Raw genomic sequence first — 60,948 nt, 5'->3', positions numbered from 1 at the left:
TTACCAGCTCCTTAATGACATTCAAAGGCTTGATTAATTTCTCTTAAAAGCTCCAAAAACGGCTGGAAGTGGAAGAGTTGCTGCTGAATTTTAAAGGGCATAAAATGCTCTTTAAAAACTCCTTTTAATGATCTTTAAGCTCCTTTTTTTAACAGCCCCTTTAATTGTAACTCAAAAGAACTTGAACAGCCACTTATTAAATGTGTAACAGCCTTGAATTGTAACCACTATAAGCTAAAAAGTCACCTGCAATAAACACATTAAAATGAGTTTATTAAACACATTAAAACACTTATTAATCATAACACATATTAAACTTACTTAAATAAATGAACTAAAACATATATGCAATAATTATTCCAGGAACTAGTTTAATTAAAGAAGCATAATTTAAAGAACTTAATTTATGCATCAATAAATAATCCTAGGAACTAGATCAATTAAGAAGCATCTTATTTAATAAAGTTCAATAACAAACTCATGTATTAAAACTTTAAGATAAGTTAAATTAATTGATCAGCAACTTATTTATTAAACTAAAACAAGTTAATTAAAAGAAACAAATTCAGCTTGCAATAAATTGCAAGTAACGCCTTTTGAACGGTTTGAAGCACGACTATCAAATCAGGCCACTCCCTCTTCCCAAGCTCGTTCCACATAGCTTGCTATTGCATTTCGAAATCTCTTAGCTCGTGATCGAGTTATTGGTCCTCGTGGCAGCTCAATGGATTCGGTAGTAATTTCCCGGGCTAAGGTTGCATCACCTCTTCTCACCCAAAGTTCACATAGGATAGTAAAACCCTTAGGAGAAAGGGGAAAATTGTTGTGGGGAATAATACTGACTTGAGGAAAAATTTGTTTCATTATTTCCATACTAGTTTGGCTGGTGGACACTCTAGAATTCATGCCACCAGACACAGGTTGTCAAGTATGCTCTATTGGAAAGGGTTATCGAAGGATGTTAAAACATGGGTAAAGGAATATTCCATTTGTCAGAGGTGTATGGCAGACTTAGTAGCATCACCTGGTCTCCTTTAACCCCTCCCCATTCCAGACCGAGCTTGGGTTGTTATTATCATGGATTTTATCAAAGGGTTACCTCATTCAAAAGGGAAGAACGCCATACTGGTTGTGGTAGATAGGTTGACTAAGTATGGTCACTTCCTAACTCTCTCTCACCCTTACACTACAGTCAATATGGCTCATGAATTTTTTATGTCAAGTTTACAAGCTCCATAGTGCTCCTGAATCCATTGTCTCGGATCGAGATAAGATTTTTATTAGCACATTCTGATAAGAACTGTTCAAGCACATGGGCACCAAGCTACATCTATCCACTATTTACCATCCTCAAATTGATGGCCAAATAGAGGTATTGAATAGATGTTTGGAGGGCTACTTACGATGTATGACTGGTGAAAAGCCCAGCGATTGGGTGAGTTGGATTCCCTTGGCAGAGTAGTGGTATAATACTACCTATCATACAACCATACAAACCACACCATATGAAGCCCTTTATGGCCAATGACCTCCACTGCATCAACCCTATTTTGTAGGTTCTTCGCATCTTGCTATTGTTGACAGTAGTTTACAAGCAAAGGAAATAGCTAAACACTTGCTTAAGTTTCATTTGAAGAGGGCTCAAGGACGCATGAAGCAGCTTGCTGATAAGAAAAGATCTGAGCGAGAATTTCAGGTTGGTGAATTTGTGTATCTCAAGCTGCAACCTTATCGTTAATGTTCACTCAAAAAAGTGGCCAACCAGAAATTATCACCAAGATATTATGGTCTCTACCCAATCAAGCTTACAAACTGACCGTTCCTTATGAATCACGAATCCATCCAACGTTTCATGTATCTCAACTCAATAAGCATATCGGCCACACTCTTGTCTCACCCTTACTTCCGCTGGTGGGCACTAATGGTGATCTTCCAAAAGTTCCAATCAAAATAGGGGATCAGTGCATGGTTAAAAGAGGAAATCAAGCTGTCACCGAGGTCTTGGTGGAGTGGGCCAACACCTTTCCTGAAGACTCTACCTAGGAAAGCTTCAGTGACCCCAGAGATATCCAGCTTTTGATCCTTGAGGACAAGGACCGTTTTTTAGGAAAGGAGAAATTGATATGGAACGAATCTGCTCCTGGAGGGAAATGACTCAACCTTTTCAATTTTCTATTATTTCAGTTGAATAAGTGTAAAGGGTCTGTGGTTTTAATTACCAAAACACTGCGTTTTAATTTCTTTAGTTAAACGGTGCGCTAAAGGATATTTTACAGCACTATTTTGGTCAGTGTCTTTTAATTGAAACGGTATGTTTTGATGGAAGTTGTTTTGACAGTTGCCAATTTGTTTTGATCCATTATTCTCCTATTTTAGCACCAATCAGGCTAAAGGGAAAACAGTTATGGAATGATAGTCACGACTTTTCTCTCTGCTCTCATCTTCTTCCTCTAAACTTTCTTCTTTTCTTCTTCTTTTTCTGTAATTTTTCTTCTCAAAATTTCTGTTCTTAACAAAAAAATGCAAAAGATTATAAGAATTATTAATATTACAATATTTTTAAAATATAATAAAAAGTTTATAAAAGTAAACAATTCTTTAAATTTTATTTAAAATATTAAAAATTATAAAAAAAATTGAAAATATAAAAAAGGTTAATTTTTTATTTTATTTTACAGGTTTGGAGTTTTTGGTTTTAGTAATAAGGATATAGAGAAATTGAAGCGTAATGATGATTAGACTTGTGTGGGGTGTTGAGTAAAGGATTTGAGTGATGGTGAGTTTAGTGCTTGATAGCTTAAGGTAAGTGATGGGTAGAGGTGTTCATGTGCAATACAATTTACTATTCAAAAAAAATATATATATAGATAAAAATATATTTTAATATTTTGTATATTTTTATAATTAAATTTGAACAAAAATATTTTTATCATTTTTAAAATGGTGAAACAAGATATTTGGGCAGGCCAGGTTTAACTTGGCTTGGGCCTAGAAATATTTTTGAAATCAGGCTTAAGCTTAACTTAGCCCATGAACATCTTTAGTGAGGGATAATGTTTTAATTGAGGAAAGTTGATTTTATAGAAGTTGATAACGATGGGTTGAGGTATGATGTAAGACAATTTGAGAGAGAGAAAAAAAGTAATATATATTTTTTATTTTTATAATTTTTGAATAATTTCAGTAAGTTTTATATCATTTTCTATCTTTTTATAATTTTCTAAGAAACTTATAACTTTTAAAATATTTCTATATTTTTTTTATAATTTTTAATAGTTATTATATTATTTTATAAATTTTTAATAATTCTTTTTATTATTTATATTAAAAAAGTTGAGAATTTTTAATAAATTTTTATTTAAATAAACAATTAAGCTCTCCTAAAATACTTAAAAATCAATTAAGCCCTAACAAATTAATAAACATCAATTAAGCAGTCTATGTCATCATTTTTCCACATTGACATACCATGTCATTGTTTTTCCCTGACAGCCACCACACAGCTTGCCACGTCAACCACTTCAACACTTATAGTCTGTCAAGGGCTTCAATAGAAAAATGAATTCAAAGAGCTCAATTAACTATCAATCTTGATTTAAAGGATTCAATTGGATACACTTTTCGAAAAGAGTTTAATTATTTTTTTATTATTTTTAGAGTGCTTATTTAGCATTTTAGCAATAGAAAAAGGAATTTGAACTTTTTTAGGTTTTATTAGTTTACTTTGGTTATTATTAAAATATATTATGTTGACAAGTTAAATTCGTTATTATTAAAATCAAATTGAATTTTTCTTTTTATTTAATTTTTATTGCCTAAAAGTATTTTTTATTTAAGTTAGGTGCGTTTGATAAATTAAAATTTTAAGTACTGAAAAATTGAGTACTGAATTTTTACTAGTATATTTTTTTAAGTGTTAAACTTATAATAGAAATTGCTTGGTAAATTAGTATATTTTTATATGTGTTGAATATAATTATGTTGTTTGATAAAAATAAATGTTGATTTTTAAAATATTCTTTTCGTCAATTCATATAATATCATAGAACAATAAATTCTTTATACAATAAGCACTTTAATTATTTTATATAAAAGACTATTAAATATATATATATATATATATTTCATTCTTTTTACAATACAAATTTGAATTGTGTTATTGTATAAAAGTAAAATGAATTGTTAAATTTAAAATTAAAATAATTATAACTTGAAAATTTTAAAATTACATAAATTCGTTAGAACCCGCCTGGCTCAGTCTAAGCTTGAATCTGAAAAAATTTGAGACCGAGAAATCTGAGTCTGAAGTAAACCCAATCTAAGCCTACCTATTTGTCACCTATATAGAGTTGGCAAAATATGCCCGAACAAGAAAGCCCGCCCATTTCAATATGAATTCGAGAAAGCCCAAGCTTGTAATAGATCCAAGTCCAGAACAGCTCGAGCCCATGACTATTTTGGCCTGAACCCAAGATAAATTCGATCCAAAACTTGAATTTATAACTGAACAACCATAATACACATTAATATTTAATATATTTTTATGATATTACTTTAAAAATAAAATATAAATAAATGATCAGTTTTTGAAAATAAATTCATAAGCATTTTAAATTTATATGAAACTTTTATTAATATGAAAAGTAATTAATAATAATTTTTATATTAAATTATAAAGTGAAATAAATTTTTAAAAATATAAATTAAAGAAGATAATGTTATAATTATATATGTCTAATAAATCTATAAATTTAATAATTATTAAAATCTATAAAATTAAACTTTAATGATAATATATTAATTTAACAATACTATAACTTGCGTTATACTTATTACAAATGATTAAAATTGATTTACTATACAATAATAATAACATTAATAATAAATTTAATTTTAAACCAATATCTTTTAATAAAAGAATATCTTAGAAAATTTAAAAGTTGTTTAACAATTAAAAATAAAATATATTAATAAAAATATATTACAAAATACATAAAGCTGATTCTTAATAAAATTACATAAAATCAAGTCATTTGAAATTTGAAATTAGAAGTTTTGTAAATAATTTTTTAAAGAAATGTGAATAAAAAAATATAAAAACAACTAATTAAAATGTAGAATCTCAACATACTTCATAACTCAATCAATTTAAATTCAACATCTCAACATTTCTTCTCAATTTCAATGATTCATCTTCTTCTTCATCTGATGTAAAATAACAAAAATATAGTTAATGACTGAAAGCTCTTACCACCAGAATATGTGGATATGTCGTATCCAATTATGAGTGCAGATTAATATTTCAATATTATGAGGCGTGTACGTAAGATAATTCCTCCATTTATTGATATAAAATAAATCCCTTGTCATTGTTCGAGTTTGCTTCCACCACTTCAAAACATTGAGTTGCATCTCAAACTTTTCTCTTCCCGCAACTAAAGATATATTCAATTCTTTTCTATTTTGAACCAACCCGTAATTTGTAAAATTCTATAATAATAAAATATAATCCACATATCAACTTACAAAAACAAATACATAATTAAAATTTGAATATATATATAATTTTATTGATGCATATATATACTATTATATAATACGAATCATATGATATAATATTATATAACGTGTTTAAAAATTCATTTGATATATGAGTTTGACATTTTTGGTATTTTTATTTTTATTTTGTTCATTGTGGTACATGTATTTGAAAAAGGTTATCCAATTTGGTACCCAAAGATAAACTTTTTAGTGTTTGATTCGGACTTTATGGTAGATTTGATGAAAAATAATTGCTAATATTATTATGTTTAAAATTTTCATGATTTTGGTAATATAATAAATTTAGTGTTAATTATGAATTTGTTTAATTTTTCATTTAATTTGTCAAATGTAGTAGGAAAAATTTGATTTAATTTGGGTTTTAGGATTGATTTAATAACAGTTAAGTGCTAATATTATTAGTTAATTATGAGCTTTCATCAATTCAACTCTAAGACTCGAATTAAACACTAAAAAGTTAACATTGTTACCTTTAGGCACCAAAATGTATAACTTTTGTCAAATACAGGTATCACATTGGACCAAAAAATAACACAAGTGCCACATTAGAAAGAAGTATCAAACTTAGGTACCAAATTATGCATTAAGTCTATATAATGTAGTTGGAGAGTTAACTTTCAAATGTATGAAAACTAAAGAAACTTAGAGCATATTTCAATCAACATAATGATAAACAATAATATCTTATAATAATTAATACTTTATGTACTATTGTTATAGTATGCGATATACTATTACGTAACAAAATAATACATTTTATAATTATTAATATATATAACTATTATTGTATTATAGATTATAATAAAAGATATAACATCGATAGTTATGGGTAATTTTGTATATTAAAATACATGTTTATAGCTAGCAATACATAAAATATTATTATAAATTTAATATCTTAATAAATTGTTTTTTATTAAATTAGATTTTGAATTGGCCTTTAAATTTTACAAATTGTATTTGGGTACTGGGGGGTTTTTTTTTAGACTTGATATTTAGGCTATAATTAGTTTATTTTGAGTTTGGATAATAATGAATATTTTATTTGGGCTTGAGCTTACCATAATATATTTGGGTTTGAGAATAAATATTTTAGAATATGAGAATTAGATTTATAAATTTAAAAGAAAGATAAAAAGTTATTTAATTTTCAATATAATATAATAATGAACAATAAAAGGTATTTTCATCAATTCATATAATATTATAGGATAATAAATTTTACATACAATAAACTGTTATGAATATCTTATTAAGTGGATGTCCATCATGATTAAGATAAAGTTTTAATGTACTTTAAATTCTAATAGTTATTAAAATTAGATCTCTACTTCTTTTATACTTCTTATGCGTATAAATAGAGACTCTGATGAAGCATTGTAATCACTCCTTTTGATCAGTAAATTACGTTCTCAATTGTTTTCATATTTTCTTTGTTCTTTATTCTCCCCATCTCTCTTTATTTTATAACATAAATATTTTAATTCTTTTATATAAAATAACTCTATTTTTTATATATATATATAAAAAAGTTAAGTTTTTTATAAGGCAAATTTGAATTGCACCAGCATCATATAAAAATAAAATAAATTATTATATTCGAAATAAAAATATTTATAACTTACAAGTTTCAAAATCAATTGAAATCGTTAGAGCTCATCCAACAAAATCCGAGTTCAATAAAAGCTCACCCGAGCTCACCTATTTGCCACCTCTACACCTCTTTTCCAAGCATTTGATTTGCCTTCCTAAGGCCTTGTTCCGTGGAAAAATATTTTTTTTGTCATATAAATAAGGCTGAACAATCAATTTTTATCTTAAAAATATAGCGTATGGTGAAATATTTTCAATATATATATAATGTTTTAATAGTTGCATATGAAAAGTTATAAGTAAGCAAAAATTATGTCATTTGATTATTAATCAAAAGTTGTCACTATTTATAGTGATGAGTTATATCTCTTAAATTGATATCATTGTTATGTTCTGCTCACTGAATTGTTTCCATTAATGCAAAACATAAATAATCATTGTTCATTTGTCAATAATTCTTTTACACACTATAATATAGGTGGAGAGGATAGAACCTTGAAGAAAACATAAATGTATTTCATGTACAATCAGTGGAATGTTTAGACTTCAAATAGAATTAAAATGATGATATAAAATTATAGAATATAATAATAATAATAGAAAAAGGAATATATAAGATTGGACACAGTTTGGTGGCAAACATGCCGAGATCTTGGCAAATTCAATATTGCCTTGCTTGGTTGGCGTCTTCTTAGTGCTTCTACCTCTCTCGTTGCCGGAGGTCGTAAAGCTAAGTACTGATTTTCTTAATTCGCAGCTTGGGACTAACCCATCTCCTACTTGCCAATTCATTTGGAGTGCTACAGGGTTATTGATCAATGGTTTACAATAATGGAAAGTCAGTTTCAATTTGGCAGGATAAGTGGTTACCTGCACCATTCAAACTTTTGGGACGATTTAATTAATGCGGACACTAGCATCATGGAAAATTGACTTGATTCATACATTGTTTTCCCCGAATGATGATCGTTGGATTCTGTATATTCCTCTTTCTTCGACTGCTGCAGATGATATTTGGTGTGGCAACCCAAACATTCTGGGATGTATACCGTTCGCTCTAGCTACAAAGCAACTCCTCTCCAGCACTACTGCTTCTTCGTTGTCCTTACTGCTTACAGACACCGAAACTCAATTTTACAGGAAATTGTGGGACTTACATCTACCTGAAAAACTCTAGGTTACAATTTGGAGGGTCGTTATGAAGAGAATAGAAGTGTTTTTAGATTAAAAACAACTATTCCTCATATCTTCATTGCCAATGAGAAAACAGCTAATATATAGCTTTTACAACAGAAAAATATATAACTTTCAAATCCTTCAACTCAAAAAAAATATCCATATTCATAATCCTAAAACTCCAAAACTTGGATTGATTCGCTTCAAGGTGCGTGATGAAACTAAAAATATATATATTTGATCTATAAGAAAACAATTCAACTAGAAAATTGTTGGATGAAATACAAAAATTATCACATGTTTCAAACTCTCCAAGTTTGGTTTTAGTTGGTGGCACTACAAAAGCTCCCTGAGCCTAGTTTTACTGCTGTAGATGCAGATATGGATATGCCCTGCTTCTCATAGGTTCCCATAGAAGGAAATGAAGTATACTCATATCGGTTCATAATAAATCTGAATTGGACAATATGTAGTGAGATAGACTTCACGTATGGTATAATAAAAACTCAAATCTCCCCAGAAACAATGAAATCAAATCAAACCTCGTTCAAGGACTTTTTTCTTTTACAATTACATTAATAGGACAAGACCAATACTTATTTTGTAGATTAGAGAGACGAGGGATACGTGGCGCAATGGTAGCGCGTCTGACTCCAGATCAGAAGGTTGCGTGTTCGATTCACGTCGGGTTCAATTCCCAATGTTTCCCTTATTTTTTTTATTTGAAAATTTTCACTTTCAGTCCTTTTACGTTGGATTATTTTCAGATCAATCACTTACAAGTACAAGTTTGAATGATTTTTGTCACTTTTGCTTTGGAATTTTTCAAACGGTTTGGACTAGTTTTGTGATCATTATCATTCAATAAGGTTAGTTTGGGTCAAGTCAAGCCAATCTAGATTGAGTCATTTCGGTCCTTTTAATTTGGATCAATTTTGAATTCAAATAATTTTGAGTTCAAATCATTTGGGTTTTTAAAGTAAAACAGATCATTTTCAAGTCATTTTATGTTACTTATTTGCAGGGTACTTCTAACATGTGTTTAGAGTTCGAAAGAATTAAAAAGGATTTAGTCGGATATGTTGATTCTAATTATGCAAGAGACTTAGATCGAATAAGGTCTCTCACAGGTTACCTATTTGATTTTGGGAATTGTGTCATTAGTTGGAAAGCAACAGTTCAAGCTATAGTAGCTTTGCCGACTACTAAAGCGAAATACATGGCAATTACTAAAGCAGTAAAAAAAAAACAATTCGGTTAAGGGTTTGTTTAGTGAACTGGTAAGTGAAAAAGGGTATCATATATTGTGATAGTCAAATTGTCATACATCTCACGAAAAATCAAATTCATCACGAAAGAACGAAGCACATAGACATTCGTTATCACTTTGTTCGAGAGGTGATCATTCAAGAGGATGTTCAAATTCTTAAAATTGACACAAAACACAATCCGGCCAACATGTTGACAAAGAGCCTTCCAGTTTCAAAGTTCGAGCATTTCTTGGACTTGGTAAGTATTTGATGAAGAATCAGTTAGGCTCGTAACAAGGCTTGGCAAGAGAGTTAAGTCAAATATGAGTCAAGGTGGAGATTTATGGAGTTATGCCTCGTATTTTGGACTAAACAGTGTGTGACGTCGCAACGAGAAAGTGTTCTTCGTATCGACGAGCAGCCGACATCACGACAAGAAGAAAGCCCTCCTCTCGATGACACGATCCTCCTTCGTCTCAACGATGCAATGCCACATCACGACATTGTGGGAATGGTAAAATCTAATATTATAAGATCAAATAATTATTTCAAATATCATTATTTTTATACGTGAAATATTTCAAATAATTATAACAAATATTATTACATTTTCACATACATTGTGAGTATGGTAAATTATGATATTGTAAAAATAATAATTTTAAGTACCATTATTTTTATATGTAAAATATTTCAAATAATTATGTAAAATACGCATACTTGAGACCTACAATACGTAAGTATTTAACTAACCGACCAAGTTAAAATGTCAAAAGAAAGCACATTTGGTATAAATTCTTTTTTTGCAAAAAAAAAAAGAAAAAGAAAAAGAAAACCTATATGACTAAATTCTTTTAAATAATAACTTTTAAAACTTTTTTCTTTATAATTTGATAAAAACTGTCCGAACGAATGTCGGGACAAGCAAGATTAAAGTCCGGCGCAAAAAAGCATAAATGCAAATGAACAAAATACAAAGACGAGAACTTAGGAGTACGCTGGCACAGCCCCTTCAAATTGAAATAGGCAAACTCTAAAACGCCATGCCCCAAAAGCTTCTCCTTTTCACCTTGCCGAATGCGTGAAAGGCCAAAATCTAAAACAAATCCAACAACACGCACTTAAACTACCGATTTGGGATCTGTAAAGACACCCAAAATCGGGGGCATCACATCGCATTCGCCATGCAACTCTCTACACTTTCTCTTTTCCCTTTCTGTAACTTCCTCACTCTCTATACACTTTTCCATCTACCTAATCCTATTTCTTCTTTATGCAAAAGTGATTATTTTGTTCATTTATTATACTTTTTAGAATGTTTAAAAATGGTTACTTGAGGGCTTACATATTAGCTTCTCTCCTTTTTTCTGGCAGCTGTTCCTAAATTTCTGCATATTAAGGCGAGCCGTGAGGGTGAATCTCGGTGTTATTTTACTCTAAATCAGGGATTCAATCGATCAAACAAATTGTCCAGATACATCGTTATAAGATCTCAACTAGCTGGAACTGGGATCCTTGATGCTACCAATTCTTTATCAGGTTTTCATTGAAGAGCTATTTTATTTAGTCATTGACCCTTTTTCTTTAAGCTCTTGCTGCTTTCCCATTTTATTAATTTTCCCAACTTTTAACGTGCAGAAATTAAGCCGAGCCCGAAATTTAGAGGAGTATGCTTCTATGGTATGACAGTTATGGCAGGCGTTTTACCGTTTGGGATCCTGATAGTGGCTCATCCCTTGGCGCTCATCTTTGATCCCTACAAGACAAAATTTTACAATCTTATTCCAAAACTATGGGCAACCGCAAGTATTGCTCCCTTCTTCGATATCGAGTTGGAAGGATTGGAGAATCTGCCCCCGCAGAATGCTCCTGCGGTGTATGTTTCGAACCACCAGAGTATCATAGACTTCTATCCACTGTTAACTCTGGGAAGAAGCTTCAAGTTCATCGGCAAGAATACGGTATTTCTTTATCCTGGAATCGGATGGGCTATGTATATTCTGGGTATGATTCCGGTAAAGCGCATGGACATCAGAAGCCATTTGGTATATTAATTTACCTTGTTTTCTCTATTATTGTATTGTTGTTGTATATGGACTTGAAATGGTATGGGCATGGAGGAGGCTGTTAGGAGATGTATGGATCTGGTAAGGAATGGTGCCTCCGTGTTTTTCTTTCCAGAAGGAACCCGGAGTAAGGACGGCAAGTTAGGTGATTTTAAGGTACATAAACTTAATACTCTATGCATGTAGGTCCATTTGTTTGGATCATCATCATCATCATGCTCATTGGTTTTATCATGTTGCGCAGAAAGGTGCATTCACTGTTGCAGCAAAAACCGGAGTGCCTGTAATACCTATGACCTTAATCGGCACCGGCGAAATCATGCCTGCAGGAATGGAGCATGTCGTCAACTCAGGCTCCGTCAAACTCATCATTCATAAACCCATCAAAGGAAACGATCCCGAAATTTTACGCCAACTAGCTAGAAACACCATTTTAGATACCTTAAGCATCGAGGCTCAGAAAAAAAAACGGCTCTCATAAGCTCGTAACCGTCTATCAATTAAAAAACTATCCATCATCTGTCATTTGGACTAAACCAATTCCCTTTTTCTATGAAATCAAGCTGGCGAGGATGGAGATGAGAAGTTGATAAATTTGAAATTTAATAGTGTAAATTAGAGAATGAATAATGAGAAGGGATTATATGAAACTGTGATTTCATGTCATTTTTATTCATTTTTAATAGTAAAATGACAAATCAACTTTTTCCTTATTATTTTTAGCATTTTTAGTTGGATTTGAATTTTTTAAGAAGGAAAATGCTGAAAATTAGGAGGAAAATGCTGATTTGTTATTTTCTTAAGAATGACGTGGAATCACAGTTTTATAAAATCCTTTCTCATAAATGGAATAGAGGCGTTATTTAATAGTGTAAATTAGAGAATGAATAATGAGAAGGGATTATATGAAACTGTGATTTCATGTCATTTTTATTCATTTTCAATAGTAAAATGACAAATCAACTTTTTCCTCATTATTTTTAGCATTTTTAGTTGGATTTGAATTTTTTAAGAAGGAAAATGCTGAAAATTAGGAGGAAAATTCTGATTTGTTATTTTCTTAAGAATGACGTGGAATCACAATTTTATACAATCCTTTCTCATAAATAATATTTTAGTTGGTAGCGAATCATAAAATATAGTTTCACATATGCTTTCATGTTATCAAAAATGTATGTTCATCATATATGCCTAACATACTTGTAAGATTGTAGAAGGATCATATGGAGGATTTTGGCGTCACAAATGATCAAGTTGGCCTTTGGTTTCAAACGTCTCATTAATTAAAAAATTGAGTATTGAGAGCAACACGTTGGTTAGGTTTTATAAATTTGAAAACTAAAGGATTGTCCAACAACTTAAGCAATACAAGTTATCGTTTGTTACCAACTGTCATGTTAGGCTCACGGCTAAGTTTATTAACAAACTCCCATCTTCATTATTTATATGTTAATGTTTAAATGAAATATATTTTTTTAAGAAAATAATGCAAAATTTGGTATTACCTATTTATCTATAGTTCAGCCCTAACAAGTTAGTAAATATTCTAATTAAATATTGAGTTTTACAAGTTTTATAATCGAATTTTTAATGGGTAAACTACACCGATAGTCATCCAACTATTAATAAATTTCTTTTTTGGTCACTCAACTATGAAATGTTACAAAATAGTCACCCAACTATTTGAAGTTTTCTTTATGTTATCACTTGTTGTTAACTTACTAATGGAAAGATAACTTGGCAACTTTTAAAATTGACATAATAACAACTTTAACTCTTAATATTTACACATTGTATAATTTTTTTATTTTTTATTTTTTGCAGTTTTACTTTTATTTGTGAAGTAGAGTGTTAATTTTAAAAGAATGAGAAAAAAAATGAAAATTATTATCTTAGATTTTAGGTGTTTCCATTTTGGGGATATTTACGATCAAATTTAGTTTATGGATTTGTTTCTTTTAACTTTTTAGGTGAAATTGTTAAAAAGAAAAGTAAAATTGAAAAAAGAAATACACAATGTGTAAACATTGAGGGTTAAAGTTGCAATTATGTAAATTTTAAAAGTTGCCTCATCATCTTTTCATCCGTCATTTAACGACTGGTGATTAAAAAAGAAAATATCGAATAGTTGGATGACCTAAAAAAAACTTACCAATAGTTGGATAACTACAAGTGTAATTTATCATTTTAAATTAAATGAACAAATAGGCATTTAATAAATTTTGTAAGTAATATAAAACTCTAATCTAAAGGCTTCTACTAAAAAAACACTTTCAAAACCTTCAACTCAAAAAAATATCCGTATTGAACTTATCTAGAAATGTGTACTTATGTTGTCTTTACTAGTATAATCCTAACTTAAACTCTTAAATTTGGATTGATTCGTTTCAAAGTGAATTATAAAACTAAAAACAAAGTGCGCTGTAAAATTTAAAAAATATATATTTGATTCATAAGAAAACAACTAAATTGGTAGCTTAGATTACTGCTGTAGATGCAGGTATGGATATGCCCTGCTTCTCATGGGTTCCCATAGAAGGAAATGAAGTATACTCATATCGATTCATAATAAATCTGAATTGGACGAAATTTATATATATGTAGTGAGATAGACTTCACGTATGGTATAATAAAAACTCAATCTCCCCAGAAACTATGAAATCAAATCAAACCTCGTTCAAGGACACATTAATAAGATAGTACCAACATTTATTTTGTAAAAGACAAGGGATCCGTAGCGCAATGGTAGCGCGTCTGACTCCAGATCAGAAGGTTGCGTGTTCGATTCACGTCGGGTTCAATTCCCATGTTTCCTTTATTTTTTTTATTTGAAAATTTTCACTTTCAGTCCTTTTACGTTGGATTATTTTCGGATTAATCACTTACAAGTTTGAATGATTTTAATCACTTTTGCTTTGGAATTTTTCAAACGTTGTGTTCATTACCATTCAATAATCTAGATGGAGTCATTTCGGCCATTTTGATTTGAATCAGATTTTGAGTTTAAATCATTCGAGTTCTTAAAATAAGACCATTAGAGGTTTATATCATTTTCAAGTTATTTTATGTTACTTATTTCAGTCATTTCGATTCAGTTATTTTGAGTTTCAATTATTTCATGTCACTTGGAGTTGAATTAATTTATATTCAGATTAATACGAATTCAAGTTGAACGTATTTAAATGATTAAATTTTTATAATCAAATCAAATTAAATCGAATTTAGATTCAATCTAAGTTTCGTATGCTTGAATATAACGAAATTACAATCTGGATATTATGAATCCGACGTGAATATGTTTGGGTCATTATTATTAACTCTATGTTCTATATGCTGTGAATCCTCTACCCACTCAATTGCTTCATAAAAAACAGTAACAGTAATTTTAAAAAAAAAGTAAAAGTAATGGATCCAATTAAACAAGTAGAAGAAAAACACTAGAGTCAAAGAATTTAATCTCTCCATGGATTTAAAAATATAACTTCAATTATAACATTATTAAAATTCTTGTGTCAAATCTGTCCTTTTTTTTTATATATATAAAAGAGTATAGGAAAACCAGTAACACCAATGAACCTGCAATGCTAAAATAATTAAAGAATTTGTATGATCAATGATTCAAAAATTGAACTCAAATGGCAATCTCCATGGCCAATGATTTCCTGCATTTCTGATTCTGTTTGGGATAATACTTTTGATGAAACAAATTTGCAATTTCCCCTCAAAATAGATCATTCAATCTTCACTGATGAGTATATGAGCCTAGTGAACCGGAAGCATGCATAGAAACCGATTGTCCCCGTCAGCACGAAGAACGAGTAAGACACGATCAACATGTACCCGAAGTACAAGACTCCGGATACAGGCTTGGTGATGTCGAGTTTCGTGAAGAAGTAGAAGGCAGCGTAGAGGAATAAGTAGAGAGCAGAAGAACCTGAAGTCAAGTAGGATCTCCACCACCATCGGTAGTCCTCGCTGCATAGCTGGAAGTAGCAGAGCACAATCGTGATCTCGGCGCAAGTGACAATGAGGATGACAAAGACGATGAAGAGGAAGCCAAATATGTAATAAAACTGATGCAACCATATCGAAGTGAGGATGAAAAAGAGCTCGATGAAAACAGCCCCGAATGGAAGTATGCCCCCAATTAAGATGGAGAATGTTGGGTTCATGTACCAAGCCTGTTCCGGGATTTGCCTTGGGATTTTACTAGTTTTCACTGGATCCTGAATTGTTGGCTTCTGAATACCGATATGACTACCTATGAAAACGAGGGGGACTGAGATACCAAACCATAGCAATACCAGAGCAATCATGGTTCCGAATGGCACCGCCCCAGAGGATTTCTGTCCCCATATCAGAGCATTCAAGACGAAGAAAATGGAAAAGATGGTAGCAGGGAACATTAAAGCCGTTTTGAGTGTAATTTTCTTCCATTCTGTTCCCTTGAACAGCTTATAAAGACGAACTGAGGAGTATCCGGCAAACAGGCCAATGAAGACCCAGAGTAGAAGCATGGCTGTCATTAATCCACCTCTATCTGAGGGTGATAGGAAGCCTAGGAGAGCAAAGATCATGGTAACAAGAATCATAACAAAAAACTGAACCCCGGTTCCGACATACACACAGAGCAAGTCAGAGTTTGCTGGAGCCCTGAAAACATCCCCATGAACCAACTTCCACCCTGTCTCCTCTTGGGCTTCTTCTTGCGTTTCGAGTTGGTTATACTTGGAGATATCCCGATAAAGAGTTCGCAGCATGATCATAGCCACCATTCCCGAGAGGAAAAGGACAGTCATCAATGAATTAACGATTGAGAACCAATGGATCTGATCATCAGCCATCAGAAGATAGGTATCCCATCGGTACGCCCACTTTACATCACTTTCCTGCAAGATGACAACAAGAACCAAGTCAATTAGAATAAAATATCATCAGGTTGAGTAACCAAGCTGTAAAAAGCAGCACGCATTCTGTTTTAACAGAGTGGCATACAAGGCCTTACCTGGAACTCGACATCATATGTAAATATGATTTCCCTTGTTTCTTCAACCTCCTTAGGAGATTCGGAACTAGTCACTGCACGTTTTGCTTGGGGATCACAGGTTGGGGATCACAGGTCTTCTCATTCCACTCACCCTTGTATTCATGTTTAACACTGCATTCATCAAAATGATTTGCCAAGAAGCATAAAAAATAAACACACCATTGGTAGGAGAAAGTAAAGGTAACAAATAAAGAAAATTTTAACCTGAATGGTTTGACCTCAAATCCGACAATCCTAGCCGAATCCGCATGTGGATCCTTGTGATATTTGACTGTAAATGTCAAGTGATTGTTGATAAATTGTTTTTCTTCCTTGCTCTGCAAGTAAGAACAGCAAAACAAGCATTGCTTGCACGGAAATAATATTCTAACCAGTAAATTCTAAAAAGATGCCGAAATGCCGATCAATCAAGCACTTACACCAGCATAACGTCCTTTGAGACCGACATGAAATCCATGCTGATACACTACACCATTTTCCTGGTCGAACCTTCTTACGGGAACAACCAATGGAAGGTTATCCAAAATCCTATCAATAACACATAGTAAAAATCAGTCACTAACCAAAGAATAAACGGAAAACTATAATTAAGATTTTCATAATGAGATCCTCACATGTTAACTCGATATTCATCATCGATCTTCTCCTTGAACGCCTTTGCAGTTTTCTTATCTAGAACTTTACGACATACAATATTGCACATTCGTGGTTTTCTCATTTTGAACTGCAAACAAACAATCCTATAAATCTCTAAGGAAACAAAAATACATAAAAGAGACATACACAAGTGTGATCTAAGGAGTTCAAACTCACCTCATAAGGGGAGTTTTCGATTCGATCGCCTCGAAGGACTTCCCCAAGATTCTCAGCATTGTCAACTATATGCTCGGGCTGACAATAAGGTAAGGAATAGTAGGAAAATGGGAGTTGTGTTTTAGTTGAAGTCAGCTTATTCACTTTTACATACAATTGATCCCCCTGCATAAAAGGAGATTAGGATAAAAATACATTAAACCCTCACTTGGGTTAATTCAAAAATCCCCAATGTTGATTATTGAGCATCAAAGATCCATAATCTTTAATCAATCGTAAATATTCCTCAAATTTTAAGCATGAAAATAATGAACTCCTTTTCCGAATACAAAATTTAGGTGAGTACTGAAACATATCTCAGATAAGCAATGTAAGAGATTAATACTTATTCCAGCATCATTTATACTATGAACAGATCCAGACTGAAGATTGTTAAAGCTTGAGATATGGAATCCGCTTATCTTAAGCATTTCAGGCTTGGCACAACTGAAAGGTTGCTTGATGGTGAGATAAGGCTAAGTGTTCAAGTTGCAAAAAGTAGGAATATAGTTGCTTTTTTATCCAAGTAATAAACAATCGGAAAAAATCTCCAAAGTATTGCTTGAAAGATCATGTTTCAGGGGGCTTAAAGAGCCTTTTCATTTCATAAAAGATCGTTGGACATTCGAAGCTCTGGTCAATGTACATGAAATTTCAGGTCTTCAAAATTTTAGTCAAAAGGACAATAATTCTATTCCAATGGCATATTAGATACGTGGAGGAAAACCTAACATTTGGCAAATAATCTGCAATCACAATTCGTCCAACCCAAGGATAGCTATAATGTCCTGAAGTTCTTTGTAACGCTGTAAGGTTTGCTTAACCTTTGCGCAGTTTCATAATGTTCCTCACCAACGATTCGAGGTTGGAGCATAGTGGACGTTGAGTCTAAAGGATCCTACCGCTGGATAAATACCTTTGGCAGCTAATCCTCTTGATAGTACGGTAGTAGCATCTAAATGCGGAATGTTATGGCAGGGGCAATAATATATAAGGCAAACAAACTTAATGATTCAAAATGAATTTCTGAAGGATCATGTCTTCTCCTCCTTTGCTAGAATTTCAAAAACTGATATTTTAGACTATTAGAGTTTCTTGGATGGTTTTGCTCAAGGGTTCAATTGGTAAAAACCTATTGGGCATTGGCAACCAAGGTCCAAGGGGATCAATCTGAACTGGGTCAACAAACAGCAACAAGAGCCTAGCTATCCACAACACCACCATTAACCAGCCAGGCTTTAATCTGGGCTAAAATTTGTTCTTGTTTTAACTATAGTATTCCTTCAAGATTGGGATCAGGTGGTAAAAGGGAGAGTGCCCGAGTGTCGTAACCAGGCTTTGGGGCGGACACTCATCCCACAACGATTGTGAGAATTAACCACTCAGCATATCCCGTTACTGCCTGAAGGATCATACCTTTGACCGGATTCGCGCATCTACTTTATAGGAGATATTAGCTTATACCTTGTCTCACTAGGCGGTGTGGGATTATCAGTGCACCGTAAATCTTAAAATTAGCTTAGGCTTTTGAGTTTTAGCCAAGTAAATTAACAGCTAATTATAATTTAATCTTCTCTTATTCTATTAGGGTAATTATGTGGTCACAAATTGATTCGAAACTTTTCCTATTCTCTGTATGGACTTTTTTTTTTATGTTTATTCTGGGACAATAAAGTACAGGCAAATACAACTTTTTTTTTTGTTAAATATGTTTGATAATCTTATTCATAACCATTGAAACCAAAATGGCGATTCTAGAGATAATAAAACGCAGATCTAAACAAAATCCAATAACAGAATGGAAAACACAAGTCAAAATGCATGATGATGATGTTACATCAACTATGCATGCATGTATGCATGCATACGAAGAAACTGACCTTTTGTAAATCTTCAGGGGGCAACACCAGGGAGGTAGAAGCAATGGGCAGGGAAGAAGAAGAAGAAGAAGCAGAGAAGAAAAACGGAGAACACCCATCCCACCTGAAACCTATGACCCTCCATGGGTTATGCTCGGATCTAGACCCGATTACCCGGATTCTCACTTTCCCCCCTCCATCTAAAATGGTACTAAGTTTATATATATATATATATAAAATAAAAAATAAAAACCAGCCTGCTTTGCTTTGTTATGTTTTGCTTTGCGTTTGGTGTTTATTAAGTTTAAATTTTCTTGTTTGTGAAGCAAGAAACAAGAAGAGGGAGAAAGGGTTCAGTTGGGAACAAGAAGAAGAAGCAGGCGGATTATATATACATGGTTAAATTAAATTCTAGCAAACCTCCCCAACCTATCTTACTTATTTCAACCCAGTCTCTAAATTCTAAATTTTCTAATTGAGTCCCTTGAAGCATTAGTATTGTATCACTAAATGCAATGTTTTAATAACCGGATTAATCTATCGATTCCACCACCAGTCTAATAATAATTAAATTTTAAATATATATAAATAAAATAGGAAGGTTTCTGGTTTTTTAACAGTTTCGAACGGTTGGTCCAGAGATTGGTTTAATCCCTATTATCTAAACAGTATACTAACTGATTTTTATCCAACAGGTCAGTTCATCCCAATTAAAATAATACATTTGACCTAGAATAAAACACAAGAATCAAAATTGTAAATGCACCTATACCCATCACATGGAGAATTTGGATGTTAACTCCGTCATTAAAGTTTAACTCTTTTTGTTTTTAACGTTTTTTCTATTTTCTTTTATGTTAATGTGCTACTTATATTTTATAAAATTATACATTTTAGTACTCAAAAGTAAATATATTAATTTTTTTAATTTTAATTACAAATTTTAGAGTTAATTGTTTACATCTTTATGGTTTTATTAATAGAATAGATTTGGTCTTAATTGTGGATTTATTTAAGATAGTTTGATGGCTATGAATCTTTCATCATTTTAACATTAATTATAATTTTTATCAAATTAACCCTAAAACCCAAATTAAACACTAAAAAACTAACCCATTAGTTTAGATGCCAAAAATATAATTTTTAACAAATAAAAACAAAACATATTTAAATTGTTGAAATAGTAAATACTTATAATTTAATTCCATATTCTAATTATAATCCACGTGGCTCGCATTTAAGCATTCGAATTAATGATTAAATTGATGTAAAATAAATAAATAAAAATATATTTATATTTTTAAGACTCATCCAATATTTTTAAAATCCCAATGTCGTACAATTATCACTGTTTTCTAGTAACATTTTTTTAAAAAAATTCATTGAAAGTTTTTAAAAAATAAAAATCAAAATTTTTTTTGGTTTAATCCGTGTTTAGAAAGTAACTTAGCAACTGTATTTGAGTGTAACTATACAATGATCGCATATTTGGTTAACTATTGTAATTTGTGAATTTTACTGAATTGACTATAATTAAAGCACCTAATTACATTTTTCATTTCTTAATAGAAGGTGAGAATCGAAATAATTACGCATCCAATTATACTTAAATCTAATTATTCTATGTCTTTTCAAATACTCATACATGATTTAATTTATAAAAGATTTATTTTTATACGATTTTAAGTTATGAAAATTATATTATAAGTATGAATACATATGAATGTTTGAGATGGTTATGACAAAAATTCCTATAGTTATATTATAAGTCCTAAAAATATATATTATAAAAATGATTTATATGTATTTATAAAGTTATAACCAATAATTATATTGTTTAAATCTTAAAAATCTAAAATTATGGCTAAAAAAAATCAACATACATTATTTATATGTTAATTATCTATATTATAAAAAATAATATACTTATTTTTAAAAAAGTGTTATAATTTTTTTACCATAACTTATTTATAAAAATATATTTTTAGAGTTATAATAAAATATTATATTATTTATAAGGAGCGTTGTAAAAATCATTCAACACTTTACAAAATTTTTTTTATAAAGGTTACATATATTATTTTTAAATTAATTCACGAATCAAGGATTATTATGTCGGATAAGTCTTTCTCCAAATTAGTTTTATGTAAGTTTTTATAATCAAAGGTGTGAATTGTACATGGAAAAAAGAGATATTGATAATCTTGACAATACAAATTCGATTCAAATAATGAACTCAGGCAATGAGCAATAGATAATGATAAAGAGTTTGTGTTGAGTGTAAATTGAATATGATGCTTATTTTCTTATTATTTTTATTAGCAATCATATTACCGATGATTTGATTTTAATTTTTGTTAGTTGTTTTAAAAAAATTATCATATTGATAATTTTTTATAATAATTAATATTCTTTTAAAAAATATAAATTACATAATTATTATTTTGTACTATCAAAGATGACATGGGAAATACAATATAATTACAAAAAGATGTAATTACTACCCTAATAATTACATTTTCATCCAATTACTCTATGTTATTTAAATAAATCCTTAGTATGTAGTAAAAATCACGAGGAGAGACAAGTTTTTGACAAAAAAAAAGGAGTGGCATAATACATAATTTCATATTCAATTTTGATATTTTTTAATATAATACTAGTATTTGATAAAAAAATATTTTAATAGCTAAAATTAATAAAGTTAATTTTTTAATATTTAACTTTCATTGAATCAAATTTAAAACCCAAATTAGATATTAAAAATTTGATATGATTATCTTCTACGACTAAAATTGTGTAGCCAAGCTTACCCCATTAAATCATCCTATTTAAACTCTTTTAGTTATTAATTGAATGAAAAAGGTTTCATTTTTTGCCCTCCAAACAAATAATAATGCAATTTTCATACCTCCAAAAATTTATAATTTTATCTTGATCTCCCTAAACAAACATTTATCTTGTGTATAATTTTATCAAATATAAGTATCATATTAATTAAAAACAAATATGAGGGTACCAAAAGAATATTAAACCAAAAAGAAGATGAGTTTACATGTTTTTGGAATTGGTTTCAAGCTCATTGTCACTCTCTATCTAAGTGAACATTAAAAGGAATAATAATTGCAGATTGAATAACCCATTTATTATCATTTCTATCATATTTTCCCAGAAAAAAGGGAAAATGATTTAGACCTCTCAAACATGTATGATTTTGATGCCCCTTTTCTGCTCTATAATGTGTAGTAAAACAAACAATGGGGAGCAATGTGGATGGTGAGAGAGTGATCTCCTAACAGAGGAAGACGTAAGCTCATCATCAAACCTTCAAGACATGAAAGGGATGGGATATTTTGTTTATGCACAATAATCATTCAACGAAGTTGCAAGTAATATCATCATTTCTCCAACCAACTTAAAATATTGTTCTGTTTACAAGCTAGTTAGATCAAAATTTGATGACATGTGTATAGATTGAAATGGATTTAATTGTTAATTTAAGTGGATAAAAAATATGTATCAAAGTGAATTTACTTATCAAATTCATTTGCTAAAATTAACTTAATCATCCTTATTTCAGTCTTCGGTAGCTTTTTGGGTCCAATCCAATAGCACCTAAAACAAGTAGAGTTGAAGCAAGCTTGCTCCAATCCTAGGGAAGCTGACCAATGTGTTGAACACACAGCTATGTGTCACAAGTCTGTTTTGGTGTTACTTATTTGGACAATCTTTTCTTTTACAACTTAATTCCTAACAGACACAAATCACCGCAGTAGATAATTCTTACACGTCAAACTCATGACGTGATTTGTGAGATAAACACCTATAGGTCTAAGCCTAAAAATACTCATGATGTGACTTGTGAGATAAACAATTACAGTCCTTTTTAGGCCTTAATCCTTGCTACAAGGTGATGCTTGTGGTAAAAGCACTTTTGTCTTTCTCATCTTTTATGTACCAAAAGAAAAAAAAACCTTGTTCACATAGAGGAGAAAGTTTTCAATTCATACTACTTTTCTAATGTGTGAATAGAAGAACAAGTGTCATCCACCAAGATATTTTCTGTCTATTTTATGATCTAAATCATTTTTTTTCAAAATTTGTAGTTATCCTTTCCAAAAATTAAGCTCAAACTTACGTTTATCCAAGTTCTTCACTTAACCAAATATCACAAACATCAAGGTAGAACACAATCACCATGAAAAAGACTTGGTTCCATAATTTTACTTTAAACAATCTCAAAGGATATATACGCACACGTATATATGTATATATCTAGCTTCCCTTTCCTTCCCCCCTTAATTACCAAATGTTTTATTCATGAAATGGTTCTCCCAGTACCCAACAAACAAAGGTTTTCAATCCTTCTCTTTGTTCCATCCTCATAGTTATGGACCAAGTTCTTCATTTAAGAGGAGTTTTTCAGCACCCATTCCACCAAAGTTGAGACGCCAAAGCCAGTTGCTACGCGCTTCTTTTCATTCCAGACAGGGCCAGCCAAGTCAATGTGCATCCATTGTACTTTTTCATCAACGAACTGTGAAACCATAGTTCAATAATCAAGTTTTAGCAACCAGTGTAACTAGGGGATTCAAATATTCAAGTGTGTAAAGTGCAGATAAAAATGTCAAAATGATCACTTACCTGTTTCAAGAACAGAGCAGCTGTGATGGCACCACCTGGGCGACCACCGGTATTTACCATATCAGCAACTCCTGATTTCATAGACTCCCAATAGCTTTCCTCTAGCGGCATCCTCCAAAATTTCTCACCACTGATCTCTGAAGCTTCGAATACCTCCTTTGCAAGTTCATCACTAGGTGTGAAGACGCCTGAAAAAAGAAATAGAATCCCGATGAATCAAACATGGAGGGAACTTTTGCCTACAATTGAGCAACAACAAATGAAAATGCAATGGCCTTCTGAACTATGAATCTAGAAAAAACTTTCCACGGAAAGAAGGAAATTCTTTGTAGTTATCCCTACCATATGCATGATTAAGTGTGCAAAACATTCAGATACCCTATTGCTTCTCCAAGCTTAATTGTCATCGAGAAAGTGATCATCATAATTATTAAAAAATAACAAAATCTTTAAGTTTCCAAAACTAACAAAAAAGGACGCATAACACTATTTTCCAGCAATTATAGAATTCAAATGTCATGCACATACCTGCAATCGACGGTCCAAGAGCAACAATACAAGCCCCGGTTAGTGTTGCCAGGTCGACTATCTGCAATATAAGCAAATGTAGTCTTAGAATACAATTCTAATCGTCCATATAAGATCAGGTTTAAAACTGTCATCACAAAAACCGGATGTGCATCATTTGGCTTTACCTTCTCAACACCTTGGTTGCAAGCATATACCAAAGCATCTGCGAGTGTAAGCCTGCCTTCTGCATCGGTGTTATTAACCTGAAAATCAGCAAAGTGAGCAACAAGCCACTTATTGCAGTTATAAATGTCACAGCACCAAATAGTTTATGAATATTTGACTTTCCTTTCTTTTAATCAAATCAAACAAAGTATTACCTCAATTGTCTTTCCATTTGACGCTGTGAGGATATCTCCGGGTCTCATACCCGTTCCACTTATCATGTTTTCACAAGATGCAACAATAAAATGAACCTGCATGTAAGGATAATTTTACTAAGTGACAACATAGGTACCGTGAAGAAATCGGAAAAGCATACGAACATGAATGAATAAATAAAACACAAGAAAATAGTACTCATCCTTCCCCCACCCTTTTAAAATATAACTTTCAAAAGGATACAGCGAGAGTAGTGGAGCGGAATAATAGCAAAATGAGACCAAGCAAATGACATACCTCAACTCCAGGAGGTTTGATTTGCCCGAGAGCTTTGGCTGAACCAAGAACTGCTGCAGAACCTCCCATGTCTATCTTCATAACATCAATTGAGCAACCAGGTCCAGTCTTGATATTGTAGCCACCACTAAGAACATTTAAGACAAGTATTAAAAACCTATATGGTATACATACCCACCAGGGTAAAAAAGAACAAAGGTAGTATTCCAACCACTCATTTTAGAAAGATCCCAATAGCATTAGGAAGAAATTTTGTTCAAATTATTCGTGTAATAGACTGCACATAGAAATAAGTGAAAAAAGGGAAAATGAGATCCCATGTTTAGTGGTAACACTAGAGATGTGCGCATAAATATACTTAGTGAAGAACCCGTTATTATGGCATCTCGTCTTTATCCTTGTTTTATTTCCTACCGTGACTAAAACATGAAATATCTTCTTACTAGTATATGCCAGTAAGTACATATGAAATTACCTGTCAAAAGTCAATCCTTTTCCAACTAATGCTAACTTGGCTTTAATAGGTCCACTCAGGGGTTTGTAGCACAAATGGATGAAATAAGGGGGATTATCAGATGCTGCAGCAACTCCCAGGTAAGATCCCATCTTCAGCTCCTTGCATTGCTCTGCGGTCAAGATGTTTGCAGATATAACATCGCTGTACGAGGAAGCAATTTTCGAAGCCTCTTCTGCTAGTGCAGCTGCAACAAGAAAAAGACACATTAGATCAAAATTTAATATTTCTCTCATCTTTCTCATACAAAAGCAGCCCTATCACCAAGTTAGAAATTCAGCTTTCTATACTTGATGAAAAGCAAGAATAGCACTCATACATACCGGGGGTAAGTACATTGGCTGGTGAGTTCACAAGCTCTCTTCCAAATACTATGGCAGAAGAAACATCTTCAGCATACTTGAGCTTCTTCTCCAAATCTGGTCCAGTTCCAAGACCAAGGATATCCAAAGATTTAAGCTGTGGTTTCTTTGACTCTGACTTGTATCTATTATCTTCGTGTATTCCCAACACCGCTCCTATGAGAATGCAAACCATTCAACATTGATCAATCTCAATCTTTGCAAATAATAACATCAGTCATGATATTAAGAAATCATAAGAGCATTACCAGATGCTATTGCTGAAGCGATACCAAGCTTGGACTCATTTGAGAGGCCTTCTGATGAGGCAAGGACCACAGCCACACTATTGGCTTGAGCAGTCTTTGCTGCTGCAGCAACAGCCTCGCCGAGTCCACGGAAAGCAGATGGTGATGAAGCTGATTGTCCAAGACCAATCAAACCAACCCGTTTCGAGCCCAGGCCGGGAAGTCTAAGAACTGTTGATTGGCCAGATTTCCCCGTGAAATCCTCCTCGGAGGAGACCTCAGCTAAAAGACCACCTAACAGCCTGTCTAATTTCTTCAAAATTGAGTTTTGAAACTTGGAGTTTTCATCCTTGGTCATGTCTTTCTCAGTGACACCAACAGCAAGCATGTCCCCTTTCCATTCTCCCACATCGATCTCTTTTGCAGCAAATGCGATCTTTCCAGCATTTTTCACAAAAGAGACAACAACCATTTTAGTATCATTGTCTTGGAATTTCATTACAATGAAACACACACAAAGGAACAACCTTTACATATTGAAACCAAGAATGAAGCCAAGGATCTAATTAAGATTATCTTACCATATAAATATTAAATACTGACAAAGTTTAGTTATAGCCCTCAAAGATCAATTCTTTAGAAAACAAAATTATCTCTTTTGCAGCAAAACCTATCTTTCCAGCATTTTTAACAAAAGAGAGAACATCCATTTTAGTATAATTTTTTTGGTATTTCACTAAAATGAAACACACACAAAGAAACAACCTTTACATATTGAAACCAAAAGTGAGGCCAAGGATCTAAGTAAGATGACCTTATCATATGAATATTAAGTAGTGGCAATTGAGCCTATAGCCCTCAAAGGTCAATTCTTAGAAAACATATCCTAAAAACCTACCAAAAAGTTCACCTTTTTTTTTTCTTGAGAAAGATAGATATCCCATTAGCAAAAGGGTAAAAACAATTCAACCCAAAACTCTCAATCCAAAACCCAATTTTTTTCTTAATCCCAAGAGAGCAAAAAAAGAGGGGTGACCTTGGGGTTTTCGATGTTGGCGGGCTGAGTAAGACCAAGATTGGCGGAAGCGAGAGTATGTGCCATAAACTTGGCTCTTCGAGAACACAAAGGAGCAACTGCAAAAGAAAATCTAAGCCTTGATGAAGACCGTAACTTGTTGAAAATCAAAGACGAAGTAGAAGAAGAGTGAGCAACAGATGAAGCTAAAAGAAAAGAAGGCAAAGACGCTACAATGGTGGCCACCATTTTTTTCAAGGTGGGGTAGTCTATGTTATTTATAATGAACCCCCCAATCTCATGAGCTTCAAAAGCATTGCACTTTTTAAACTGATTGGTGCATTGACACCATTTTCTCGGCCATCCCATCTGATCTATTCTCACCTTTTGGGACCTTATGCTATAGTTCTGGGCTCTTGATGTTAAATTCTTAAACTTGTTTTCAGTTGGGCTTCATCAAAAGCAAGTCCAAATAGCTTAGGGCCTATGCCAACATCAAGCTCCTTTGCAGGTGCTCACTAATATAGCAGATTTTCCCGGAAAAAAAAAAGAGCCAGAAACTCTACAAAACCTCCCAACAGCACTAGCATATGGAATTACTGCACTGGTTGAAAGGTTAGTATTAATAAAGTTAGAAACTTTCTTGCACCATTTGCTTAGATCAATGGTATTGTTGTTGCAATCTGTGTATTAGCTCATGATTTCACTTGATACGGATGTTTGAAGTAAATACCCTTTTACAAAATGAAACTAATGCACCTTTGCAAAACCTTTGAGAGATTTTTAGCATACCCTTTTGCAAATGGTTGTTGATATAGCCCATGCCATCATCCCCTGATGAAATAGTTGGAAGGAGGCAGAAGAGAAATAGCTTTTTAGAAAAGAAATGAACTCACTTTGTATTAAACTTTATCTTCTTTATATTGTCTCTTTCCATGCTTCACCACTATTTGTATAGTAGTTGGAAGAATATTGGATTCAACATATTCATGTATCCTAGTTAAATACATGCATGACTACTAGATGCATCTTCTCCAAATACATTTGTTGACACAATTTTTTTAATGAAACGGGGTCGACTTGGATTTAAAAAAAATGAAAAAAATGGGAGTCGCCACCGATCTTTTTTGATGAGGTGTGATCGGATCACCTTGAAAAGTGGTTGTTTTTAATAAACAATTTAATTTTATTAAAACATCCAGTTTAGTCCACAAAATTCAGAAAAATGGGTTCGAGAGTCGGTTACGTACGAGGAAGGATTAGCACCCTCGTAACGCCCAAAATTGGTACCTAGTTGATTAGTTAATGTCATAATGTCAAAAATTGATAATTTTGAAGAATTTTAAAAATACGATCCTTGTATTAAAATGTTGAAATTTTTTTTTAGGAAAATGGCATATTTCACGTTTAATCGAGAAAGAGAATTATATCCAGTAAGTTAGAACACAATGTCTTGAATTCCCGAAATGAATACCGAAAATTTAATTATTTAAAAAGATGTTTAATTATCTCGGGTTTAGAAAATGGATCATGCCCAGTAAGTTAGGACATGATCTTTTCTTAGTTCCTGAGATCGTTTAAAACTTAAGTTCGAAAATATTCGCATATTTAGATTTATTGGGAAAATCAAAACCCAATAAGTTAGGGCACCACTTTCTCGAATCTAAACACGAAATGTCATTTATTTAAAACAAGTTTTGACATATTGAGTAAAACGAAACACGAAATTGTAATAAGAGAATGTGAAAACAAATTACATTGTTGATATGCATGGCAAAACCATAATGAATACAAAAGTATATGAAAAAAATAATACGAGCAATAGCAATCAAAATAAAATAAATAAAAGAACAAACCAACAACTCACAAAATAACAAATGTATAAGCAAATAAAAATAAAGCATTCTCTTAAAATAATCATGAGAACTTAAATAAATAAGTAAATAACAAAATGATTAAAATTATAAAAATATAAAAGTATATATATATAATAAAACAATGTAAATATGTACATATATGTAAGCATATAAATAAAAATAAAAATAAAAATATGAATACGTATATGGATTTACATATATATATGGATTATAAAACATAAAAATATGAGTAATTATATAATAATAACTATAATAAGACACCTACACTTTAGACTTAAATAAGTAAACACAAACAATAATATATTAACAATAACAAACGATAATAACAATCATAATAATGTATAATTTATCAATATTATTAATAAAATAGTTAAAAATAATAAAACAAAGGGCTAAATCAAATTTTGAGACGAAATTTGGAGTTTAAAATGCAAATAAACAAAAAAGGGGTCCTGAGGGACCAAAATATAATGCGCCCAAAGAATGGAGGGCCGATTGAGCAAATATTCCCAACCTTTAGCGCGTCATTTCGTTCAGGACCAAATTGGAATAAGCGCAAGACCCGCGGGGCCAAATTAAAAACAATAAAAGACTTTATTATAAAATATTAAAAAGCGGAAGGGCTAAAGGTGCAATTAGCCCTTTCGTCGAAAACATGCGGATCCTCCTGAAGCGGGTTGGGTCGGCCAATGGGTCAGATCAAAACGGCACCGTTTTGGTGCCTGAGAAGGCTGCCCAAAACGACGTCGTTTTGAAAGCCTATTTAAGTCAAGTTTTTTCAAAACACTTCATTTCAGCCCTCTTTCCAAAAAAAATTATTTCTCTTAAAATCTCTCCCTTTCCCTTTTCTCAGCCCATAATCCGGCCAGAGGATGGACCGACCACCGTCGCACCGGCCGCCGATCACCGGCGACGGCGCCGCCGTCCACAGTGGCCGAAAAGTTGAAAAGGTACGTTCTTTTCTCCATTTTTTCCTTTTTTATAACTCTTTTTCAATATATATAAAAAGAAAACTAAAGAAATATATGTATGTATATAAACAGTTTCAAAAGGAAGGAAAATAAAGAAAGAAAAATAAATAAATAGAAAAAAGGGAAATAGATCTTATACCGAAAACAAAGAGTCCTTCAATCTGTTTTTTTTTTCTACTTTTTATTTCTTGAAATAGTTCCCCCATTTACAATGGTTTTTCAATCGGTTTTGTACCGAAAATAATACCCCCTTTCGTTTCTTACAAATCGACTTTATAGCCAAAAGAAAATCAAAATTTTGGTCTTGTCTCTTTCTGCTTCTGCTTGTGTTGCATGTTTGCAGGGTGATGGACGAGCGGCGCGACGTTAGAGGCAGGTGCGGATGGGACGTAGCGAACGGCAGTGGCAGAGGGGTGGGTACTGCAGAGGTGTATGGCGCACATGGGGGAAACTAGGGTTCTAAAACCCTAGTTTTTCATTGGGTTTGGGCTGTATTTGGGCCTATTGTTTGTATTTGGGCTGGTCCAATTAATTTTGTAATGTAATTGGGCCGTTTGGGCTAAACTTTGTTTTGCTGGTAGGGCCCGGGTGAAATTGGGCTTCTACAGCTGCCCCTCTTTGCTCGTTTTCATGTAACGAGAACAGAGCAAAGACTAAGAAAGACCAATTTCCCCCGGTCTCGTTAATTCTTGATTTGCTCTGGTGCTTCTCTTCTTCAGGTAGCCTTCTTCCAATCCACTGTGTCTTGTTGCTTCAATCCACTCCACTGCACTTCAGAAAGATACAGCTCATAACTTCAATCCTCTCTGCTGTAACTTCAGGGAGATAAGATTGGATATGATCTGCTCTACTGCAACTTCAGAGAGATAAGATCTGTGGTCTTAATCCGCTCCATTGCAACTTCAGGGAGATAGGATTGGTTTCTTCGTCTGCTCCACTCAACTTCAAGGAGATAAGACTGGATGTGATCTGCTCTACTGCAACTTCAGAGAGATAAGATCTATGGTTTTAATCTGCTCCACTGCAACTTCAGGGAGATAGGATTGGTTTCTTTTGTCTGCTCCACTGCAACTTCAGAGAGATAAGACTTGTAATTTCCAACCTATTCCACTGCTGGTCAGGGACATAGGACTTGTGGCTTAAATCTGTTTTCCTACTCCTAGGGAAGATAAGATTCGCCGTCTTCGATCTGCTCCGCTAGCGCTTAGGAAGGTAAGATCTGCTATCTTTAACCAGCTCCACTGCAACCGATGGAGGCAAGGCTTTGTTTTCGATCTGCTTCGCTGTTAACGCAGGAAGGCAATATCTGTTATCTTTAACCAGCTCCACTGCAACCAATGGAGGCAAGGTTTTGTTTTCGATCTGCTTCGCTGTTAACGCAGGAAGGCAAGATCTGCTATCTTTAACCAGCTCCACTGCAATCGATGGAGGCAAGGCTTTGTTTTCGATCTGCTTTGCCATTAACGCAGGAAGGCAAGATCTGCTATCTTTAACCAGCTCCACTACAACCGATGGAGGCAAGTCTTTGTTTTCGATCTGCTTCGCTGTTAACGCAGGAAGGCAAGATCTGCTATCTTTAACCAGCTCCACTGCAACTGATGGAGGCAAGGCTTTGTTTTCGATCTGCTTTGCTGTTAACGTAGGAATGCAAGATCTGTTATCTTTAACCAGCTCCACTGCAACCGATGGAGGCAAGGCTTTGTTTTCGATCTGCTTCACTGTTAACGCAAGAAGGCAAGATTTGCTATCTTTAATCAGCTCCACTGCAACCGATGGAGGCAAGGCTTTGTTTTCGATCTGCTTCGCTGTTAACGCAGGAAGGCAAGATATGTTATCTTTAACTAGCTCCACTGCAACCGATGGAGACAAGGCTTTGTTTTCGATCTGCTTCGCTGTTAACGCAGGAAGGCAAGATCTGCTATCTTTAACCAGCTCCACTGCAACCGATGGAGGCAAGGTTTTGTTTTCGATCTGCTTCGTTATTAACGCAGGAAGGCAAGATCTACTATCTTTAACCAGCTCCACTGCAACCGATGGAGGCAAGGTTTTGTTTTCGATCTGCTTCGTTGTTAACGCAGGAAGGCAATATCTGTTATCTTTAACCAGCTCCACTGCAACCGATGGAGGCAAGACTTTGTTTTCGATCTGCTTTACTGTTAACGTAGGAATGCAAGATCTGCTATCTTTAACCAGCTCCACTACAATCGATGGAGGCAAGGCTTTGTTTTCGATCTTCACTGATCTGTTCTCTGAGGAACATGACCTGTATAATAAACCTAATTATGCCTAATGATTAGGAGACATGACCAAAATGAATCAAATGCTTCTAACTAGACATGCGTGAATGGTGTTTGCATGAATGCAGAATTTTATCTTTCCGAGAATGATCCCGCTTAGGTTATCATTACTCGAAGTTTATTAAGGCTTTGTGACTGACGTGCTACGACGTCTTCTCGCTTGACTGGCTTTTCTGAAGAAACATTTAGCCAAGTTGCCCCCACTGTAGACCTCAAAGTTTAATCCATTGGGGCGTAAAATTTGTACCATCATTCTCCTACTGCAATCTAAGGGTAGAAATATGTGGCTTTTCCTGAATCGTTCTGATTTCCTTACACCATTCTCAGGGTGTCATACCAAAGACTTATGAGCAGATGAAAGCTCTCTTCTCCGAGGTAACCTCTTCCTCTTGCCTGGTGATCATTGCTTGCTTGTTTACTTAAGCTTTATCACCATCATGGCATCTTGTCATTTAATGCATTTGACAACAAAATCCAAAGAGAAAGTCCAAATTTAGACTCTTCATTCTCAAATTTCCAACCTTTAAATTCGGTGTGTTCTAAACAATAGTCATGTTTTAGGCTCCTTTATTATTTAGAAACTTTTCAGAGTAATATGCAAAACTTCCTTTGTGAAAGTTTTATTAGTCCATTAATCATTAGTCCAATGCAACATGTTTGCAAAAAAAAGGGTCATAACAATGGATAAGAATAAAGTTAGTTCTGAGCATAGCTCGAAAGAACAAATTATCGAAAATACTAAAGAAGGAAGACAAAGAAATTAATTGGGAATGTATATCTTGGAAAAGAAAAAAAAAGTATTCCAAGAACAACAAATAATATGAGAATTGGGCGCCCCAGATATCGCAGCTTGAACTTCTCTGTACAAACTTTTTGAAGACCATTTTGAGTTGGACATGTGTTTTAGGAGATCTACAGTGCTCTGTCGATTCCCCAAGATGTCGCATATCCTTTCCTGTTGATTTAGGTATAGCAAGATCACCACATGCCCCAATCTGATCAAAATTTGAATTGCTCTAATCACCTCATGCCCCATTCTGATCAATATTTGAACCGTCCTTTTCTGGTTTTCAACTCAAATCCCCTTTAGCCCAAGGTGCCCTTTGCGGGTTTTCACCTTAGCCTCTCCATTTTCATTTTTCATTTTTCATTTTCATTTTCATTTTTCATCTCTCTTTTTTTTGAACTTCATTGTCTTGCAATACAGTGACAAACCGTGGTGCCTGATTTTGAACTGATTACAACCCTTAGCTATCGTGTTGTCATTCCAGTTCAATGCATTTTCCAATACCATCCTCTCTAGAATTCTATATCGGCATATGATGAAATTGACGCGTGTAGTATCCTCTATTCATTTGATGAAGTAATTAATGATTTAAATAGTAAAGCAATGCCCATTAGAAGGCTTCGATAATGGTGATGTCCATGCCCCATTTTGCTCGAAATTTGAGTCGCCTTTTTCGGGTTTTCAACTCAAAACCACATTTGGTCACAAAGCGCCCTTTTTGGGTTTTCGCCTTGGCCTCTTCTTTTCTTTTCTTTGCTTTTCATATTTTTATTTTGACTTTGATTGATTTCTCTTTTTCTTTTTGTTTTTTTATTTTGATTTGTTCTCTCTTTTCCTTTTCCTTTTTTCGAATCGGATCTGAACTCTTGGGATTAGACAAGTCCTTGTTATCCCTTTCAAAGGATCTTCTCTGATATCAAATTTTCTTTATAGAGCCTTTTGGGGCGAAACTACAACTGGAGACTTTTGATCTTCCTCTTCCATCGGGATAAAATCCAACAACATCTTGAAGGGATAGAAACTCGACTTCAAACGGGCAAAGCTATGCTGAATCGACGAGAACGGCATTGCCCTAGCAAAGAATTGTATCATTCATACAAGTTTTAACATCGTACGGTTGTACAAATTTCATTATCAGTGCTTAACCAGTATATCCTGGTATGATCCTACAAAAACCTCTTTGAACAAGGTCTTGCTTCATTTTTGAGGACAAGTCAATTCTAATCTTTACCAAGCTCAGAATTCCTAATGATTCATTATGAGGTAGGATCTGTCTATCCTCCTGCTCAACCATCCTCAATAAGTCCGGAGGTAAGCTACAATCTTTGTCATTTTCAAAGTCCTGAGATCCCTCTGAACACATGCCTTGCTCAAAAGGAAAATCTGGGTCTGTAGCAGAGTCATTCACATCATTGATAACTGAGGACCCATAATAAGCACCGAGGAATATACAAAAGAATGTATAAATTTATGAATGATTATTTACAATATGATTATGAATGAATGATGGTTTGGAAGAAAATCCAAAAGATTGAAAGAATATAGAATTATCCGTAAAGAATGAAAATATCGGCTCAAAAATAATCGTAAAGATGTATTTCATTAAAATAATAACGTTCAGACATAAGCCTATTTCACAAAAGAATTTCTATCATTTTTAGGCTAAGAACAACAAAAATGTTCTGAACATTACTTTAAAAAGCTCTAGAGACTATAGGGTTTTCTTCCGCAGTCGAATTGCTTAGAACACTTCCACGTTTATAAGGGCGAATATCTAACAAGGTCCTTTCTTCAGTTGCTTCTGCATTGCAGTCACTCCACTTATCAATTATGATTGGGTAATGGATATTTCGCACTAGAGGAATCATCAAATTTAACGACGCCGATACTAATAAGCCTTTCAATCAATTTTTTAAAGGTAATGCAATTTTCTATGGAATGCCCTGTATTTCCCGAATGATATTCGCATTGTACATTCGCATCGTGCCATTTGGGGTACGGAGGCTGTGGAGGCTTTATATAGAGAGGGGCAACAATACGCGCGTTGAATAAGCTTTGATACAGCTCCTTATACAACATCGGAATTAGCGTGAACTGGAGGTTCTCAGTGCCTTGTTTCACATAAGATTCTTGTCTTGATGAACCTTGTTGACTAGCGACCCCTTTACCTGGATGACTTACTGACCTTGAGTAAGTTGTGTTGTTCACCTCATTTTCTCTTCTCCTTGGGGTTGACCTCTTATCACTCTCTCACGCCTCAATTTTTCCGACTCTTGTAGCATTCTCAATCATTCCACCATTCATAACTATGTTAGAAAAGCTTTTTGTTGCGCTTCCTAACATATGCGTAATAAACGGGGCCTTCAGTGTATTGATGAAGAGCATTGTCGTCTCTTTTTCCAAGAGGGGTGGCTGAACCTGGACTGCAACTTCCCTCCACCTCTGTGCATACTGCCTAAAACTTTCGCTCGATTTTTTTTCCATGTTTTGCAAGGTGATTCTATTGAGAACCACATCCATTACATGACCGTATTGTTTCATGAATGCCTGTGCTAGGTCCCTCTATGAACCAATCTCGGTACGGCTCAACTGATTGTACCATTTTGACGCAGCTCCAATGAAGCTATCCTGAAAACAATGTATCAATAGCTGATCATTGTTAATATACCCAGTCATTCTCCTACAAAACATGGTGATATGGGCTTCTGGGCAACTGGTCCCACTATATTTCTCAAATTCAGGCATCTTAAACTTGTGAGGGAGTACTAAGTCTGGAACCAATCTCAGATCTTTCGCATCAATTTCATGGTGACTATCGACGCTTTCTAGGGTTTTGAATTTTTCCTCCAACCATTTACACCTGTCCTCCCATTGTTTTGACAGTTCGACGTTTGCCTTCTCTTTTTCAGCCATTTTATCGAAATCAGGAATAACAAGATTCACTAGGTTATCTCTAGGATTAGAACCTAATCCAGCCTAAAAGTTCATCGACATTGAAACATCAGTTTGAAACCACTGGGGCTCAATTTAAACAGAGGATCTGCGCGGAGGTACCTCGGTCTGAATCTGCGCATGCAGTGGCATAAAGCCTAGAGGATAGATAGGTCTATCCTTGTCTTCTCCCTCATCATTAACCATAAGAAACCTTCTCCTTATTTACACCTTTAGTCAATAGGTGGGTCAATTCAGCCATCGCATCTTTTTGAGCCTTGATCAAATTTTCCGTTATGTCTTCTTGAATTTTATCTAGTCACTCTTGCATTTTTACTTGCAACTGTTCTTGCATATCCTTTTGCATTTGCTCCAGTTTCTCTAATCTTTGGTCCATTTCCTTAGTCTTTCGACGAGTACCGTATTGATGCTTAATGGGTGAGTTTTTTCGATTTCCAGATTAGCTTAAATAAATTTTCTCAATTAGACCCTTTCAATGGACTTTAATGCATGTAATGCGAATGCATGAAATGTATGCCTAAAGAGACATTGATTGTGATTCAATTACATTTAGGAAACTTTTCTAGAAAGCAAATTCCTTTACATAAAATGGATACATGTCCGGCCTCACCCTCATATTCCAAGAAATGACATCTATCTTCTTCTTCATGCGCATGTTTGAGATAATCTTGCCAATTTCCAATGTATGCCATTACTAGCTCATTTTCTTGATCTTGGTCGCGATCCACCATCTGTCCATAAGGTAGTCAGCTTCTTTAAGGGAGTTGGGACGTCGAAGGCTCTTAGACAATCACCTTAAATCCTTAGGCCACGAAGCAGGGTCACGAACTCTTCCATCCCCATTCTTGTGTTTCTCAGAATATGTTCGAGAAGTCGTATTATTTTCCACTTTATCAAGGAATTCGTATTCCATGACAAGCTTTCTAATTTAACAATCGGATTTGAATCAATATCTCTTTCCTAAGATGCAAATGCAATGCAATCATAATCAAAACACAATGAGATGAGTTAGCACAAAACATAAGCAAACAAGGAAAACAAAAGTACCTAGTCGAGTAACCACTAGGGATTTGGAGTGGTTCTACCTAGGGTGGGCTCCTAAGGTTCATTACATGAGGTTTGATTCTAAAGTAAAGGTACCCGAACCAACAGATTCCTCGATCCTCACCCATTATAGGCTCATATAGACCGAGTTCAGTTCAGGGGGATACATTTCCCTATGGCGATGCGGAGATGAAAATCTCACGAAGACATAGGTACGGATGTATCCCGGAAGCAATTCACTATCCTATGCGGAGGTGAAAACCTCACGAAGGCGTAGGTTCTCACTCCCACTTAAAAGGGTGTGACCAACGGTCATGCAATGCAATGTGCAGAAAGATACCAAAATTTAAACAAACAGAGCAATTATAAACCACCATGATGAATATCGTACTAAAGACGAGTGAAATGCAACGAAAGGATCGTATATTGAAACCAAGTTTTCGATTTTCGACAAAAAGATAAAGATTAATCAACTCGTGGCTTGACTCACTTATTTTGGTCCTCAGTGGAGTCGCCAAGCTGTTGACACCATTTTTTTAATGAAACGGGGTCGACTTGGATTTAAAAAAAACGAAAAAAACGGGAGTCGCCACCGATCTTTTTTGATGAGGTGTGATCGGATCACCTTGAAAAGTGGTTGTTTTTAATAAACAATTTAATTTTATTAAAACATTGAGTTTGGTCCACAAAATTCAGAAAAATAGGTTCGAGAGTCGGTTACGTACGAGGAAGGATTAGCACCCTCGTAACGCCCAAAATTGGTACCTAGTTGATTAGTTAATGTCATAATGTCAAAAATTGATAACTTTGAAGAACTTTAAAAATACGATCCTTGTATTAAAATGTTGAAATTCTTTTTAGGAAAATGGCATATTTCACGTTTAATCGAGAAAAAGAATTATATCCAATAAGTTAGGACACAATGTCTTGAATTCCCGAAATGAATACCGAAAATTTACTTATTTAAAAAAGATGTTTAATTATCTCAGGTTTAGAAAATGGATCATGCCCAGTAAGTTAGGACACGATCTTTTCTTAGTTCCCAAGATCGTTTAAAACTTAAGTTCGAAAATATTCGCATATTTAGATTTATTCGGAAAATCGAAACCCAATAAGTTAGGGCACCACTTTCTCGAATCTAAACACGAAATGCCATTTATTTAAAACAAGTTTTGACATATTGAGTAAAATGAAACACGAAGTCGTAATAAGAGAATGTGAAAACAAATTACATTGTTGATATGCATGGCAAAACCATATTGAATACAAAAGTATGAAAAAAATAATACGAGCAATAGCAATCAAAATAAAATAAATAAAAGAACAAACCAACAACTCACAAAATAACAAATGTATAAGCAAATAAAAATAAAGCATTCTCTTAAAATAATCATGAGAACTTAAATAAATAAGTAAATAACAAAATGATTAAAATTATAAAAATATAAAAGTATATATATATAATAAAACAATGTAAATATGTACATATATGTAAGCATATAAATAAAAATAAAAATAAAAATATGAATACGTATATGGATTTACATATATATATGGATTATAAAACATAAAAATATGAGTAATTATATAATAATAACTATAATAAGACACCTACACTTTAGACTTAAATAAGTAAACACAAACAATAATATATTAACAATAACAAACGATAATAACAATCATAATAATGTATAATTTATCAATATTATTAATAAAATAGTTAAAAATAATAAAACAAAGGGCTAAATCAAATTTTGAGACGAAATTTGGAGTTTAAAATGCAAATAAACGAAAAAGGGGTCCTGAGGGACCAAAATATAATGCGCCCAAAGAATGGAGGGCCGATTGAGCAAATATTCCCAACCTTTAGCGCGTCATTTCGTTCAGGACCAAATTGGAATAAGCGCAAGACCCGCGGGGCCAAATTAAAAACAATAAAAGACTTTATTATAAAACATTAAAAAGCGGAAGGGCTAAAGGTGCAATTAGCCCTTCCGTCAAAAACACGCGGATCCTCCTGGAGCGGGTCGGGTCGGCCAACGGGTCAGATCAAAATGGCGCCATTTTGGTGCCTGAGAAGGCTGCCCAAAACGACGTCGTTTTGAAAGCCTATTTAAGTCAAGTTTTTTTCAAAACACTTTATTTTCAGCCCTCTTTCCAAAAAAAAATTATTTCTCTTAAAATCTTTCCCCTTCCCTTTTCTCAGCCCATAATCTGGCCAGAGGACGGACCGACCACCGTCGTACCGGCCGCCGATCACCGGCGACGGTGCCGCCGTCCACGGTGGCCGGAAAGTTGAAAAGGTACGTTCTTTTCTCCATTTTTTCCTTTTTTATAACTCTTTTTAAATATATATAAAAAGAAAACTAAAGAAATATATGTATGTATATAAACAGTTTCAAAAGGAAGGAAAATAAAGAAAGAAAAAATAAATAAATAGAAAAAAGGGAAATATATCTTATACCGAAAACAAAGAGTCCTTCAATCTATTTTTTTTCTACTTTTTATTTCTTGAAATCGTTCCCCCCTTTACAATGGTTTTTCAATCAGTTTTGTACTGAAAATAATACCCCCTTTTGTTTCTTACAAATTGGCTTTATAGCCAAAAGAAAATTAAAATTTTGGTATTGTCTCATGCTTCTGCTTGTGTTGCGTGTTTGCAGGGTGATGGACGAGCGGCACGACGTCAGAGGCAGGTGCGGGTGGGACATAGCGAACGGCGGTGGCAGAGGGGTGGGTACTGCAGAGGTGTACGGCACACATGGGGGAAACTAGGGTTCTGAAACCCTAGTTTTTCATTGGGTTTGGGCTGTATTTGGGCTGGTCCAATTAATTTTGTAATGTAATTGGGCCGTTTGGGCTGAACTTTGTTTTGCTGGGAGGGCCCGGGTGAAATTGGGCTTCTACAACATTTATTAAACTAGATGCATCTACTCTAATACATTCATTAAATATAAATATATGCAAGTAATGCGTAAATATATTCTAGAATGTTACAAATTATATTCAACGCTTACCCTTAATTTGATCTTTTCTTGATTACGCCAAGTTTATCATGCATTCTTCGAAAACCTTCAACCTTGAGAGGTTTTGTAAAAATATCCGCCACTTGATCTTGAGTCTTCACAAACTTAAGCTCCACTTCCTTCTTGGCAATAAGCTCCCTAATAAAATGATATCTTATGTCTATATGTTTGCTTCGATCATGGAACACATGATTTTTCGCGAGTGCTTGTGTAGACGTGTTATCAATGCAAATTTTGGTTGCTTCTTCTTGTGGCAATTTGTAACAACTCGATTTTAGTGGTGTTGGAAACGGTGGTTTTGGGACCACAATTTTCGACGAAACAGTAAATATTATTAATTTAATATTTTCAAACATTTAGTAAAGTCATATTAAACTTTAGTTAGGAAATTTAAATGTTTAAAACACTAATTAAACAAAAAGGATTAAATCGTAAAAGCAACAAAAGTTAAATCCTATTAGTTAAATATATTAAATGGTCATGAAAGGGGAAATAGGTGGACTTAAATGGCAATTATGCCATGTCAATGGTTAGTGAACTGTTTGGTGACCAAACCCTTGATATTTTCATGATGAAATTATAATATTAATATTTAATATTAGGTATTAAGTGATAAAAAGTAAGGAAAAAAATTTGTCGCCAGATTAGGGTTACGGAGCATTACAGTACAAATCAGGACCTTTATCATCAAATAGAAACAAAAATATAAAATAAACAAAAACATTCAATAGCTTATAAAAATCAGGGTAAAAATACACTTATGGGGGCCTTAAATCGAGCTTACGGGGCCTTAAAAATAGTTTGAGAATAATTCGGGACAATTTGAATCAAAACAGACAAATATGCAAAAATTTGAAACTTTTAGAAATAGGAGTCACGCGATTGTGTGGCCAGGCCATGTAGAATAGCCTAGGTCGTGTGGCTTTACACATGACCATGTGGAATCGCCTAGGCCGTGTGCACCTTAAAAAGCTCCTAAAACAAAGCAAACTTTCATCCAACCCCTAGGTTCCAAGCCAAACTAAAAACCAACCATTTTCATACTTTAAAAACACATTTAAACAAGCCTAAAACATTGCCAAAACAATCAATACTATTCACATTCAAAAAGGCATGCGTTAGAATTTAACATCACATATCTATACCATGTTTACAAAACATCCTCAAAAAGGGAAATAAAACACAAATAGATCTGGCACCTAATAAAAACAAACCAAGATAATATTTAAGCCCTATTACATGCCATTTATAACCTTAACCAAAGTAACCGAAAGCTACCAAAACGATGATTGGATAGTGTGATTGTGCTCCAATGAAATTCCAACCGATCAAGCTTACCGATGATATACAAGAAAAAAAAGACACATACATAAGCATGTAATGCTTAGTAAGCACGTACAAACTTAAACAAAAACTTACCAAATAGGCTCAATTTATAAAGTTAATGCATTATTCCATTAGCATGCTCATATGTATAATTGATTCCTAATTTCAATCACCATTCTCACAAGTTATTGAATTGGTTTATAACATTCAACATATATCCAATATAAAATTTATACATCTCATACATTTGCTTAAACTTTAATACTCATTGAACCAAATGAATTTACTTAGGATACACGGGAACTATGCTTACATGAAGTTTACCTATACATGTAAATATAATCGTATCATGTAATGCTCACACAAGCTATGAAATGGGTCTGCTCACATGAGCTGTGGTTCGGGATGTTAGGTTGCACGATGCTGCTCACACGAGCTGTGGAGAATCTACAACAAATGCAGGACCTCAGCCATCGACGAGACACCCAAGACCAACACCTGAAAACGTATAATCTCTAATGACGTGTCATTTGTATCCTAAGTATTCATAAGGCTCAAAAACGAAGCATGTTTCCATATCATTCCCTAATCCTCAACGTTTTACACACATTATTTTAAATTACACAAACTTATAATATCAACTTAACAAGTTATATACAAAGCGCAACATAAATAATTTTTTCATCAAATTGCAAGGTTGGTTAGTTTACCATTAAACAAACTTACCTCGACTACACGATCACACAAAAAGGTACCGACAACTAATTTGAAACTTTGGCCTTTCCACGATTCAAGTCTGATTGTTGAGTGTCTTGATTTAAATAATAATTTTATTCAATTAAATCATTCAAGGTCATCTTAAAACTAATTAATTCAAACTCATAACCCTTTTGAAGGTGATTTTACAAAATTACCCTCAACACTTTTACATTGGTACAATTAAGTCCTTAAACCAAAATTCACAATTTAACCACAATCCATGCAAAAACTAAACTAGCCAATTTTTCTATGTCTTCAATTCAGCCTAAATTTTCTATCATTTCCTATTATTCACATTGCATTTTACTATACTCTCAAATAGGTCCTTAAACTTAAAATCATCTAAAATCATCTATTAAAAATACTTGTACTTAACCTTCAAACTCAAGGATTTAACAACCAAGTTCATAAACTTACTTATCACCTTAATGGTAAGTCCCTAAACTTCTAACGATTTCACAAATCAACCTTCGGGTTAGCTAGACTAAGCTAAAACGAACTCAAAAACATGAAAACCAAAAGAAATGGAACTCAAAAACTCACCCAAGCTTAGAAGAGAGTTTGGTCGAACCTTCTTTACTCCAAAAATAGAGTTTCTCACGTTTAGGAAGATAAACAAAAGAAAAAAAAAGTTTTCCTTTCTTTTTATAACTTAATACCTAATATTAATATATTAATATTATAATTTCATCATGAATATATCAAGGGTTTGGTCACCAAACCGTCTACTAACCATTGACATGGCATAATTGCCATTTAAGTCCATCTATTTCCCTTTTCATGGCCATTTAATATATTTAACTAATAAAATTTAACTTTTGTTGCTTTTATGATTTAATCATTTTTGCTTAATTAGCATTTTAAACATTTAAATTTCCTAACTAAAGTTTAATATGACTTTACTAAATGTTCATAATTATTAAATTAATAATATTTACTGACACTCTTGTCGAAAATTGTGGTCTCAAAACCATCGCTTCCGACACCACTGAAATCGGGTTGTTACACAATTGAAGTTCTTTCAACAATTCTCTAAGTCAGATAGCATGACAAGTACAAGAAGTTGCTGCCACATATTCAGCCTCACAAGTTGAGAGTGTCACAACAGGTTGTTTCTTAGAACTCCAAGAGATGCAACAATCTCCCAAGTAAAACAAAAATCCAATCGTACTTCTTCTATCATCAATGTCACCGGTAAAATCACTATCACAAAATCCCATGAGTTGAAAGTAATGAGAAGATGAGTAGAATAACCCAAATTTAATCGTACCTTTTAGGTAACGAAGAATCCTCTTAATAGCCTTCAATGAGCTGAGGTAGGAGCTTTCATGTAGCAACTCATTACACCAACTGCAAATAGGATTTCAGGCCTTGTACATGTTAAATATCTCAAACTTCTCACAAGACTTTTGAAAAGAGTTGGATATTTCTTTATTCCATCATCAAACTTTGACAACTTCACTCTACACTCTATTGGAGTTTTAACAAGATTGCAATCAAGCATTTTAAATTTCTTCAACACTTGTTTTGCATAACCTTCTTGCGAGATGAATATGTCGTCATCCGTTTGTTTCACTTCTAAGCCCAAATAATAAGACATGAGCCCCACATCAGCCATCTAAAAAACAAGTGACATATGCTTATTGAATTTTTCAATTAAATTTAGATTGTCTCCTGTAAAGATCAAATAATCCACATAAAGACAAACTATCAAGATATCTCTATCATCATTTATCTTGACAAAGAGTGCATGTTCATGAAGAAACCGAACAAACCCATTATCTTGAAAATACTTGTTGATGTGGCTATACCATGTCCGAGGTGCTTGTTTTAACCCATATAATGCCTTTTCAACCTTTTGTATTTATCTTCTTGTCTTAGGACATTGTATCCCATGGGTTGCTCAATGTACACTTCCTCTTCCAAGAAACCATTAAGAAATGTTGATTTCACATCAAGTTGATGTATTTTCCACTTCATTTGAGCCGCCAAAGAAATAAGCAAACGGATTGTTTAGATAACACCCAAGTGTTGTTTTTCTCAATTGATTTTATTTCTTCATCAATGGCTAGTCTCCATCTTTCGTCATTCATGGCATCATCGAAGTTAAGTGGATCACTATCTATAAATAAACAAAACAAATCATTAATAACTTCAGTAGCATCATACAAGTCATATATAGTTCTCATTTTTCAAGGTCTTTCACTTAAGCCTTTTTCGAAAGTTGCTTTATGGATTGAAGCAGGTGAAGATGGAAGAGTCACGTCTTGCACCAGTGCCACAGTGTCTTGTTCTTCCTCAAAATAAGGAAAGAAATCATAAGATTGTTCTTCTTGCGCCTCCTAATTCTGACTTGCTTGTTCACTGAACTCAACATATCGACTTATGATAATCCTCCCATTGCTTGGGTTATACAACTTATAGCCTTTGGAGTTTGAGTCAAAACCAATAAAAACATATTTTGAACTTCAATCATCAAGCTTCAATCTATCTTGGTTGGATACATACGCATAAGCAATGCTACCAAACATTGGTAGATGTCTATCACTTGGCTTTCTTCCACTCCATGCTTCTTGAGGTGTTAGACCATTCATGTTCTTTGTTGGTGAGTGGTTGGACAAGTAAACTGCACAAGAAATAAATTTGACCAAAAATTCATTAGGCATATTCCTTGCCTTCAACACACATCTAGCCATATTAAGAATAGTTCTATTTTTTCTTTCCACTGCACCATTTTGTTGTGGCGATCTAGGCACCGTTAAAGGATGATAAATTCCATGTAGTTTGAAAAACTTATTGAATTCATTGGAAGTGAATTCGCCTCCTCTATCGGACCTTAAAGATTTTATCTTATAACCACTCTCTTTTTCAACAAGAGTTTTGAAAGTTTTAAATGCAACAAAGGCTTCAGATTTTTGCTTCAAGAAATAAACCCAAATCTTTCCACTATAATCATCAATAAAAAACAAAATGTATTTACTTTTACCAAATGATGGCAGATTGATTGGTCCACAGACATTGGTATGAATAAGTTTAAGAGGCTTGGTTGCTCTTGATGTTGCTTCTTTCGGAAAACTTGATCTTGCATACTTGCTTAGGAGACACACCTCACACAATTGATTAGGATGTCTAATTATTGGAATACATTTAACCATCTTCTTTTCTCTGAGAACCTTGAGTGCTCCAAAATTCAAGTGGCCAAATCTCATGTGCCAACACCATGCTTCATCTTTCACACTAGCCTTCAAACACTTTACTTCAATTGTCTTGAGATTCAACATAAACATTCTATTCTTTGATATGGATACTTTAGCAACCAAGTTGGCATATTGACCTCTTAGCCAAAGGAAACAGTCTTTCATGGAAATTTCATAACCCCTTTCAATGAGTTGCCCCAAACTCAAAATATTACTTCTTAACTTGGGAACATAATAAACATTGGTAATAAGGCTATGACCACCATCCTTTAGCGAAATTAGAATGGTACATTTCCCTTGGATTTAGACTTTTGAAGAGTTTCTAAATGAAACATTGCCTCTAACCTTCTCATCAAGCTTCACAAAGGCCTCTTTACATTCGCATATGTGATTGCTTGCTCCATTATCAAGATATCATATGCATGTATCATTGCTTTCTTCATTCTTGAGTGCTAGCAATAAAGTTGGCTCTTCTGCATCTTTCCGATCTTTAATGAGATTGACTCTCTTTTCATTTTCGTTAGAGTCATTTTGGCATTCCCAAGAAAAATGGCCAAATTTATAGAAATTGTAACATTCAACACTAGAGTTGTCATACTTCATTTCATTCGATCTTCAATAATTACCTCTTCCTCTTCCCTTCACTCTTCCACGATTTCTAGTTGATGGGCTCCCATTATCGTGGTTGATATTTTCACGATCACCTCTTCCACATCCTCATTGATCATAACCTTGTCCTCATCCTCGTCCGTTCCATGCCCTCGACCTCTTTGGTTCTTTTCTTCTCGGAAATCTTTCAAAGATACCTTGGCTTTGATAGTTTGTTCTAAAGACTCATCTTTTCTCCTCTTGAATTTGTCTTCTTGTGCTTGAAACTCAGCCATTACTTGTTCAATAGTCATAGAGTCTAAATCTTTTGACTCAATGACACAAACGACAAAATCAAACTTTGGAACCAAAGAACGAATGATCTTTTCAATAAACGAACATCTTCTAAGGTATCTCAATATCTCTTCATTTGATTAACAATAGCCAACACCCTTGAATAATAATCCAAAATTGACTCGAATTCTTTCATATGTAAATATTCAAACTCACCTTGAAATGTAACACCCCTAACCAATATCCGTCGCTGGAACAGAGTTACGGAGCATTACCAAAATATACAAAACAAATACATACATTTCATATTATTTAACATTCATGTCAGAAATTATTCATAAAGTCCCTTATATGAGCCCTCGAGGCCCAAAACATACATTAGAAACAAGTCAGGACTAAACCGGGTACTAAGAGAATTTTTCGCAAAATCTCAAAATTTTTCCAAGGTGCAGGAGACACATGCCCATGTGGTGAAGTCGTGTGGGCATTCGAAATAGGGCACACGGCCGTGTTCCAGCCAGTGTCCGTACCTGTGTAACTCTCTAACTTGGTCACACAACCAAGTCACATCTATTTGCTTACTTATACCAACTACACTATCTCATCTCATACATCAATATGCCTATAACTTATCTATCACTCAACCACATCAAACACAACAAACATGAAGAAGCCACACATGATGCGGAAATCCCGGATCTAGACACAAGAGAAACACAAATTAGAAATAAAACGAGAATAAATAAAATTAGTTAAATAATAATAATAATAATAAAGGATAGATTTGTCCTATGGAACCCTTGGTTAACTTGTAACAAAAAACGCCAATGATTGAGCAGCTCCCTACGAAACCCCTAGAAGAAGAACCTCTAGAAACACCGATGAACGGGAAAGAAATTTGAATATTTGTAACTTCGAAATACCTTCGAAAGTAACAAACTCCAAACTAAATAGCAAGAGAAGAATCACTCTACTCTCAAAAATTTGCCTCACACAAATTTGGAAGAAAACAAATACTCTCTTTTTATTCCCCTCAAATGTGTAGAAAGCAAGCCTATTTATAGGCAAATTACAAGAGTAATTGAATCCTAATAAAACTCTTTCAAGAGTAATTGAATCCTAATAAAAACTCTTTAAAATTATCTAAGAAAATAAATAAATAATAACTTAACCAATAAAATTACTTAACTTATAAGTGATGTGTCCCAACCAATGAGAATTAAGTGAATAATAATAAGATACATAAAAGATTAATCCATCAATTTATGGGCTTTCACAATTCCAAGATTGGTCCAGTGAATTGCATTCTCGTATTTGTCAACGTCACGAACATGATGACTTAAATTTGTAGCAACAAAGTCTTGGACAAAAGCATTCATCTTTGATTTTAATTGTCGTGCCTTGCTTCGAGTGATTGGACCACTAGGAGAAACAACCCATTGAGTGTCACCTCCTTGGCTCGTATCATTCTCCCCCTCTTCAAGAAGATTCATCCTCAAATCTGAACCTACATCAAATTCAAAAGGAGAAAGATCAGAAACATTGAAAGTAGCACTAACACTATACTCACCAGGAAGATCAATGTGATAAGCATTGTCATTTATTTTCTCGAGTACTTGGAATGGTCTATCACCTCGTGCATCAAGTTTATTCTTTCTCTTAGAAGAAAATCATTCCTTCCTTATATGTACCCATACCCAATCTCCAGGTTCAAATAAGACTTACTTTCGCCCTTTATTAGCTCAATGTGCATAGGACTCATTCTTTTTCTCAATGGCTTTACGAGCCTTCTCATGGATCTCTTTCACTAAATCAGCTTTCCTTTCACCATCTAAATTAGCAATCCCATTCAAAGGTAAAGGAAGCAAATCTAAAACAGTAAGTGGATTAAAGCCATATACAATCTCAAAAGGAGTAAAACCTGTGGAAGAATGAACAGAACGATTATAAGCAAACTCAACATAGGGTATCCATTCTTCCCAAGATTTAACATTCTTACCTATTATGGCTCTAAGCAAAGATCCCAAAACTCGATTTACCACATCGGTTTGACCATCAGTTTGAGGGTGGCATGTAGTAGAGTAAAGTAGTTTAGTACCTAACTTACCCCATAACACATTCCAAAAGTGACTAAGAAATTTTGCATCTCTATCGGAAACGATAGTCTTTGGGATTCCATGTAATCTCACAACTTCACGGAAAAATAGATCGGCAACATGGGTTGCATCATCAGTCTTATGGCATGGAATGAAATGAGCCATTTTAGAAATCGATCCACAACCACAAAGATACTATCTCGTCCACGCTTTGTCCTTGGTAAACCTATTACAAAATCCATTGAAATGCCAGTCCAAGGTGAACTAGGAACAGGAAGAGGAGTATATAGACCATGAGGCATCACAGTGGATTTAGCTTGTTTACAAGTAATGCAAGTAGAGCAAATTTTCTCAAAAATTTTTCGCATGTTAGGCCAATAAAAATGCTCATGTAAAACATCATAAGTCTTAGTGACTCCAAAATGACCCATAAGACCACCACTATGAGCCTCTCGAACCAACAATTCTCGCATTGAACACTTTGGTAAGCATAGTCTTTTATTTCGAAAAAGATAGCCATCATGCTTATAAAATTTGTGAAATGCACCATGTTCACATGCGTCATAAATGCTTGCAAAATCAGAATCAGTGGCATATAAATCTTTGAGATACTCAAAACCTAATAACTTAGTATGCAAAGCACTAAGTAAAGTGTACCTCCTTGATAGAGCATTAGCCACAATATTATCTTTACCTTTCTTATACCTTATAACATAAGGAAAAGATTCAATGAATTCAACCCACCTCGCATGTCACTTGTTCAACTTACCTTGTCCCTTTAAGTGCTTAAGTGATTCATGGTCAGTGTGAATCACAAACTCCTTTGGTAAAAGGTAATGTTGCCAAACTTCTAATGCCCTTACCAAGGCATACAACTCTTTATCATAGGTCGAATAGTTCAAATGTGCTCCACCAAGTTTCTCACTAAAGTAGGCTAGTGGTTTACTATCTTGCATGAGGACGGCACCTATACCTACACCAGAAGCATCACATTCAATCTCAAAGGTCTTTTCAAAATTAGGTAAAACAAGAATAGGAGCATTACACAATTTATCTTTAAGTTCATTAAATGCTAATTCTTGCTTATCTGTCCAATGAAAAGATACATCCTTTTTAATAAGTGCAGTCAAAGGCGAAGAAATTGTGGAAAAGTTACGAACAAACCTGCGGTAGAAACCGGCTAACCCAAGGAAAGACCTTACCTCAGAAACAGTTTAGGGATAAGCCATTCTTTAATTGCCTTTACCTTCTCCTCATCCACATGGATTCCTGTAGAACTTATCACAAAACCTAAAAAAACAAGCTTATCCATACAAAAGGTGCATTTTTCAAGATTAGCAAAGAGTCTTTCATGCCTTAACACATCCAATACTAATTTAACATGCCCAACATGATCATTCAAAGTTTTGCTATAAATTAGTATGTCATCAAAATATACAACGACAAATTTTCCTAAAAAAGGTCTAAGTATGTGGTTCATTAATCTCATGAATGTGCTAGGAGCATTGTTAAGCCAAACGGCATGACTAACCACTCAAACAGGCCATACTTAGTTTTAAAAGCAGTTTTCCATTCATCACCTTGTTTCATTCTTATTTGATGGTAACCACTTTTTAATTCAATTTTAGAGAAAATGCATGCACCATTAAACTCATCCAACATATCATCTAATCGAGGAATTGGATATCGATACTTTAATGTAATCTTGTTGACAGCACGACAATCAACACACATTCTCCAAGAACCATCTTTTTTTGGGACGAGAAGTACAGGGACCGCACAAGGGCTTAGACTCTCACGAATCAACCCTTTCTCTAAGAGATCTTCAATTTACCTTTGCAACTCCTTAGTTTCTTCAGGATTGCTTCGATAGACTGGTCTATTCGGAATACTCGAACCAGGCACAAAGTCAATTTGATGTTCAATCCCTCGTAAATGAGGTAATCCCTTAGGCATTTCAGAAGGAAATACATTCTCAAAATCCTGCAAAAGATCAACAAAACAACTAGGCAAATGTGTATTAGGGTTAGTCAAAACAAAGTTTTCCCTAAACCTAATAATTACAAATGTTTGTTTTGTACAAAGAGAAAATTTGATATCTCGAAACCTAGCGAATAAACTCACTTTCTCATCTCGTGACTTGTGTGTGCAATCACTCACCAATGTTGGGCCTTTAAGTTGGCTTTTAACACTAAGGGTTTCTTTACTATCAGCCTTTTTCAATGATTTTACCTCACTTCCCTTACCCATCTCACTAGCAAGTTTTAGTTGATCATTGTAGACTTCTTGAGGAGGAAGTGGAGCCAAAGTAAACTTCTTTCCAAGGAACACAAAGGTATATTGGTTAAGGAAACCATTATGATTTACTCGTCGATGAAACTGCCATGGCCGTCCAAGTAATATGTGCCCAGCTTGCATTGGAACAACATCACACAAAACTTTATCAGAGTATCTACCAATGGAAAATGAAACTAAGTATTGTTTAGATACTTTTACCTCCCCACTATGATTCAGCCATTGCAAGCGGTATGGCCTTAGATGCTTCACACAAGGTAGGCCAAGTTTCTCAACAAGGGAAGAACTTACCACATTGGTGCAACTTCCACTATCGATGATCAATGAACTAGGTTGTCCACTAATCAAAAATCTCATGTGGAAAATGTTATCTCTTTGTTCGCGCCCTTCCTCTTTAAACTGGACATTTAAAGCCCTTCGAGCAACAAGTGCTTTCTCACCATACTCCAAGTATTCTTCATACTCATCATGAGTATGCATATCATCAGCATCTTCCAAAGGAGGCATCTCATCTTCGTTATCAGACTCAAAATCAACCTCGCCATCTTCTCGAATCACCAATGACTTTTTATTAGGGCATTCTCGAGCATAGTGACCCCTTCCTTGGCATTTGAAGCAGGTAATATCTTTTGGCTGCTTAATGACACTAGGAGAAGTAGAAGAAGAAGATAGAACTCGATTAGTAGAAGTAGAACCTTTAAGTGAATTAGGCATATCTCTATCTTTGGAGTAAGTTCTAGGCTCATTTGGCTTGAACTGTGCATCTCTCCCATTCCACAATCTATCATCTTGTTTTTGCCAATTTCCTCTCCAAGCAGGATTAGAAACTGAACTAACACCCCTCATTGTCCCTTTCTTTCGTAATTGCTTTTCAATGGTGAGTGCAGTTTGAAGCATCTCTTCAACATCTATGTAGTGTTGTAACTCAACTCGATTTGCAATCTCAGGCTTTAGGCCGGCAAGGAATCTAGCCATAGTCACCTCAGCCTCTTCAACAAGATTGGCTCTAATCTGAATAGTCTCCATCTTTTTGTAGTAGTCATCCACAGATCTATCTCCTTGAACAAGATGTTGGAGTCTTTGATGGATTTCCCGATAATAGTATGGTGGAACAAACCGTTTTCGCAAGATGCGCTTCATTTCAACCCAAGTAGTAACAAGTTGCTCTCTATAAAGAATCCTGCTTTTACATAATTGATTCCACCATGTTAGTGCATAATTAATGAACTCAGCGACAGCGTATGTTATCTTTTTCTCATCAGAGTAATTGTAACAAGCAAAGACTACTTCCATTTTTTCCTCCCAATAATGGTAAGCATCAGGATCATTCTTCCCTGAGAAAGAAGGAAATTTTGGTTTGGGGGTGTCATTGTTTCGTTCCAACCTTTCTCTAGGTACATACTCGGACTCAAAGTCATCATCAAAAGCATGGTCCTCCCTTTGTTTAAAAGTTCGATCTCGCGAATTTGATCGGCTTATAAAGGCTTCGTTCAACTTCTTGTAATTATCGGCAATGTATCTTTCTTGAGTTGTAAGTTTTGTATCAAGATACTCCTTTTGCTCTTGTAACATCTGGGTCATGGGATGTTAGAATTGAGTTTGCAACTTTTTCATCTCTTTTTGTAACAACTCGACCAAAGGATCGTTCTCTCTTTTTTGCTCATCCTCTTCATTTTTACTAGTTTGGGATCTAGTGAGCGGCATGGTATCTGTGAAAGATCAAACAAACATGAACAACAAAGAAAAAAATAATAATAACCTCACTCGTTAGCTCTAAAAAGAATAACTCTCTGAATGATTCAAAACTTGTAAATATGTTTGGAGATGGTTACTAATCAAGATCAAATAACGAAGGTGCAAACTTCAAAGAAACAATGAAGACCCTAATTGCTCTAAGAGCCCAATAAACTTGACGAGGCAATTTGTAATGGAGGCTACACGGATGAAGGAATTGTGCGTGCCTTTAATATCTGCTAACACAAGAAGAAACAAAGTGTTAGAAAGCGTAAGAGAAACAAAAAACGTAGACCTGCAACGATCCCTAACTCTAGAGTCAAAGAAAAACTTTAATAAGAAGAACACTTAAGAAAACTCTACCCAATTTTAAAAAAAAATCAGAAACGTTTGGTGTCTTAAGATTTTCAAAAATTGAAGCTTTAATTATACTTGAGTCAAGAAAAGAAGAAGGAAAAGAAATTCAATTTTGGGAAAAATAAAATAAAAATAATAACAATATAGGAAAAGAAGAAACCTACGTATGAAAGGTAGGCAACTTTTTTTTTGCGGTTTTTTTGCGCTTTTTGCTTCTTCTTTTTTAAAATAAGAGGAGAAAAAAAATCAACGAAACCGATGAGAAGTGTTTTTGGTATTTTGACTCGTTTCGGATATGATTTTAGCTTCAAAAATAACACCAAATGGCCTGAAACTAATACCAACTGATGCGGAAATCCCGGATCTAGACACAAGAGAAACACAAATTAGAAATAAAACGAGAATAAATAAAATTAGTTAAATAATAATAATAACAATAAAGGATAGATTTGCCCTATGGAATCCTTGGTTAACTTGTAACCAAAAACGCCAATGATTGAGCGGCTCCCTACGAAACCCCTAGAAGAAGAACCTCTAGAAACATCGATGAACGGGAAAGAAATTTGAATATTTGTAACTCCGAAATACCCTTGAAAGTAACAAACTTCAAACTAAATAGCAAGAGAAGAATCACTCTACTCTCAAAAATTTGCCTCACACAAATTTGGAAGAAAACAAATACTCTCTTTTTATTCCCCTCCAATGTGTAAAAAGCAAGCCTATTTATAGGCAAATTACAAGAGTAATTGAATCCTAATAAAACTCTTTCTAGAGTAATTGAATCCTAATAAAAACTCTTTAAAATTATCTAAGAAAATAAATAAATAATAACCTAACCAATAAAATTACTTAACTCATAAGTGATGTGTCCCAACCAATGAGAATTAAGTAAATAATAATAATAAGATACATAAAAGATTAATCCACCAATTTATGGGCTTTCACAATTCCAAGATTGGTCCAGTGAATTGCATTCCCGTATTTGTCAACGTCACAAACATGATGACTTAAATTTGTAGCAACAAAGTCTTGGACAAAAGCATTCATCTTTGATTTTAATTGTCGTGCCTTGCTTCGAGTGATTGGACCACTAGGAAAAACAACCCATTGAGTGTCACCTCCTTCGCTCGTATCAACACATATATATACTTAACAAAAATATGTCCAAGTCAAGTCATTCCAATGACTATTTATAACCAAAACACATATTTGCCATCAATGGCCCAATTGAACCTATACATGTCATTATACCAAAATTTAGTATGTTACATATACCGAAATGAGCCGAAGGATAGTGTGATGATGCTCTGACCAACTTCCAACCACTTCGAGCTTTCGAATTACTATAAACAAGAAAAATAATACAGGGTAAGCATATTATGCTTAGTAAGTTCATCTAACGGGGAAATTAACTTACCATTCATTTATATTTAAAATAAACATGCAAAATTCATCCAAAGAAAATTTGGCAATTTGCCTAAACACATATAATCTCAAGAAACATGTTAGTCATGTACTTCATGTGAATATCAAGAATCAAAGATGAACTCATCATGTAAAAATTTTCATATACATATACTTTCCACATCATATATCCATATAACATGTACATTTCCATAATAATTTATCTCAAATTCAGATTATTCTATGTCAGAACTTTGCCCTTTGAATTTATTAGAAATATCAATGGATACACAGGTAGTACACTTGAACTATAATTTGTCAATTCATATTTAGGAGTGCTCAATAAAGCACATAATTGGGAAGCTCTCTCTCGAGCCATATAACAGGAAGCTTATATGAGCCATATAACAAGAAGCTTATTCGGGCTATATAACGGGAAGCTCATAAGAGCCATAATCGGGAAGCTCATACAAGCCAATAACGGGTAGCTTCGAACAGACATTAATGGGAAGCTTTAAATAGCCATATATTGGGAAGTTCAAGCGAGCCATATCAGGAAGCTCAGGAGAGCCACTAATCAGGAAGCTCACAAAGAGCCTTTAATTAGGACGCTCATAAGAGTTGTGGTGTGTCTACAACACATGCAGAATCACAACCAATCGAGATGCTCTGAAGAGCTATTAACGGGAAGCTCATAATAACCATATAACGGGAAGCTCGAGAGGGCTAATAATGGGACACTCTTTCGAGCTGTGGTGTATTCGCAACATATGCAAGACCACAACCAATATTGAAAATCATGTATCCATCGAATTTCATTTATTCAAACGAGACTTGACATTTATCGGGATTTGGCGGATATACGATTAATTTCATATATATGACATTTATACAATTAACATATACAACATTCAATTCAAAAATATAAATATACACAATTTAGTTACACGAACTTACCTTGACAAGTGTTCGTTGGTTTGTTGTCTACTAATACGAAACTTTCTCTTTTTCTCGACCTAATTTCGTATTTTGTCTATTCAGATCTATACGAGTAAATTTAACCCAATTTAATACAATTCATATTCAATTCAATTCACATCTTAGGCAAAATTATCATTTTGCCCTTATACTTTTAATTAATGACGATTTCGTCCCTAGGCTCGGAAAAATGAAATTCATGTAATTTAACCCTTATTCCAAACCTAACTAATTTTTACATGTAACATTTGCAGCCCATGTAATTCATAAAATTGATTGTAATTTTTTTTTATATTTGTGAGCACCATAATGCCTCTATTTATATGCACTCAATGAATACAATTTGAAGAGCCACAACCCTTCATATTGGACATACTCATTGGGAGAAACATGTCCCATGAAAATGTATTCATTAGATGATAAATCATCACTTTTAATTTGAATAGTGCTTATGAATAATTAAATTTGTAAGATGATAAATCATTACTTTTAATTTGAATAGTGCTCATATTAATTTGCAATCTATACTTTCCATCAATCCCCTACTGATTGTTAATTTCAAAAAATAAGTACGCAATGATTATGCATAAAGAAGGGTGTCCGCAGATTGAACCTTCCTTTAGTGCAAACTCTTAGAGTATCAACAAAGTGAATGGTGGCTAGTCGCTTGAACTATCACTCTTAAAGTTAATACTGAAAATTTTTCACACATAATCGTAAAGTATTAAAGTAAGAATTTAATTTGCTTTAGCACCGTTATGGCCATGTGCTCATCCCTTTTCATGAACATGTACGAAAGAAAACCATAAAGCAAATTTCGTTGAAACGGCACCACTTCTTGTCCATATAGGTGGATTTCATGACAATTAATGTCTATCCATTAAGAGTAAAACTCATCCTCCTAAAATATAAACACTAAATCCTAATTCTTAATGTATGTTGTCATTCGATAACTTGTTATTACCTTTTGAACCTGGAAACTAACTTTTGGCTAGAACAAGGTAGGGTTTCCATTATCAATAATGTGATTAGAATGATTTTAATCCCATATTAGGGGTGGTACTCTTAACCAAATCCCTTGACAAACCTTTTGTCAATGGATCCGCTAAATTGTCAATTGACTTAAGATAGGTAACAGTTATTACACTGTCCTTCATCATTTGTCTCACATACTTATGTCTCAAACTTATATGTCTAGAATTTCCATTGTACACCTTATTGTACGCTCGAGACATGGTAGATTCACTATCACAATATACGAAAATGGCGAACCTACGTTGTGGTCACAACTTTATCTCTTAGCCATTACGCTTCCTTGCCAATAGCTGCTAAGTCTATAAATTCAGTCTCCATAGTTGAATGTGAGATTCATGTTTGTTTCTTGGAGGCCCAACTAATGGCTCTACCTCTGATTGTAAAAATCCATCCCGATGTAGACTTATTGTCACTTAGACTTGTAATCTAACTTGCATCCGAGTAACCTTCTAGTACTGCAAAATAATCACTATAGAATAATCCCAAATTTTTTGTTTTCTTAAGATAGCCAGAAATTCTACAAATTCTTTTCCAATGATCGGAACTAGGAAAATTTGTAAATCTTGCCAATTTACACACAACAAATGCGATATCGAGTCTAGTGCAATGCATTGCATACATTAGAGTTCCGATTGCGCTAGCGTACGCAAGTTGCGTTATAGCCCTACCATTATTCTCACTTAACTTGAAGTTCGAACCGTATGGAGTGTTCAAATCCTTGATATTTAAGTGTTTAAACTTTTCCAATACTTTCTTAATGTAGTGAGATTGACTTAGTGTAAAGCCATTTTCATGTTTTTCACCTTTATTCCTAAAATTGTATCTACCTTATTGAGATCATTCATTTTAAATTTCGAGGCTAGATACTCTTTGGTCTCACGAAAACCTTCCATGTTTGTACCAAAAATCAACAAACCATCTACATATAGACAAATAATTACACAATATCTATCGGTGAATTTAGTGTAAATACATTTATCCACACTATTATGTAAAAAACCATATGACAAGATAATCGAGTCAAATTTCTCATGCCACTGTTTAGGCGCTTGTTTTAAACCATATAATGACTTGATCAATTTACACACTTTATGTTCATTCCTAGGAAGCACAAAACCTTTTGGTTGCTCCATGTAAACTTTCTTTTCGAGATTACCATTCAAAAAAAGTCGTCTTAACATCTATTTGATGTACATGTAACTTATGGATATATGAAAGTGCTATAAGAATTCGAATGGAGGTCATCCTAGCCACTGGTGCATAAGTGTCAAAATATTATAGGCATTCTTTTTGCCTAAATTCTTTAGCCACCAACCTAGCCTTAAATGCAACACCCCTTACCCGTATTCGACACCAGAATAGGGTACGAGACATTACCAGAACACATACACTTGTAAACGTATTGAACCGAGTTATAAAATTTTATCTAAATTAAAATTTTCAAATTATTAACATACTTTTATAATTCTTCACTATATATCCTCAAAATATTATATTCATAATAAATAGGGCCTACTAGACCCTACACATACTCATGCAATTCAATGCTTCATTTCCTTTTCGTTCATTTCACAATTTCTCATGCTTACAATTCAAATCATATCACTATAAATTTCCTTTTAATTCACTTACAATTCAATATCATTAAGATCAATACTAATACGTATTTACCATTTAACTCAATGTTTATCGATTATACCATTCATTAACACATTTATGAAATTCTCAATTTTGTAATGAAAATATCATTTTAGCTTAAATAACATCAATTCAACTCATCATCCTCTTTTTTCATCATTTTACACTTCAAGTAAGAACTTATTATTTCATTACCTTTCCACACTCATTTCCTATGCTTATCATACAAGACATAAACATATCATTCAACCATAGTTGCAAGCTAGTGCATTGAAACATAATTCTTTTTTGAAGTAACCACATGATAAACCATTTCACTAAAGATTACATAATTTAAACCTTACCTCCTCTTTCATGATCACAAGCATATTTCCATTTAAGCACTTACTATTTCGATGCATAACTTATAGATTTAACGTGGCATAATCCCGCCACAACTTGGCTAAAACCTAAGTATGTATACCAAATATGCCAGCCAAATAAACATATAACATAAGCATTATAAGCATGAATGAGCACAATATTTATTCATGTATCAATCTTACTAACATGTGTTAACTCAATACCCATTCATGACATTACTTCATTCCAAATCATATACCAAATATACCATACACACATACTGTAACACCCCCGAACCCGAGACCGTCGCCGGAGTCGAACACGAGGTGTTAACAGACTTCAAACCACTTATTAAAATTTTTCCAGACAAGCTGCCAATCTGCGTACTAGTCACTTTAAAAATCATATCTTGAGCTCTGGAACTCGAAATCCAGTTCCGAGACTCATATTCCCTTCTACATATTTTTTTCTAGAATTTTTGGTCGGGCCAATTAGTACAGTTTATTAGTCAAAGTCTCCCCTGTTACTGGGGTCGACTACACTGACCTTTGCGCATTACGACCTGGATATCTCCCAGTACAGAGCTTCAATACTGATTCCGTTTGTTTCTATAGAAACTAGACTCAGAGAGGAATCCATACATATATGGCTTGACTCCTAATTGTCTCTGGTTAATTTGTAATGAATTTCCAAAGTCGGAACAGGAAATCCAGAAACCGTTCTGGTCCTGTCTCACGAGAACCTGAATATCTCTTAATATACTGTTCATATGATTGTTTCGTTACTTTCATATGAAAATAGATTCATCAAGGTTCGATTACATAATTTATTCACTATTTAATTCCATTCTTACAAATTTTTGTGATTTTTCAAATCCACACCACTGCTGCTGTCAGCATCTGTTTTCAAGGTAAACTTTACCTATTTCGTGGTTACCATGGACCAACTAGGGTTTTGTCATACATAGGTCCGCATATGATCATATTTAGCCATTCCAATGGCTGATCATTTGCTCAACACTTCCATTCCAAACCATAGTCACATCATGAAACCATATATACATACATAAACACAAATGGTCTAATGCCATACTCCACTTCTACAAGCCATTTTCGCATGGCTGTACACACATACATCACAAAAAGTACTTGAACAACAACAATGGGTAGTCCTATACATGCCATATCCAGAGTTCAACTAAAAGAGTACCAAAAGGGCTTTGATAGTGTGGATGACTTCGACTTCGATGATCCCGAATCCGATATCTAACGAACAAAATCTATAAAACAGAGAGCCAAAGCAACGGGGTAAGCATTTTAAAGCTTAGTAAGTTTCAAGTAATGAAATCAGCTTTGACTAAAGTATTACATTCACATAGCTAAATGAATCACTTTATTAATACACATTCTCATAATCATGCTTACTTCACACTTCATCAACATATATACACACACAAGGTATCAACCCATCTAAAAGCCCAAAAGTTCGTTAATCGATTGAACGAATACTATTTAAAACGAATCGACTTTCCGAAGCACATGCAAACATACCTTATCGTTTGGGTTTGTCGAGCGTATTAATTGAATTTATTACAGCACAAAACGCTCACATTCATACCCAAGTTTCTTCGGAATTTAGCCGGATATTACCACAAGCACAATTGCCTTCGGGTCTTAACCCGGGCATAGCAACTCGCACGAATGCCTTCGGGTCTTAGCCTGGATATATCAACTCGCACAAATGCCTTCGGGTCTTAGCCCGGATCAAATCACTAGCACAAATGCCTTCGGGACTTAGCCCGGATCAAATCACTAGCACAAATGCCTTCGGGACTTAGCCCGGATCAAATCACTAGCACAAATGCCTTCGGGACTTAGCCCGGATCTCATTCAAATGCTCATGCACACATAAATCAACAGTCTTGGCACATCCATATTTCATTTTCGTTACTAAGGCTCAAACACAAAACATTTATTAAACCTTTCCAATTTCGGCTCAATAGCCACCCACAAAGAGCATGATTTCAATTGGCTTTATAACATAGTCTCTATGCACATTAGGCTATCCGTCATAGTATGACTAATCATTTCAATATAATTCAAGTAGGGTCATTACTCGAAGACTTACCTCGGATATTTTGAATAGTTGTGGATAGACTACTCGATCGCTTTTTATTTTCCTTTATCAGATTTTGACCCTCTTGGCTCTTGAGCTTGATTCAATAAATAGATTTTATTAAATAACTTATCAATTTAGCGATTCGATTTAATACATGTATACCATACAATTAAGTACAAATGATGTTATTAACTAGATATTAAACATCATACATATGCTCTACTCAAGTACTAAAGAACATAATACTAGCTTAATACCATGCATAATCGAATTTATTTAGCATCATTTAGTTTTATAAAAATACACATATCATCCCAACTCGACACAAGAGTCAAATTCATCACTCAAACATTCACACCAATTTATTTTAATATTTTGGCCGAAACCCTCAATTGGCTAACATAGCCTTAATATTTCAATATAAACACGTATACATCAAAGGCAATTTAAAACACTTAACCCTTATACTCAATAATGA

General features: G+C 33.9%; 2 protein-coding genes, 3 non-coding genes and 1 pseudogene across 5 annotated transcripts; 3 read left to right on the top strand and 3 right to left on the bottom strand.

Moving 5' to 3' along the window:
- Positions 1–8,952: 8,952 nt before the first annotated feature.
- TRNAW-CCA (transfer RNA tryptophan (anticodon CCA)) lies at positions 8,953–9,024 on the top strand. Its single transcript has one exon. It is a non-coding gene; the product is annotated as a tRNA-Trp (tRNA).
- A 1,523-nt stretch (positions 9,025–10,547) lies between these two features.
- LOC107900054 (1-acyl-sn-glycerol-3-phosphate acyltransferase BAT2, chloroplastic) lies at positions 10,548–12,241 on the top strand. Its single transcript, XM_041095380.1, has 5 exons — positions 10,548–10,799; positions 10,956–11,120; positions 11,220–11,626; positions 11,702–11,803; positions 11,892–12,241. The coding sequence occupies exons 1-5, from the start codon at positions 10,766–10,768 to the stop codon at positions 12,126–12,128; spliced, it is 945 nt and encodes a 314-aa protein (XP_040951314.1). The 5' UTR covers positions 10,548–10,765; the 3' UTR covers positions 12,129–12,241.
- Positions 12,242–14,375: 2,134 nt separating this feature from the next.
- Positions 14,376–14,447, top strand: TRNAW-CCA (transfer RNA tryptophan (anticodon CCA)). Its single transcript has one exon. It is a non-coding gene; the product is annotated as a tRNA-Trp (tRNA).
- A 644-nt stretch (positions 14,448–15,091) lies between these two features.
- On the bottom strand, positions 15,092–19,888 carry LOC107901596 (transmembrane 9 superfamily member 10-like; annotated as a pseudogene).
- LOC121218976 (small nucleolar RNA Z279/snoR105/snoR108) lies at positions 18,838–18,940 on the bottom strand. Its single transcript, XR_005915458.1, has one exon. It is a non-coding gene; the product is annotated as a small nucleolar RNA Z279/snoR105/snoR108 (small nucleolar RNA).
- A 3,716-nt stretch (positions 19,889–23,604) lies between the features above and the next one.
- Positions 23,605–27,739, bottom strand: LOC107901597 (leucine aminopeptidase 1). The gene is made up of 10 exons (XM_016827661.2): positions 27,377–27,739; positions 26,362–26,776; positions 26,075–26,269; positions 25,713–25,938; positions 25,238–25,364; positions 24,940–25,035; positions 24,745–24,822; positions 24,578–24,638; positions 24,050–24,237; positions 23,605–23,942 (listed from the first exon to the last, which is right to left on the bottom strand). Exons 1-10 carry the CDS (start codon positions 27,722–27,724, stop codon positions 23,814–23,816), a joined length of 1,863 nt encoding a protein of 620 aa, XP_016683150.2. The 5' UTR covers positions 27,725–27,739; the 3' UTR covers positions 23,605–23,813.
- Positions 27,740–60,948: the final 33,209 nt, after the last annotated feature.

Source organism: Gossypium hirsutum, chromosome D06 (assembly GCF_007990345.1).
Source record: "Gossypium hirsutum isolate 1008001.06 chromosome D06, Gossypium_hirsutum_v2.1, whole genome shotgun sequence".
Lineage (NCBI taxonomy): Eukaryota > Viridiplantae > Streptophyta > Magnoliopsida > Malvales > Malvaceae > Gossypium > Gossypium hirsutum.
This window is presented reverse-complemented; position numbering and strand designations above follow the sequence as displayed.

Bases quoted from the DNA above. Each gene is read 5' to 3' on its own strand.
- LOC107900054 (XM_041095380.1), top strand. From the start codon at position 10,766: ATGCAACTCTCTACACTTTCTCTTTTCCCTTTCT. The intron at 10,800-10,955 runs GTAACTTCCTCA...TTTTTCTGGCAG, and splicing joins ACTTTCTCTTTTCCCTTTCT to CTGTTCCTAAATTTCTGCAT. The intron at 11,627-11,701 runs GTATATTAATTT...ATGGGCATGGAG, and splicing joins TGGACATCAGAAGCCATTTG to GAGGCTGTTAGGAGATGTAT.
- LOC107901597 (XM_016827661.2), bottom strand. From the start codon at position 27,724: ATGGGATGGCCGAGAAAATGGTGTCAATGCACCAATCAGTTTAAAAAG. The intron at 25,939-26,074 runs GTATGTATGAGT...TTCTTGTTGCAG, and splicing joins AGCCAATGTACTTACCCCCG to CTGCACTAGCAGAAGAGGCT. The intron at 24,238-24,577 runs GTATGTGCATGA...TTCTTTTTTCAG, and splicing joins TCTTGGACCGTCGATTGCAG to GCGTCTTCACACCTAGTGAT.